Source organism: Pleurodeles waltl, chromosome 4_2 (assembly GCF_031143425.1).
Source record: "Pleurodeles waltl isolate 20211129_DDA chromosome 4_2, aPleWal1.hap1.20221129, whole genome shotgun sequence".
NCBI lineage: Eukaryota > Metazoa > Chordata > Amphibia > Caudata > Salamandridae > Pleurodeles > Pleurodeles waltl.
The window spans coordinates 287,270,978-287,343,066 of NC_090443.1; the positions used below are offsets into that span (position 1 = coordinate 287,270,978).

The 72,089-nt window shown below is 45.4% G+C and overlaps 1 protein-coding gene across 2 annotated transcripts; it reads left to right on the forward strand.

Moving 5' to 3' along the window:
* Positions 1-29,969: 29,969 nt before the first annotated feature.
* On the forward strand, positions 29,970-53,125 carry PHETA2 (PH domain containing endocytic trafficking adaptor 2). 2 transcript variants are annotated; one of them, XM_069231168.1, is made up of 3 exons: positions 29,970-30,214; positions 34,406-35,257; positions 46,018-53,125. In XM_069231168.1, exon 2 carries the CDS (start codon positions 34,427-34,429, stop codon positions 35,213-35,215), a length of 789 nt encoding a protein of 262 aa, XP_069087269.1. In that variant the 5' UTR covers positions 29,970-30,214; positions 34,406-34,426; the 3' UTR covers positions 35,216-35,257; positions 46,018-53,125. The 2 variants fall into 2 exon arrangements, 1 of the variants encoding a protein (XP_069087269.1); XR_011202711.1 differs by lacking the exon at positions 34,406-35,257.
* Positions 53,126-72,089: the final 18,964 nt, after the last annotated feature.

Below are 72,089 nucleotides of genomic sequence, written 5' to 3' on the forward strand. Positions count from 1 at the left end.
GAAGCTATGAAACTAAAAGCTATGGAGCTCAGGGTGTGTAGAATGACAACAGCAACATCCTCTCTGGTACTGGCACAGCTAACGTGAAAGACAGGTTGGGTGTTATGGAGAAACGTGAAAAACACTACGGATGGTTAAGCAGCAATGCAACAAATACACTGTGCCTTTTGGAAAACAACATGGTGGTACTGTAGAACGAGAGGAGAGAAGAAAATTCCTACTTACAAGATTGCATTTGTTATTTTCTTCTTTGTTGTTTGTCTCAACCCTACATTATGATAACTCCTTTTACAGAAGCTATAAAGACTTTCAAATATATTTAACTGGACATGTTTTCAGGTATGCCTTCCACAATCTTAGTGCAAAACTTTATCATGGGACAATACCTAATCAACAATGTCATCTTTCAGGCAAATGACATTTAAATCCCAAGGGCAGAACATGAGCCAAAGATGTATTCAACCACTATTGTCACACTAACAATACTTGCAGGCCTTTCACTCACAAATGAGAAACCCACGGATAATGTTCTCATTGTATAATTCAAATGTGTCTACAAAGAGAAAAGTCTAAAAAATCTTTGACAAAACATCAAACAGTAAAAAAAAATGACTGGAGGTAGCTCTCTCTGGATCTGCACTGACTGGCTTGGAAAGAAAAGAACTGACATCAGCACGCTGCTGTGGCCCCTATAGAGGCACTGTGCACGTCCCTTCCAGCACTTCCTCACCTGAAAGACAAGCGGGGGTTATGGAGTAAAGTGAAAAACACTGCGGATGGTTAAGCAGCAAGGCAACAGATACAATGTGCCTTTTGGAGAACAACATGGTGGTGCTGGAGAACGAGATGGGAGCAGAAAATGCAGACTTACAGGCTTCATTTGTTATTTTCTCCTTTGTTGTTTGTCTCAGGTGTACATTGTGATAACTCCTTTTACGAACGCTATAAAGGCTTTCAAATATACCTAACTGGACATGTTTTCAGGTATGCCTTCCACAATCTTAGTAATAAACTTCATCATGAGACAATACCTAATCAACAGGGTCATCTTTCATGCAAATGAAATTTGAATCCCAAATGCAGACCATGGGCCAAAGATGTATTCAACCATTATTGTTGCACTCACAATACTTGCAGGCCTTTCACTCACAAATGAGAAACCCATGGATAATGTTCTCATTCTATCATTCAAATATGTCTACAAGGAGACAAGTCTCAGAAACCTTTGACAAAATGTCAAAAAACAGAAAATAAAAACAAACGACTGGGGGTAGCTGTCTCTGGATCTGCACTGACTGGCGTGGAAAGAAACAAACTGACATCAGCATGCTGCTGTGGCCCGTATAGAGGCACTATGCACGTCACTTCCAGCACTTGTCTCCTGGTGTGGCAGCAGTGTCTACAAGGAGACAAGTCTAAAAAAACTTTAACAAAACGTCAAAAAACAGTAAACAAAAAAAAAAGACTTGCAGTAGCTCTCTCTGGATCTGCGCTGACTGGCGTGGAAAGCAAACGAACATCAGCTGCTGCAGTGGCCCCTATAGAGGCACTGTGCATGTCACTTCCAGCACAGACAACGCCACATGGAGTCAAATTACGCCACCTACCGGTGCACAGGGATGCTGAATACAGAATATTTCCAGATCCAGTCTCATGTCTGCAGCTTGAGGTCTCTATCAGGTTGGAGTATCATACAGTGGAGTGGCATACAGTGGAACAGAGTACAGTGGAGTGGTGTACAATGTAGAGGCACAGAGTGCAGTGGTGTAGAGTGTTTCGGTTTACAGTTGACTGTCGTAGAGTGGAGTGAGGAACAGTGGACTGGCTTACAGTCAAACAGCATAATGTGGAGTGGCGTAGAGTGTAGTAGCATGGAGTGGCATAGATTGGAGTGACAGGGAGTAGTGGTGTAGAGTGGACTTGCATAGAGTGGAGTGAGGTACATTGTAATGGTATACAGTCGAATAGCGTAGAGAGCAGGGCATAGAGTGGGCTGGCATACAGTGAAGTGGCGTACAGTGGAACAGTGCACACCAGAGTGGCCAACAGTGGAGCAGCATAGACTGGAGTGTTGTAGAGTGGAGCAGCGCAGAGTGGAGTGGGGTAGAATGTACCAGCGTACAGTGTAATGGTATACTTTGGAGTGGCATAAAGTGTAGCATTGTAGAGTGGAGTGGCGTACAGTGGAATAGCGTAGAGTGTAGTGGCATAGAGCGGCCAGGGGTGTACAGAAGGGTAGTGTAGAACGGAGTGGCATACAGTTGAAAGCATACAATGGAGTGGTATAAAGTGGGATAATGTTGAGTTTACTGGTGTACAGTGTAGTGACGTAGAGTGGAGTGACATATAGTGGAGTAGCGTAGATTAGAGCTGCGTAGAGTTGAGTGTTGTATAGTGGAATAGCATAGAGTACTGTAAAGTGGAATAGCATAAAGGGTAGTTGCGTAGAGTGTAGTGACTTAGACCAATATGTACGAAAGTTCACATTTGCGATTCCTAAGTAGCAAATGAGAAGAAATTGCTATTTGGGAATCGCAAATTGAAATGTACAAAAATGGCGATTTCCTAACATCGATTCCTATGGAGTTACAATCACAATTAGGAAATTGCAAATTAGGAAATCGCTAAATTGCGATTTCCTAACAGAAAATCGCACAGTATACAGATAGGAGCCTTCTTGCAAAGACTACGTCCTTATGTGCAGACAAGCAGTTGATAGCATTCAGAATGTGTAATATCTACAAAGCAGTATACCTATTGATTTCTTATTTCTGGCTGAACCACCTGCCACCAGCACCTGACGGCTGAAAGATTGAGAACATCCCTGTCACTGGTGGCTGTTTCATTACATGTCACAAAAGGTATTTCTAGCAACATCTTACAATGTCTAAAACAATGGAGGGGCCATGCAGGGTCACTTAGTTGGTTTTATTACTAGTTGCTTCAGAGAGCAGTGGCTCTATAATGTACATGTTATTTTTCTTTGTGCTTCTTTAATGGAAACCACACTATCAGCCACCCAATTGGTTAATAGCTTTGAGTTGTTCAGTGAATTGTCTAACTTGTGTTAATGGAATTGGACGATAACCATACAAATTACTCGTGTTAGAAATGGGATCGAAGAGTGTCTGAGACAGTCAGAGAGCACAAGTTGGGGCAAACACAAGTTGAATAATGTTGCATTTATATGAACAACTGAGGAGGCGGAGTCCTTATAATAAATAGTTCAAATGCAAATGCAATTCTAGGGTGGTTAAAAGTGCATTTTGGTTGCTTACAAGAACTGCTTAATGTCACAAATATTGTATGGCAATGTAATGAATTACTAATAAATACTGTGGAAACAAGTATGTATTGTTGTGGAAGCAAAGAACTGTAGAACAATATTGGTGTAGGTGAAAACGTCAGGTGACGTGTGCCGAAGATGCGCCAAAGGGAAGCCACCTCCCTGATTCTGCATTTAATAAATGTATGGGAGTGGGTTGCACGCAGACTTCCTCGGGGCCTGGCGGACCACCACCTCTCCGGGGCTACCTAAAAACAACTGCTGTGGGGGTGGTGCATATCCCAGGGCCCCAGGGACCACGAGGTCCCCAGGGCCATATACTTACTTATTTATACATATATGGCTCCAAGCTCCATGTTTTAAATAATGTAGATGGCCCTGGGGGGTCCGCGCAGACCCCCTCTTTAAATCTGATTATAACCTTGGGGAGGTGGAGGTCCCTAAGACCCTGAGGGTTCGTGCAGTCCATCATATATTTAAAAAAATGTACACCCAGGTAGGAGGTGGTCCTGGGGGAGGGAGGAGGGTTTTGGCACTCCGCACAGACCCCCGGTATAATTGTGAAGTACATACCCAGGTGATTGTCCCTGGGGGGTTTAAAAGCTGTAGAAGGGGAACCCCAGGTGCCCCTCTCCTTTTTTATTTACACTACAATGCCCCCAGACTTGGCCCACCCGGGGTCAAAACTAAAAACAAGGGCATGAGACCACACTTTTGTTATTTCATGACAACATTTTTGTCATGCACTCATTAAAAAAATGCTTTTTGTGCTATGGTGGGGTCCCCTGGGGACCCTTGGGCAAGGCTGAGGGCTGAAGGTACTCCTGCTCTGCCCCTTCACTTTTTTTGTGTTTTTTGAGGGTTCGGCTGAAGCTGGGACTCAAAATGGATGCAAACACTTCCTGGTTGAAGTGTTGGCAGCCAATCAAATCTCAGGACGAAATCAGGACTATTTGCGAACTGTTTGTGCTTCTAGATATACACATTTGGATTTCCTTTAATATCTTGAAAACTACTGAACAGATTTACACCAAATTTTTAAAAAAAAGCATGATCTCTGGACCAAAAGCTACCTTTCTGTCAAATTAGGTGTAATTCCGTCCAGCGGTTTTGCCTGCAGGCGTGTCTAAAGTGTCTATGGCAGTGGTTCCCAACCTGTGGTCCGGGGACCCCTGGGGGTTTGCGAAGCCTCCTCAGGGGGTCCATACTTCTTAGAAAATGTGATGATATTAACATATTAGGTCCCCAGCTTTCAGTGATGACTCAGTGGGGGTCCCTGGATTCCAATAATGATTCAGCAGGGGTCCCCGGGTTCCAGTAATGATAAAGTTGGGGTCCACAGAAGCCAAAAGGTTGGGAACCCCTGGTCTATGGGAATTGACATGGGAAAAACACTTTTTTGACCACCCCTTTTTTTTCAGCGCCTGCTTGAGGGATCACCCCGAAACTTTCCAAGCACAACAAGACCCAACTTGACACTTTATCTGGAAAAGTTCATGAAGATTCCTTAAATGGCACTAAAGATATAGCTGAGTCAAAAAATGCTTTTTCTATGGAAACTAGGTCTTAACTATAACTGCCTGGTAATGACCGACAGTGTATATACTCACTTAAAAAAGTGAAGGTTATAGGGACATTATAGTTAGGTTCTGAATTTCCTCACACAAAACCAGAGAAATTCAGCAGTTACTTAGAATTAGGTTAAGTAACTATAACTTGCGGCCTAAGGAAACTATAACTCACCCCTTTCTTCAATAATTTGACTTCCAATGTTTCATTGATATTTTATTGACATTAAAAGTTGTAATGAGTGCTGTAATATGTGGGGTAATTAGCAGTGCATGGCGAGGGGGTGAGTTATAGTTACCTTAGGCTGCGAGTTGTAGTTCCTTGAAATAACTCTAACTGTTGAATGTCTCTGATTTTGTGAAAGCAAATTCAGAACCGAACTTTAACGTCCCTGTGACTTTGGTTTTTTTCAGTGAATTTCTATGTTTTTTTTTTAACATAAAGCAATTTTCATTACTATGGTTAATCCAACCACTGCCACACAGGGACTTCTGCTGTGCGTGACAGGGGTTGGCCACAGGTCCTGGGCAGTGGCCAGGCCCTGCAGCCAGCCCCCCCCTAAAACCATCCAACCCTGCTCTGAGCATGGCCTTCGACCCTGTGCAGTGGGAGTTGGCCGCAGGGCCTGTCTATCTGGGTGTGAAAGGGTGTTTGTGGATGTGAGAGTGTCTGAATGTGGGCCAATAGTTGAAAGATGCATTCACCTCCAAAAAGGATTTTAGGTCATTTTTAAATATGAAATAGTGGGGTAGACACACTTGTTTTGCCTTCGCCAAGCCCATGAAAGGATAATTTCTCCTTTCCAGAAGTGGAGCTCAATTGGGGTGCCTGCTACATTTTGTATTTGTAAACGCTTCCTGTTGAGGTATAATTTCTGTGAAATGAGCATCATGACCAGAACAGAAGTTCACCTACTCGTTTATTCAACAAGAGTCCACAGTTTTGCAAAAAATGTCTATCCAATTGGAGCACTGTCTACTGGTTACTTAGTAAGTGCTACATCGTTGCGTTAATGGCCAGTGTGGGGGAGAGGGGTCATTCAACCCCCTGCCTGAGATGATTTTAACTCCGTGGACCCCATCTCCCAGGGCCTGGCCTTATTTTATATTTTTTGTTTTGGGGAGGGGGCCGCGGAGCCTTTTCACACAGGTCGGGGCACCCCATCCCCCAGGGCACGGCCATCTGTCCTGGGTGCACCGCAGGGCCCCAATGTGCAATGGGACCACAGGGAGCCTGAAGGCCCCGGCAGTCGTAGCTGGCTCCCCGCCTCCTGAGGAAACCGGCATTGCTATCACAGACAGGGAGCTGCTAAACATGCAGCTCCCTTTCTTTGACAGCAATAGTTTGATCTGGTTCCCTGGCCGCATGTTTGTGAGCAGTGAAACAGAGGAAACCTTCTTCCTAGCAAGCAAGAGCTGTTTGACAGCTCTCACTTGCTGGAATATGAGTGTTTGCTCGGACTTGGTGGGAGCTGTCAAAGAAATCGCCAAGTCAGAGCAAACAGCTATGACATTGCAGCAGCCTGCCTGGGGTGAGGGTGTAGTGGCCCCCAGAGCCATTATTAACCTTAAACTTTGCCCTGGGAGGTGGTGTTCACTGGATTTGGGGGACCCCCTTAATTATCTTTTTTCAGCCCTGGGGAAGTATCAGTCCCCAGGGCTCTGAGGGGGTGCACAAGACCCACCTTACCATCATTAAAAGAAACAGCCCAGGGAAGGTGTTGGTCCTGGGGGCTTGGGGGGACACATGGACCCCGTATAATTTCATTTAAGCTTCAGGAAGGTGGTGGTCCCCCGGGCTGCGGGGGGCATGCGGGCCTACCCCCCACATTAGTTTCATGATTTGCCCCTGGGAGGTGGCAGTCCCCGAGGTATAAAAATGCCCTAGGAGGTCGGGCCCCATGCGCCCCTCCGATATTTTTCATATGCTCTCCAGACCCAGCCCATCTAGTAGCCTAATTTAACACAAGCGCTTCAGTTTTTAAACATTTTTGCTGTGAATTTGCGAACTTGTGGCAAATTTGCGGCAAAAAGGTTTTTTAACTTCCTCTGGGACCCTAGCACCAGAGCTAAGGGGTTAGGGTGTCCCCACCCAGACCCCTTTTCTTATTTTTTATCTTTGACTCTGCTGAAGCCAAGTCCCAAGATGGCTGCCAACACTTCGTTGTTGAAGTGTAGGCAACCATTCAGATCTCAGTACGAGAGCATAAGGGTTTGAGAAGCCTATATGTCCCTATATATACAAATTTGTTTTTTCTTTAATATTTCAAAAGCTATTGAATAGATTTCCACCAAATAATAAAAAGGACCAAGAGTTAGCTTTCTGTCAACTTTGGTGTAATTCCAGCCAGCAGTTTGGCTGTAGTCATGTAAAAAAAAAACTATGGAAAAAAGTATGGGGAAAATGTATTTAGGGACCCCTCTTTTTTATTGGCCCCTGCTTGACGGACCCTGAAACTTTGGAAAATTTCGTAAAGATTCATCAACCGGCGCCACAGATACAGGTAAGTCAAAAACACTTTTTCTATAGAAACTAGGTCCCAACTATAACTACCTAGTGGTGACTGCCACTAGGTATATATATATATATATATATATATATATATATATATATATATATATATATATATATATAAATATATGCATACATATATACCCAGTAGAAATCGCAATTTGTGATTCACCAAATAGGAAATCGCAAATAGGGATTTCCTATTTCCAATTTCCTAACCTCATGTACATAGTGTTTGGTCCGTTGAGAAATGTAAATCCCTTTTGTACATATGAGCCATAGAGTGGAATGACGGCGAGTAGAGTAGCATAGAATGGAGTGGTGTACAGTATAACAGTGTACAGTGAATTCTCGTAGAGAGGAGTGGCAAACTGTCAAGTGCACGGACAGTGGAGTGGGGTACAGTGGAATAGTGTACAGTGCAGTGGTGTACACTGAAGTGGCTTACAGTGGAGCGGCATAGAGTGTAATAGCATATGGTGGAGTGGTGTAGAGAGAAGTGTTGTAGAGTGCAGACATACAGTGGAGTGATGTACAGTGGATTAGTGTAGAGTGTAATGGCATATAGTGGAGTGACAGTAAAGTGGAGTGGCGTAGAGTGTAACAGGGTAGAGTAGAGTGACAAAGAGATGAATGTGGTAATTGAAAGAGATGTAGCATGAAAGTGTGTGAACAGATGTAGATGTAATGTGTCAGGAATATACATTATGAGGTGTAAAATGGTCATTTTTGGTAGTACGTGTGAACAGTGTAAGTAATGTTGCAGTTTTAAGTTTGAAGAAACATAGGGAAATATTGTGCTGTGATATACTGTGTTAAGTTTGCTGTATACTGTGGTACAGAAGGATGAGAAGTCAGTATGTGATTGGCTAATGGCTGTACTTACCAAAGGTAAAAGGCAGCCATGTAGGTTTCAGTATAGTCTGGCTCAGTTCTGCGTTTCACTGCGTTATGGATTAGGATCTTAGATATAGGTAAGTAGTATGTTTTGCTGTTGTTCACTACTTATTACCACTTAATTAAAATGGTATTAGGTAGAGAAATTGAATTATAATTTTGTATGTACTTTTACAGTGCTTTAGGGCGGACTGCGCAATAATTTAGAATTTTTGGCTCTGTAATTTTTACGTATTACCACAGTACTCTGTACACTTTTTTTGTGCATCTTTGAGTATTATAAATCTAGAAAATACAGTGTTGTACACTTAATTTGCAAAATATAGTGTACTACAGTGTATTTTTTAATTTGTTAACATATTTATTTTTTTCTACGTTTATTTCAAGTGCTGCGGTATTCCGTACTTTTCTGAAGCATATAGAAACTTAAAAATATTGCTCCCTACTTATTACCACTTTAAGAAAATGGTACTAGGTAGGGAAAAAATATCAAACCTAATTCTTACCTATATCTGAAGGCATAACATAGGGCACAGCCAAAGTGTACCTAAAAAACAACATGGCTGCCTTTAACTTTGTAAGGGTAGGCATTAGCCAATTACATAATAACTTGTCATTGCTACTTACTGCGATACTTCAACATAATGTTGTGAAAGTACCACAACAACAAATATCACAAAGTGGCTAATAGCTTAAAAAATACTAACCCTACTTAAATGTTTTACCCAAAAGGAGCATAATGTGCAATCCTGCCAAATTTCATGGAAATTCAGCCAGCTGTTTTTGAGGTATGTGAGATACAAAAGTGTATGGAAAATGCATTTGTGGGAAAAAAGCATTTTGGAACTCCACCCCCTCTTTTATCTTTGCACCCCTTGACCAATAACCTCAAAACTTCTCATCCTCCGCCAATGTAGCAAAATCTATAGGGCTAGGTCTAGAAACTTTTGTGGAAACGGGCGCAAAGTTATTAATGGTGATAAATCTGAAGAATTCACATCTCCAATAACCTAACTATACCTGCAGCCACTCTGTTATATATACGTAGCAGTTGGCACTGGGTAGTTATAATTAGGACCATGTTTCCATTGAAAAAAAGTTTTCTGACTTGTCTATATCCTTGGCACGATTTGACGAACCTTCACAAAATTTTCCTAAAAAAGTGTTTTCTGTTGCACACGGAATGTTTTAAGGTGATCTGTCAAGCGGGGGCAGAGAAAAAGGGGGGTGAAAAAAGTTGTGTTTCCCATATTAATTCCCATAGGGCCTTTAGACATGTCAACAACCTGAACCGCTGGACTGAATTACACCAAATTTGGCAGAATGTAGCTTTCGGTGCACAGATCACGCGTTTGCTTATTTGGTGTATATCCATTCAGAGTTTTTTGAGATAGTAAATGGAAAATACATTTGTATATCTCTGGCCGCAATGACTCCGCGAATATTTTGCAAATAATTCATAAAAATTCTTGAACTTTCGCAAATACGGTTCACCCGCCAGGGAAAGGCTGGCGGAAGAGGTGCTCTGGGGCAGTGCAGGGGCCCCCGTGCACAGCCCCGTCACGCAGGTCACTGATCTGCTGCTGCACCTGCCGCACATCAGCATTGACGACGGCTCCATGTCCCGGCCCAGCAGAATGTTATTCGGGTGGCGGGGTCTCAAGTGGGCTGGCGGTCTGTGATAATACCGCCAGCATGAACACGGCGGGGATTCCCACCGTGTTCATAATGACCCCCTCATTCATACACTAATTCATTCATTCATACATGCACCCAGAGGCTTAGGAGCCCACTCACAAACTCACTCCAACACTCATGCACCCACTTAAACCCACTAATAGACTCACACACTCACTTTCAGACCCACTCACGCACACACTCACAGATCCACTGACAAAGACAGACCCTGTGCTCAGCCTGCGCTGCGCATGGCGCGGGTTTGGGTGGTTATAAGGGCTTGGCTGGCCATGCATGGCAGGGGTTGGAATAACCTATTAGAACATTTTTAATTACTTTACATTAAAAAAACATAGAGTTATAGTTATCTTAGGGTGCGAGTTATCGTTACTTGAAAGAACTCTAACAGTAACTGCTGAGTTTCTATGATTTTGTACGAGTACATTCAGAACCTAACTATAACGTCCCTGTCACCTTTGGTCTTGTCAGTCACATATATCTATATATATACATATATATATATATATATATGTATAGTGTGACCAGGGACTATGGGATCTGCAGACCCTCCGGCACAGACAAACTTTTATATGATGGAGTCTTTCCACGTGACGGTGTGCTCACCTGCCCCCTTATCCCCTTATGAGGACTTTCAAATCCTTTTTCTGCACGTGGAGACAGGTAACCTGCACTCTGTAATCAGGGACGTCAATTTACCAAAATGTCTGGGGTAGTACAAGTGATATCACACACCCTTTGACGTCAAGGACAGCACAGGAAGTGTTGTCATATGACCTCTGACCTTTAATCCTCCCAGAAAGTGACTTTAATCATGATGACATCACCATAATTTACATTTTTAAAGTGTCATAATAACTGCTTGATTAATATAACAACACAGATAAATGCTTAGATATCACACACTTTTAATTAGGGAGATGATATGATATGCTTAGTGTGCATTATTGATTTCTTTTTGTCTCTCATGAAACATTATGTATTTCTTTGAAGCTGGGGAAATAGTGCCACGATACAAAGAACCTAGTGGGGAACCAAATATTAAATCTACCACAAAGGTGGTCATTACAACCCTGGCGGACGGTGTTAAAGGTGCGGTAATACCGCAAACAGGCCGGCGGACAAAAAAAGGGAATTATGACCGTGGCGGAAACCGCCAACAAAGACAGCCACTTTAACACACCGCCCGCCACAGTGGTACAGACAAGCAGTGCGTCGGTCACCGCCAACAGACAGGCGGAAGACAATGTACCGCCCATAGTATCACAACCCGCCAATCCGCCACCTTTTCCGGGGCGGATTCACCGTGGATAAAAACACGGCGGAAACAGTTTCTGCAATGGGAAAACGCTCACCTGAACACATCCCACGAGGAAGGAGGACTCCATGGATCCGGAATTACAAATCCTACTGGCCCTTGTATTCCTACTCATCTACGAAGAGCAACGCCGGTGCCGGCGAAGACAACAGTGGGTACTGCACCTACGACATAGGGGAGGGGGAGGCAAAAGTCAGGGGGACACACACGCAACACCCCCACCCCCACCCTCGCATATTACAACACACACACCAATGCATTCACAAACATCACAGTAACAACCCACAACCCCCCCGGAAGAATGCAAAGACAAAACGAAATCAGTTCAAACATTGTAATGTTTCAATATACATGTCTCAAATATGTACAGATATATTATAAAATCATTCAAAAGTATATACATTACGAGAAGTAGTGCAGATAAGCACATATCAATGTCCGTGCACCACTAGTCCAAAAATGCATGGGCGAGGCCCACAATAGATACCTGTCCACAGACGGAGAGAACACTGCCGGGGCATCAGAGAGAAATACAACAGGCACCTCAGGGGGAAGGGAAGGGGGGGCACCTCAGCCGGATGAGTGCAAAGCCAGATCCACGACGGGGCTCCATGCCCATTGATGTATCCTGGGGAGTGCAAAGCCACAGTCTCTCAAGTCTCTACAGTGGGTGGGTTGCCCACTGTTCAATCCTGGGGAGTGCAAAGCCACAGTCTCTCAAGTCTCTACAGTGGGTGGGTTGCCCACTGTTCAATCCTGGGGAGTGCAAAGCCACAGTCTCTACAGTGGGTGGGTTGCCCACTGTTCAATCCTGGGGAGTGCAAAGCCACAGTCTCTCAAGTAGATAACAGCCACAACTGGTTCTGGAGGTGGACTGGTGCCCCGACTGGATTAGTCTCCCCGTGACAGTTCCTGTCCCGTCACTGTCCCAGCTGCACATGGGATAACGATGCTTGATGTGGCGGTCTTTTCCTTCTTCAGCGGTGCATGCCCTGTTCAGCGGTGCTTTGCCATGGCGGTCTCTGGACTGTTCAGCGGTGCTTTGCCATGGCGGTCTCTGGACTGTTCAGCTGTGCTTTGCCATGGCGGTCTCTGGACTGTTCAGCAGTGCTTTGCCATGGCGGGCTCTGGACTGTTCAGCAGTGCTTTGCCATGGCGGTCTCTGGACTGTTCAGCTGTGCTTTGCCATGGCGGTCTCTGGACTGTTCAGCAGTGCTTTGCCATGGCGTGCTCTGGACTGTTCAGCGGTGCTTTGCCATGGCGGTCTCTGGACTGGGCATTGGTGTGTGGCATGACGGTCCCTAATTGCCCAGCGGGCTGTGGCTGCCGGGGCCCTCCTGGGCAATGACTCTGGCGGTGGTCTCCTGACCAGTGACAATACTTGGGCCCTCCTGGGCAATGACTCTGGCGGTGGTCTCCTTACCAGTGACGATACATGGGCCCTCCTGGGCACTGACTCCGGCGGTGGTCTCCTGACCAGTGACGATACTTGGGCCCTCCTGGGCAATGACTCCGGCGGTGGTCTCCTGACCAGTGACGATACTTGGGCCCTCCTGGGCACTGACTCCGGCGGTGGCGGTGGTCTCCTGACCAGTGACGATACTTGGGCCCTCCTGGGAAATGACTCTGGCGGTGGTCCCCTGACCAGTGACGATACTTGGGCCCTCCTGGGCACTGACTCTGGCGGTGGTCTCCTGACCAGTGACGACGGTGCTGGCGGTGGCGTCCCGGCCGCCGGGAAGGATGCTGCCCTTCTCCGCCATGATGCTCACATCAGGCTGTGCAGACTTCTTCTGGGCTTTCCCCACCTTTGGAGGAGTCACAGGTGACTCTGCAATCCCCCTGGGACCCCTGTGAGTTGTTTTGCCTCCAGGAGTCTTCACACGGTCCCGTCGGCCACTTTCCAACTTCAGAGCCTTTACAGGGGGTGGACTGGCAGTGCCTTGGCTTCGTGTCACACTGCCTGCCCTGGTGGCCGGTGCACTCCACACACCTTGAACACGCACCACTGGTACTGGAGGCTTTTTGTCTGAGGCGCTACAACGGGACTGATGAATTGGAGGGGGGGTGGGGGCAAAAAGGTCAACTTTGCAGAGGGACAGTTTCTGACGAACACTGAGATGGGTAGCTGGAGGAGGTCTGGGAGTGGATGAAGAGGAGGTGGTTGTAGGAGGTGTCACTTTAGGTGTTTTGGGTGCAGGTGCAGGTACTGGAGGCTATCGTGAGGTGGATGGATGTTGGGTGTGTGGGTGCCCACATTTGTGTACTTTGGGAGGGGGCGTCACAGACACACTGGGCGAGGACACAGGGGAATTGTAAATGGGAGTAGAGGTGGTGAGTGCAGGTGAGCGGGGTGTGGTGCTGGGTGTTGTGGTGCGAGTCCTGGTGCCTGTAGATGTAGTGCATGCAGGTGAGAGTGTAGATGAGACTGGGAGGGAGGAGGGAGACGACGAGGAGGGGGACACAGTGGAGGCAGTGGATGTTGCTATGTCTGCACGTGGGTGATGCTTGTGTGTGTGCCTGTGGGTTGTGTGGTGCCTATGTTTGCCTGAGCTACTTTTGTGTGTTGAGGTGTGTGCATGCTGGTCTGATGGTGTGCTTGGGATAGGCTGGGGTACAGGGGATTGGGTCTGGGTGGAGGAGGTTGGAGGTTGGAGGGGGGAGGCTAGACACAGGGACAATGGCTGCCATCAGTGCTGAGGCCAGAGATTGCAGGGTTCGCTGAAGGACAGCCTGACCAGAATGAATGCCCTCCAGGAATGCATTACCGTGTTGCAACTCCCTTTCTACACCCTGGATGGCATTCACAATGGTAGACTGCCCAACAGTGAGTGACCTGAGGAGGTGAATGGCCTCCTCACCGAGGGCAGCAGGCGTGACTGGGCAGGGCCTGAGGTGCCTGGGGCGAAGGTGATGCCCACCCTCCTGGTTGAGCGGGCACGGGGCGAACGCTGAGGGGCTGCTGGGAGGGCGGTGCTGGTAGGGGAGGTGGCGGCTGTACCTGTAGAAGTGGGGCGCACAGATGGTGCCGCCACCACAAGGGAGCTCCCATCGGCGGATGAGTCTGTGTCGCTGGTTGGTGATCTGGTGGCCGACGTGAAGCTCCCCTCGCCCTCCGTCCCACTGGTGCATTCTGAGTCCGTGGTGTGGCCCTCCATGGCCATGTGGGATGCAGCTCCCTCGTGCTCCGGTGCCACTGTACCTCCGCCTGATGATGCTGATGCACAAAAGAACAGGGAGAGCACAAAAGGGGGGGTGGGAGACAGAAGAAAGACAGGTTGAGTGCATGGTATACCGCTACCGTTGGCGGACACTACAGACTCAGCTGCCCCCTGCACTACGCCGTGCTCCTGGCCTCTACAGATGCAATTCCTGGGATCTGGCCTACATGGCTATGATGGGCTTCTGCACACATGGATGCCACAGGGGCATGTATACCTGTACTTGGCACTCTACTGCGGTGGGGTAGAATGCCACATGGCCTGCATTACGGAGGGGCCTAGCCTACGTATTTCTGCCTGGCCTAGGTACACCCACAGGCCTCCTCACCCACCCAGAGCCCTCCACAGCGCGCAAAGTCCTCAGAATGATGTTGTACTCACCCCTTTGTGTCTGCTGTGATGCCCTCAAGCGCCCATCCAACTCAGGGCAGGCCACCGCCAGGATCCGGAACATAAGGGGGGTCATGGTGCGACGGGCACCCCTCCCACGTTGGGATGCCATCCCCAGCTGAGCCTCCGCCGTCTTCTTGCTCCAGCGGCGAATGTCCTCCCATCTTTTCCGGCAGTGCGTGCCCTGTCTCTGGTGGACGCCCAGGGTCCGGACGTCCTTGGCGATGGCACGTCAAATGTCCTTCTTCTGGTGGGCGCTGACCTACATGACATGCACAAGGGAAGAAGAGGAGTCATTACCAACTGCACCGTCGATGTGAGTGTCCCCCCTCCCTACCCTAGCCATGTGGCACATTCATTCATATGCATTAATGTTCCCTGAACTCTGCCCCCTTCCCTCTTACAACCAGCCCTCTCCACCCAGGCCTAGCCCATACAACTTGCTCCCTGTGTACTAACCTGTTGGTCTAGAGGACCGTAGAGTAGCGTGTACTGGGGGAGGACCCCGTCTACTAGTTTCTCCAACTCAGTGAAGGCAGGGGCCCCTTCCCCAGACGCAGCAGCCATCGTCGCTTCCAGACCGAGGTCACAGCACCACTTGCAGTGTAGGTCCTCTCCTGTCGAAGATCAGGTATCTAGTGATTGAACAGATAGAAAATGTCGGTGACGTCCGCGGCGGTGACGTCCACGGCGGTGCGTATAATCACCGCCGGCGCACTTCCTCATTGGCTCCTGGGACCCAAAGGGTCCAATGTTAGCCAATGCAGCATTGAGCCGCGGTCTACGACCGCCTACCACGACGGTGTGCAACGCCAGCGCAGTTACCCCACAATCCCATTGTCCCAGTTTAGAGGTCAGGCAGCCGCCATTTCAGGGGCCCACATGGCTTCATTTACTTCTGCGTCACACATAGCTAGGCCTACGCTCAACACACATACAGGAAGGTTTTTGTGTTTGGTGTTGTGTTCTGTGTAACTGTGGGTACATACCTGGAAAAAAGTTGACCCTGTGGTCGCTGTTGTCCTTCCTAGGCACCGTCATTTGGGACAATTGAGAAGATGGCGGAATCCTCCGGTGTACCGACCGCTGGTGGACCTGTTGACAATGGAGGAACGACATGTAATCTTCACCTACAGGTTTGACCGTGCCACTATCCAGGAACTATGTACCCAGTTGGAGCCAGACCTGATGTCACCAATCCGCCATCCCACTGGAATCCCCCCTGACGTGCAGGTGCTATCAGTGCTCCATTTCCTTGCAAGTGGATCTTTTCAGACAACAGTAGCCATGGCATCAGGGATGTCCCAGCCCATGTTTTCCAACGTGCTGTCCAGAAGGTTGTCTGCCCTGCTGAAACACGTAAGGAGATACATCATTTTCCCTGAGGTGGAAGATTTGGCTACAGTGAAAGGTGACTTCTATGCCCTTGGACATATCCCCAACATCATAGGTGCTATTGATGGCACCCATGTAGCTCTGGTCCCCCCCCACAGGAGTAAACAGGTGTACAGGAACCGGAAGAGTTATCATTCCATGAATGTACAGATGGTCTGTTTGGCAGACCAGTACATCTCCCAGGTTAATGCTATGATCACTGGCTCAGTGCATGACGCCTACATCCTGCGGAATAGCAGCATCCCTGATATGATGGGTCAACTCCAGAGGCACCGTGTGTGGTTATTAGGAGACTCTGGTTACCCCAACCTGTCCTGGCTATTGACCCCAGTGAGGAATCCGAGGACCAGGGCAGAGGAACGCTACAATGAGGCCCATGGGCGGACTAGGAGGGTGATCGAACGCACCTTCGGCCTCCTGAAGGCCAGGTTCAGGTGCCTCCATATGACAGGTGGTTCCCTATTCTACTCACCGAAGAAGGTGTGTCAGATCATCATCGCCTGCTCAATGCTTCACAATCTTGCTTTGCGACGCCAGGTGCCTTTTCTGCAGGAGGATGGTCCAGATGACGGTGTTGTGGTAGCTGTGGAGTCTGTGGAGCCTGTGGACAGTGATGAGGAGGAAGCTGAGGAAGAAGACAACGACAACAGGGAGTCAGTCATACAGCAATATTTCCAGTGACACACAGGTGAGAACATTTTCATTTTTACCATTACATTCACTGTCACATGTCTTCCTCTATCCTGTGTGTAATTTCATAGCATTATTTGGTAATTGAGTTGTTCCTTTACATTACGGTTTCACAGGTGTGCTTACCAACGTGTCATCTGCATGCATCCTTCAAGAACTTGTGATGTGTGACATAGGTATGTTGCCTTTACAACTAGAAACGCATTTTGACACTGTCATTGATAATACATTTTACCAAATCATTGACTGACTCAACATAGTTTTGTGGTTCAAGGGTGTTTATTTAAGTGCTCAAAAATGGAGGGGGGTGGCAAAATGGTGATGGGTGATGGTGGAGGAATGTTCATGGCAGAGTCCAGTCTATTAGTCTCACAGGTGCACTGCCCATATGGGCATAGGAAGTGGAGCTGGGGCAGTTTAAGTATGGACAGGGTAACAAAGTGGGACAGTGGGGTGACAATCAGGGTGGTCTCATTTCCTGGCCCGGATCTTGCCATCTTGCTCTGCCCTGTTCCTGGATCTCAGGGACCGCTTGGGTGGTGGTTTGTCCCTCTGCAGGGGGTGGGGTGCTGGTGTGATGGTCCTGTGGCGGGGCGTCCTGTCCACTAGCGCCGGCGGAGGTGGTGGGCAGTTCATCGTCCTGGCTAGTGTCAGGGGCCCCTTGGAGTGCCACGGTGTCCCTCATGGTCTGCTGTATGTCCTTCAGCACCCCTACGATGGTGCCCAGGGTGGAGCTGATGGTCCTGAGCTCATCCCTGAACCCCAAATACTGGTCCTCCTGCAGGCGCTGGGTCTCCTGAAACTTGACCAGGACCGTCGCCATCGTCTCCTGGGAGTGGTGGTATGCTCCCATGATGGAGGAGAGGGCCTCGTGGAGAGTGGGTTCCCTTGGCCTGTCCGTCCCCTGTCGCACAGCAGTTCCCCTGTGTTCCTGTGCCTCCTTCCCCTGGACCGTGTGCCCACTATCACTGCCCCCAGGTCCCTGTTGTTGTTGGGGTGGTGGGTTAGCCTGGGTTCCCTGTAGTGGTGGACACACCGCTGATTGACCTGTCCTAGGTACGGAGGTTTGGGCCCGCTGGTTGGGTGCTGAGCTGGTGTTACCAGAGGGTGGAAGGTCAGTGTTGGGCTGTGCCTGTGCAAGGGGAACCGACTGTCCCGAGGCCCACGATGGTCCGGGCTGGTCATCTGGATCCAGTAGGGCAGAGCTGCTATCGTCACTGTGGGCCTCTTCTGTGGGTGGAGTGGAGTTGTCTGGACCCTCCGGTGTGGTGACGGTCCTTCGTGATCCTGCAGGGGCATAAGAGCATGATTATTGCATGTGTGTGTGTCATGGTGTGCAATGGGTGGGTGTGCGTGTACCCCAGTGCAAGCATTCCTGTGTGGGGGCTTGTGTGATGATGGTTAGGGGTTGTTCTGGGTATGTGCAGTGAGCATGCTTTAGTGCTGGGTGTCCATGCTTAGTTGTGTCATGCAGGGATTGTTGTTGGGATGTGTGGTTTGTGTTCTTAGTACATTAGTGAGGAGTTTGGGTGATAAGGGAGGGGGTGAGGGTGGGGGTGTGTGATAGCATTCAGGTAGGGTGGGGGATATGATAGTTAAGATTAGACTTACCAGTGTCCATTCCTCCACCGACTCTTCCGAGGCCCTCAGGATGCATGATGGTCAAGACTTGCTCCTCCCATGTTGTTAGTTGTGGGGGAGGAGGTGGGGATCTGCCGCCAGTCCGCTGAACCACGATGTTGTGCCTAGAGATCGCTGAACGCACCTTCCCCCGTAGGTCGTTTCACCTCTTCCTGATGTCCTCCCGATTTCTTGGATGCTGTCCCACAGCGTTGACCCTGTCGACTATTCTGCGCCATAGCTCCATCTTCCTGGCTATGGATGTGTGCTGCACCTGTGAACCAAATAGCTGTGGCTCTACCCGTAGGATTTCCTCCACCATGACCCGGAGCTCCTCCTCGGAAAAGCGGGGGTGTCTTTGGTGTGACATGGGGTGGTGTGTGTGATGTGTGGGGCGGTGTGAGTGTTGATGTGTGTGGTGATGTGTAGTGGTGGGTGGTGTTTTGTTCGTGGATGTTGTGTGGGTGATGGTGTTGTGTGCCTCTGTGTGGTGGGATTGTCTATTCTGTGCTCTCTCTCTGGCCTTCGTCTCTATTTTTTGGTCGTAGGGGTTTGTGGGTGATGTGGGTGTGTGTTTTATATTGTGTTGGGTGTGTGGGAGTGTTGTTTGTATGTGTATCAGGTGTGTGTATTTGGAATTGTCCAATCTGGCCGTGTTTTGGAGATGTGTGCGTATTTTGAGCGCGGCGGTGTGTACCGCCAATGGAATACCGCGGTTGAAAGACCGCCGCGTGGATTCGTGGGTCATAATAGCATGGGCGTGTTTCTGTTGGCGTGGAGGTGGAGGTTTTGTTTTCGCCAGTTTAACACTGACCTTTGGTGTGGCGGTCTTGTGTGGGTGACTGAATTTCGGCGGATTCCGAGATGTGGGTCATAATAGCTGTGGAGGAATTCCGCTGCGGCGTTGTATTGGCGGTCTTCTGCACGGCGGTATGCGGCTTTTACCGCCAATGTTGTAATGACCCCCAAAGTCTCTTGATTTTACGGCATCCCTAGTGTATTCCGCAATGAGAAATGTATTGATAATATATATGGAAATTATTTTGAATTAATATTGACCATGGTATATTCACAGAGGTAAATTAATTTGCACACTTATGTTTGTTAGTGAATTTGCCTCACTTATTCACAAGGGATTCCTGACCGATGTAAGCTCTTTTAAGGGAGTGGATATTTCTGCGACGAGCAGAAGCAGTCTTTCTTTCTGACTTCTCATGAGTGAACCTGTGTTCCAGGTAATCATAAATCAAAATGTACTAACAAGAAGGAATAATGTGAACAGCTAGTTGCACAGTTACATTTAAATTATGGGACTGATTCACAAAAATAGTAGTAAAACTGGACTCTTATTTTTAAACCTACATCTGAGTGTAGTTTTACTACTTTGTAGGATTCCCATCAGCTGACTAGGATCAGCAGGGAAAGCTATGCTTGTCAAAAGTTTCCATGCGGATTCCATGTAACATCACAGGCTTTCCAAGTTTGGAATCCATCCCCCCTGTGCAGAGATCTCTGTGGCTGAAAATTCTACACAGGGGAAACGGATTCCCCTTGTAAATGCACTTGTTTTATTTCTTTACTCTCTTGCAATTGTAGGAGCTGGGCAAATGAGGCTGCTGAGTAGAGCATAAGGAGGGCCCCAAAGGCGTAGCTCAGTGGACTCAAGGTGCCCACGAGAGCTCTATGGGGGGATCATAGTTTATCTAAAGATGTCAAATATGGAATTCAAAAAGAGAGATGTATCTGTTTCTGGAGTCAGGAACCTCAGGAAGGGCTGACTGGACTGGGATCTTGGAGTTGGCTCTGCAGGCGTCAGAGGATCGGGAATCAGTGCCAGGTCGAAGTACCTGCAGGTGCCATATCCTCCCTATGAGTTTGCTCCTCAAGTGCTAGTTCTGAAGAGGATGCTTCCAGGGAGGCTGGGTTCTCGTGGGCATACTTTTTGAAAAAAAGTGTCACTCTGAGTTGTGACATCTTTTTCTTGTGCTTGGTCTTCAATGTCTTCAACAAAGGAAATGACTTTGGGGACTTTGACCTCAACATCCACTTTCTCTTCTCCCAATATTCATCCTTAGTCCGTGCTTTGCACATCTGGTTTCTTGTTTCTTTATGGCTTTGGAGTTCATACTTCGACAGGAACTGCAGGCCTTGGACTCGTAATCCAAATCCAAACACCATAGGCAGAGGTTGTGCATGTCCGTGATGGGCATTTGTCTATCATAGTCCTTGCAAAGCCTAAACCCTGATCGTTTAGGGGTGACATAAGGTAAAGGTAAATTTGTCCAAAGGTCGACAAAAGTTATTTCCTGAAGAGAGCTCAGCTCAGGATTTGCATCAATGGTGCAGTAAAAAAGGATCTAACGTCAAGGCACCAACAGGGGTGCTTTATGGCTCCATAGGCATCACCATGATGTCGCCTCCAGCACCAGAACGGAATTAGCGCCCATTACCAGTGTAGAGAGCTAACTAAAGTTTCTGGATTTAGTCTGACGCCTGGGATATTCAAAAGGTGGGGAATCTGTACATGGAAGCATCCATCAGAAACTTTCGTATTTTGGAGTTGCTGATGATTTTTTCTGAAAAAGCTGTGGTTTCATATTATGTCCGCCATCGCCGCCCTTTCCCCTTCTCTCTCATTCCCCCCTATCCTTGCTACCACAACCTGCTGATTTTCAGGAGGCATTATTAAAACTTTCTCACTATTCGGGTAATCTTTGAGGGCATGGCTGTAAATTAGCAACAGGATGAAGTAACAAATCCTTCGAGGCAAAATTAACAGCACAAGGCAAATGTATCCATTCCTGCTACTTAATTCCATTAAAATACCTATAAAAGAAAGGAGCATGCGGATATCTGTAGAATTTATGACCTGCACTTTTGATGGTCCACTGAAAGGAGCCAAATACCCAGCAGAACATCAGCACATTCCCTTCTATTCTGCATGCTGCACACTTTATACTTCATGTTTGATTTTGCTTCTCACGAAGCTTGATCAGCTTCAGTGAGAAAACTGCAGATGGGCAGTTGTTCGATAATGAAGCAGAAGGTCTAGATTTCCAGAAATTAATATTATTTTGTAAATATTTTAAAATATGACAGACTGCACAAGAAGACAGGTCAGGAAATCCTGTCAAGCTTCTTTTGGAAACATATTTACGCTATTGTGATTCTTTTTCAAACAAACTATGTCTGAGTCCTGGGAAGAGTGAGCAGTATATGCTGGCGTGCATGTTTGGGAGGAAGGTGAGGCTTGTATTATATGTCTTTTCTGCTATTGAGGACAGTACATCACTAAGAGGTAAGTAAGACATGGTTTTCTCAGAAAACTAAAGTGCAATAGTAGTACTACTGCCCTACAATCCGAAACACTGGGCCCATTCTCGATTACAGGGGAGTGGGCCCGGGGAACAAGAGGAGGGGAAGGGCTGTCAACATTTGTGTCCTCCATACATATACAATACTACACCAAAAGCTAAAATGACAAGCAGTGGCAGCTCACAGGGATTCCTGGGGGCAGGGTGGCGTGGGGAGAATTAATGACATTAAAATAAAATAATATATTTTTTTTTAAACGTACCTCCGCTCCCGTGCTGCTCCTCTGCTCCTCTGCTGCACGCAGGCACAGGCTCCCAGCCTGCCCTGTGGCCAATCCTGATGCTGCACAAAGCAACGTCAGGAATGGCTGAGAGAGCCAGGGCGCTTCCAGGCAGACTGGGAGCCTGTGCAGGCTCTGGGCTGCAGCGAGCCTGTGTGCACGTGTGTTTGGCTGGCCCGAGATAGCCAGCCAAACACACATGCGCTCTGAGGGGAGTGCACAGCGCACTCCCCTCTGCACGTCACTCCCAATGCTCCACCCCTTTCACAAAGAAGGGATAGTAAACACAGTTTATTGTCCCTTCCTTGTAAAAAGATTTGCAGCAGTTGCTGCTGGCACGGGGCAACGCTCCTCTGCCCTTAAGGCAGAGCCGCCCTTGGTAACCAGCCCAAAAAAAGCTAGATGGAGCATCTCTTGCCAGGAATTACTCACTTATCTGGCAGCTTCTTGCCCATTTTTAGCCTCGGAGATAGACGGGGTTAGTGGGATTACTAAATGTGTAAGGCAAGACCTCAAACATCACCATGGGTGTAACGCTTCATCGCTGGCCAGCTGCATTCACTAGAAAAAATTTGAGTGGTGAATGGGCTCCCAATGGTTACAAAGAGTGCTTTCTCTAGGGGATTTGGTGTAACTTGATCTAGAATGTACTCATAAAAATCCCTAAATCTTGAACCTACATTATTCCTATTTATTCAGGGTGGGTCAGATAGTTATATAATGATAAAACATGCCTTACACATTTTTACAATTCGCCCGGGTCATGTTTAGCAATGAGATTAAACATGGACATGAGAGTTTCCGATAAATGAGTGATTCCTTGTGGGAGATCCTCCATCTAGTCATTTTGAGACTTGTCACATTTGCTTTTGGTATTGTACTACCAAAGCACTAACATTTTGGTTCCAAGTTTTTTGCTCTCTGACATATTACCCTGTGATCTATTATCTACTATAGATAAGCTACCAGTCTTTAAACATTAATTTACACGGAGACACGGATATGCTGGATGTCGACCCAAAGGAAAATGAAACGTGCTCCTTTTTTTGATTTCTTTAGCCTTAAAAAATGACCATGGTATCCAAGTGATATTCAGTTCTAAACATACTTCCTTCTTATTCCTCAACATATGTCACTGCATTGCAGGAATTTCAGGAGAGCTGAGAAGCATCTGATTGAAAGCGGTCATTATGGGTCATATCTAAGACTTTTCATTTTTACAAAAAATGTGTGAGTGACATTACCATCTACACCACTGATTATTATTATTAGATTCATAAAAATTACCATATGAAAAAGAGGGAACTTATAGATTGCAGAGCACTGTACCTTTTTCACTTTCTATAACCCAATGTGTTATTTCATATCTTTTATTACTTTATTTGTGACAATGTCTCTTTTTTAGTCAGCATCTTAATATCACTTTGTCTCTATGGCACTTTACTCTGCACCACTGTGCCTTGCACCATTTCACTCTATGACACTCCACTCTACGACACTATACTCTATGACACTCCAATTGGTGATGCTCCACTCCACTAAACTCTATTCCATTCTATGCCACTCCACAAAACTACTCCACTTTACAGCGTTCTATGCAACTCCCACTACAACGCTCCATGTCACTTAACTCCACTCTATTCTACAACACACTACTCCACTCCACTCTACACCACTCCACACCACTCCAGGCCACTCCACTGTGACACTCTATACCAATCCACTCTACTCTACAACACACTACTCAACAACACTCTACTCCACTCAATGCCATTCCACTCTACTACACTACTCCTCTCTGACACTCAGCTCTACAGCACTCTACTCCACTCTATGCCCTTCCACTCTATGACACTCCACTCCCTCCATTACACTCCAACACCCTGGGGCTGCAGGAGTAAAGCAGCTGAGTAAGAGAGAGCAACATAGTACACAGGGAATCACATGAGAGTAGACAGCAACACGTAATGCTGGGGGTACGGCAGTGAGAAAGCACACAAAGGAGAGAGCTAGACAACACATGCATTGTATGGAGTACTAAACCAAAAAGAAAAAAGTAGCTCCCCAAACGTGAGCAGTAGGAAGATACAAGATAGCCAGGTAAAAGCATGGTAAACAGGCTAGGCTCCAGGGGACAGACAAATAGAAGATGGACAAGATATGACAAGGAAAGCAACTGAATAAGAAGCAAGAAACAAGGATGAAAATAAAGTCAACGAATGGTAAGCAGTGGGCGGCTGTAAGCCCACTGTAAGCGCTTGACAAACCCACAATAGGTCTTGAACAACAAGATGTGCTGTGTGTTAGATGAGACCTAACAAACACTAGCAAAGCCAGTATGTCTCTCCCATGCAAGAGCTATTGGCTTTACCTATGTGTTTCAGCCATGCTGGACATCAATGTGGCTGCTGTTCAGCATGGCTACAAGCTAGCTGAGTGGCGTGGAGTGTCGTAGAATGTCTTGGAGTGGCGTAGAGTTGAGTGGAGGGTTTTAGAGTGTTGCAGAGTGGAGTAGAATGGAGTGTTGTGGAGTAGAATGGTGTAGAGTGGCGTAGAGTGGAGGGGCGGAGAGTGGAGTGGCAAAGAGTGGAGGGGCATAGAGTGGAATAGAGTGTCATAGAGTGGAGTGACAAGGAGTGTCCTAGAATGACGTGACACAGAGAGGCATAGAGTGGAGTGGTGTAGAGTAGAGTGAAGTAGTGTGTCATAGAGTAGAGTGGAGCACAATGGACCATCATGGAGTGGAGTAAAGTGGCACAGAGGCAGTTGCGTGGAGTGCAGTAGTGTGTTGTAGCCATGGGTGTAATAGACAGTAGTACAGTGAAGGGCCATGAAGTGGAGGGACGTATAGCGGAGTAGAATGTCATATATTGGAGTGGCACAGGGTGCAGTAGAGTATTATAGAGTGAAGGGGTGTATAGGGGAGAGCTGTAGAGTGTCATCGAGTGGAGAAGAGTGGCCTGGAGTGGAGTACAGTAGGTTGGCGTAGAGTGGAGCAGAGTCATAGAGTGGAGTGTATTAGAGTGGTGTGTCACAGCGTGTAGTGGTGTGAAGTGGGACAGTGTGGGCTGTCATGAAGTGCGGTGGAGTGTTGTAGAGTGGCATGGAGCGGAGTTTTGTAGCACGGAGTGGATAAACTGTCTCAGAGTGGAGTAAAGTGTCATAGAGTGCAGTGGCATAGAGTGTTTTGGAGTATCAGAGTGGAGTAGCATATACTGAAGTGGTGTACAGTAGAGTGACATAAAGTGGAGTAGAGCAGGGTGGCATAGAGTAGAGTGGTGTGGAGTAGAGTAGGGTAGCCTGGAGTGGAGTGTTGTAGAGTGGAATGTCGTAGAGTGGAGTGACATAGAATGGAATTTTGTAGAGTAGAGAGGAATAGAGTTGAGGGGCATGGAGTGTTGTAGAATGTCATGGAGTGTTGTGACAGAGTGGAGGAGAATAGAGTGGAGTGAGAGATTATTGAGTGCCATGTCATAGCATGGCATGACGTAGAGTGGAGTGTCATGGAGTGACAAAGCACAGAGTGGAATAAAGTGTCATAGAGGGGAGTGGCATTTAGTAGAGTGGTGTAGAGTGGAGTAAAGTAGGGTGGAGTGACATTGAGTTGAGTGGCATAAAGTAGCCTAGAGTGAAGTGGCATAGAGTGTCGCGGAGCAGAGTGCTGTGGAGTGGAGTAGGGAGTCATAGAGTGTCATGGAGTGGAGTGGCATAGAATAGAGTAGAGTGTTGTAGGACAAAGTGATGTAGGGGGTCATTCTGACCCTGGCGGTAATTACCGCCATGGCGGAGGTCGGCGGTAGCACCGCCAACAGGCTGGCGGTGCACCGCTGGGCATTCTGACCGCGGCGGTTCAGCCGCGGCCAGAAACGGAAAGTCGGCGGTGTCCCGCCGACTTTCCGCTGCCCTTGAGAATCCTCCATGGCGGCGGAGCGCGCTCCGCCGCCATGGGGATTCTGACACCCCCTACCGCCATCCAGTTCCTGGCGGTTCTCCCGCCGGGAACAGGATGGCGGTAGGGGGTGCCGCGGGGCCCCCGTAAGAGGGCCCCAAAAAGAATTTCAGTGTCTGCCTAGCAGACACTGAAATTCACGACGGGTGCAACTGCACCCGTCGCACCTTCCCACACCGCCGGCTCAATTCTGAGCCGGCGTCCTCGTGGGAAGGGTGTTTCCCGCTGGGCTGGCGGGCGGACTTTCGGCGGTCGCCCGCCAGCCCAGTGGGAAAGCCAGAATGACCGCTGCGGTCTTTTGACCGCGGAGCGGTCTTTCGGCGGGAACCGCGTGGCGGGCGGCGACCGCCGTCCGCCGCGGTCAGAATGACCCCCGTAGTGTTGTAGAATAGAGTGGAGTAATTTAGAGTGGCGTACAGTGTGATGGAGTAGCACAGAGTGGAGTATGGATGCTGTGGTAGTTCACTGCTATTACAAACAAAACATTTTCAATTGAAATGACCATTACATTTGCACAGACATATAGTTTTACTGATAAAACTATACAGCACACAGACAATAATGTGTGGTAACGCCATCACCTAGCGTATTGATTTGTTTTGATTGCATTAAAATATATGTTACCACCACACTTCAGAATTACCAAAAAATGTGCTTCATATGTGCTTTCATAATTCTGATATATTCTTAAATATCTGCAAAATTCATTTAGACATTTATATTTTGCTGTGTGCCATCGTAGAGCCTTCCTCCAGCACACCCCAGTAGCCAGTATCACGTGGCTCTCCTTATAACAATGAGACTGCTGGATTTGGGTGGCAGCACCACCAGATTGTGGGGAACTGAGTCCAATTCCTCACTGTGTAACAACTGACAACCTAACACTTTCGGTCAGCTAGCAGTACCTCACCAGTATAGGTGATTTGTGGCAGCCGTGCGCATGCCATTCTGATTTCTCACGGAAATCGTAGTGAAATAGATCTTACCCTTTTCTATCAGTTACAGTCACCTCACACATGCAACGACCCACAGAAGCAGGAATTGGTTCAATTAATTTTATTGAATCAACTGCATTCTAGATAAAAAGGCATCTACTGCAATAATAATGATAATGAGACGTAATAATATCAGAGCAGTGACGAAAGTCGTGAAACACAAGAAAAGTCCTACCACAGTGTCACCATGCTAAGTTTTAGAATTCCTACCTACACCACTAAAGGTTTACACTAGAGCACAGCAGTGTTAGCCCTAATCTGCCCTTCAAGACCCCTGGGAAGACATCATCCCAATACCTGAGTTTGGTAGTAGTGAAGAGGCCTTTTGGTCTGCCGAGAGTCTACTCCCATGTAGGCGGAAAAGACAGCTGCAACGATGTCAGAGGCAACTTCTGGCTGGAATTTCCCTCTAACATATCGGGGGCAGAGAGATGTTTTATAAAAAAATGCCTGATGTTCTAAGAAAACTGCCCTAATGTAAAAACACATAGGTTTCCATGAAATGACAGGGACTATGATGTTCTACTTTGTACCAACAACATTATAGTGTACAGCCTTGAGCAAAGCACAGAGCAAAAATGTTGTACTAAGGAATAAAAACTATTTCTAAGCAGAGCGAACAACAGATAAAAGAATAAAAACATCACCGCAAAATGAAGCTTCTGCCAAAATAATAAAATTAATTATTTTCTAAGCTAAAGGTCTCAAGCTGCCGGCCTATGACTAAAATAACGTGCCCAAAAAATGCTGCTAAAATAGCCTCCCAACACCAGCATGCTTGCCACATAAATCTCCTCATGTTGAAGTCAGAGAAAGAAAAAGAAACACCAAGCTCCCTACAGAGCCCTACATTTGTCCTCTATCTTTGAATGCACAGCAAATGTGACAAGATAAGAACAAGATTTAAAAGCCTGTGTACAGAAATCCAGTACTGGAGGAAGAATACAGTAAATAGGGTATGGCTAACAGAAGAAACAAACTCAAGCTAGATAGCCTAAAACAAATAAAGCCAGCAAATGAAACAAACATTTGCAATGCAATGGGTCTCGCATTTGCTCGAGTTAGAGCTATTAGTGTAGTAAATTCCTAACTGGACTTTTCTTGCCATATAAATTGAAAGTGAAAAGTAAAACAGTTGACATACGCGAGACATTTCAAAGTGCTGCAGCAGCCATGAGTATGAGCACGAAGGAGAGACACAAAAGGAGCAAGCATTTGCAATGCAAAGGGTCTTGCGTTTGCTCGAGTTAGAGCTATTAGCATTGTAAACTCCTAACCGGACTTTTCTTGCAACATAAATTGGAAATGAAAAGTAAAACAGGTTCACATAACTAACCGGACTTTTCTTGCCATACAAACTGAAAAGTAAAAGCTTCACATGAGCGAGCCGACGGCTGCCATCAGCGTAAAGCAGACACACAAAGGGAAATAAAAGTTAGCTCGCAGTGAAACCTATCGGCAAAAGTGCAATTATCCATGTAACCAGCAAAAGTGCAATTACCTATGTAACCAGCAAAAGTGCAATTACCTATGTAACAGGATCGATGTCATGCAAAACACTTGACTACTGCCCGCGGGTTCGCACTGTGAAATAAAGAGAAAAAGTAGTCCAGAAACCAGACGGAAAACTTTGAGCCTCGTATGTTTTCAGTAGTTGGTTGGTGCACTCGAGAAGAGCTAAACATCAGAAAAGGCAAGACGTATGCATGCCTTTCACTAATGAAAGCAAGCGGATTTTAAAAGGCAAGCCCACAAACCAATGAAAGTGACCCACGTGACATGGGTGTGGTTAGAAGCCCAAAGAAAGCTTACAACAGGGGACAGAGCACTTTGCGATCGCCCCTAAAAAGAAGTTCACTTGCAGTCAAACGTGTCAGCAAATGTGCAATTATCCATGAAGCAGGGTTGATGTTCAAGCGGCAACAAAACTGCCCCAAAGAGGGACAAATGTAAAGCATTTACCAATGATAAAGGATTTTTGATAAGCAAGCCCATGAACGAGTGATAGTGATGGGTGTGCGGTGGGTGTGGTTAAAAGCCCACAGATAGATTACAACAGGCCAGAGCGGCACTTGAGCGCTCGACCTACAAAGCAATCAAATGTGAGTTACAAAGCACAAATCCATTGGTAAACAAGCGGAATACATTTCCAGGGAACTTTCTGAATGTCCACAAGGCGTGGCGGAATACATTTCCAGGGAACTTTCTGAATGTCCACAAGGTGTGGCAAACCAGACAGCTGCGTTGTGTGGTAGGCTTCGACCTAAAAATAGCAATTTAAACTGAGTCATCCAGTCTCAGGGCAACAAACTGTATATCCCAGTCCCAATCCTGTGAGCCATACTGCCCTAGAGAAGACAGACTCCCTGTTTCTGTGTCAAACCTTTCGGGCACCCGTCCCCAGAGATGTCAGGCTCTCTTTTCCTGTGCCAGTCTCCTTGGGCATCCTTTGGTACACAACTCATCAAATGATAGGCTCGGTACTAGTTTCAATACCGTGAGTCATCCAGCTCTTGAGGTGACGGCTCTGTGTCCTTGTGCCAAACCCCTTCCGCAATCATCCCCTTAGGTGATACGCTGCGCACCCTTTTGCCAAAACTCAAAACCCATCTAGACTAAGATGCGAAACGCCCCGTACAAATCAAGAGCCCGTCTAATCCCAAACAAACATCTCAAGTTATGAAGCGACAAGTTTTGCACTCCTTTGATAATCCCATCAGTCTGACAGACGTGAGATCATTGCCAATCACGTGAGCCCTTCCAGTTCTGGGGGTGACACGCTGAGTATTCCTGACCCCGCCTTCTTACTGTATAAAGTTTGCCAGAAGTGAACATCTGGAAGCGGTCAGTGGTTTCAAAATCGGGCGGATGCACAGTCGCCCTCCCTCCCTCCCTCCGGGAGGAGTTAAAGGCCATGGAAAGAGGGGCTGGCACAAACAAACAATAGAGAGCGCAGAGCAGCCGGGACGAGGAAGGGTGCGCATTTTAACCGTACTGGAAGAATGAAAGACTGAGTCGGCTCAATTGGAACACCGAAGGAACGTCAACAATCTGCTTGACTATTTTACAAGCAGAGGTGAGAGGTAAGATGCCGTCAAGAGACAGATCTGCTGTCTGGGGCCTGAGCCTTCAAGAAAAGTGTAATTCAAAGCATAAATCTTCTGCGTCTAACGCGAAGAGTAACCGCTGTCTGAGGCACGTGAAATCTGTGTAATCTGCGGAATAGCTGTTTACTTAGGTTTCAAAATCAGTCTGAGAGCAGGATAGCTCTGCTGTCAGGGGCTTTTAAGAGTTAGGTAATCTGAGCAGTAGCCGTGCTCAGTGAAACCTAGAAGACGTCCACATTGGGTGGTAGGTCTGCTCTCTGGGCTCTACAAATTCTTTGTGTTCCCCGAGGAGTAGCTCTGCTTTCTGACCTCTGTAAATTCTGTGTGCACCCTGGGGGGTAACTCTGAGTGCTGTAAATTCCGTTGTACCCTGAGGTGTTCCTCTACTCTTTCTCAGCTCTGCATGTTCTGTGTGTGCCCTGAGGGTAGCTCTGCTGTCTCTCAACTCTGTAACTTCTGTGTGTACCCTGAGAGGTAACCCTGCTCTCTGAACTCTGTCATTTCCGTGTGTACCCTGAGAGGTAGCTCTACTCTCTCAACTCTGTAAGATCTGTTTCATTTGAGGGATGTCTAAATTATGTAGGATTTCGGTAATGTATGGAATAACTTTTTTATGAGGTGTGAGAGCAGTATAATCCCAGGGGAGATTGTTGTCCGAGGCTGTATGGTCTCTGTAACTTTGGGGATAGCACTCCTGCCTGTAATAACGGCGCAAGGCGTGGAAAACGATGTTGTCTGAGTCAGACAGTCTGACACAAAAATATTTGAGTAACCCATTGTATGCCTTTGCAATCCGAGACTGTGAGGCTGATGTAAATTAATGGATAACTCTGCGGTCTGTCTTTTTAAGGTCTATGACTTGAGAGATGTCTCTGCTGTGTGAGGCCTGTGTAGCTGAGGGTGTATAACCTAAGGAATAGCTTTCATTTCTGAGGTCTGCACCTTATGGCAAATTTAACGAAGGGGACAGCACTACTCTGCAATACCTGTATCGTCTGTGCAACTGGAGGAACAATCTCTGATGTCGAAAGCCATAGGATAAGAGTACCGTATGGGATAGCTCAGCTGTGTGAACCTGTAAGATCTCTCTAGTATGGGTGATACCTCGGCTATCTGAGGCCTCTAAAATAGTGTCACTTGTTTGATGGCTCTGCTGCCTGAGCTTGTAACATCTGTAATTTGCGGTATAGCTACATGTCAAAGTTTGGTATATCTGTGTAACCTGATGGGCAGCTCTGCTGTCTGAGGGTGTAAGATCCGTGGAACCGGATGACTAGCTCCACTGACACCCGAGTGGCAGGTCTGCCGCCTGTGGCCTGAGCTGTGGAGCTAGTCACCCGGTTCCACGGAGCCCACCTGCTGCAGTAATTTCCGTGACTCTCTGGTTTCAATATCCTTTGTATTCTGTAAACGAGCACACCGCTTCATAGGGGACAGTACCACAAATAGCACCATTGCTATGAGTTGGTACCGGTGAAGGCATATGTGTACTCTTATTAGGCATTGTGGATCCCTAAGAAGAATGAACACGAGGATGCTAAAAAGTGGTTCTTTTCGAAGTCATGCGAGGTGACTGCGTGGCTGCCTTACAAATGACCAAGGTGGTTGCTAGTATCCGAAAAACACGTATCTCTGCCTTTACTATGGCAGGAAGTCCACACAGAAGTGATGATCGAAGGCCTTCTCCACTCCACAGGATGGCAGAGCGTTCAGCACAGATCCTGTGCCAGCCTGTGCTACTGCAGTATTTGTACCCAACCTCCGAGGCCCTGAGTCAAGCTAGCAGACTGAGGACCGGATGCAGTATTAGAAAATGTACATGCGTGTGAGACATCACCAGAGGAAGCACAGATGGCTGTCATCTCAAACATGATACAGGTGGAAACTGCCAGGGAAATCCCAGGGTGTATGTGCGTCTGCTCACTGCAGATCCAAGAGGTGATCATCCTTCATGTCACTGGTGCCTGTTGCGGTGTCAAAGATGGGGCGGAGACAACACTTAACAAGTTCTACTGTTTTCCTTTTGAAGAAGACGATTTCGTTATTGGCGTTGACCTTGTGTCCCAGTATAGAGGATGGGATGGCGAAGCTTTAGTCATCAGAGGGACTACTTCTGAAAAACGCAGGTTCAAAGTTCCAAGAAAAGCTTCATGCACAGCATCTGGGCTGTGTCTGAAAAAGTATTTAATCTCAGAAAATGTAACTTTGCCACCCCGTCTATTATCGGAACCACATCCTGAAACAAATAAATCTAACAACTATATCAAAGCTCCCCTCGTGTAGCAGCATATATTGAGAGGACAAATCTGCTTGGCAGGAAAGGCACATTTCGGATCAGTACAGATATACGGCGCAGACTAGTCACACTAATTTTACCCAGCTTCACTGGAACCTGGGATTGCAGATGTAAATGCCACACTACCTTTCACATGAGTTTGCTACTTAAGTGAACGGCCAGTGATCAGAAAACCTTTATGAAACAGGAGTTTCTAACAGAAAACGGAACAAACCCCCAAATCACACTACATTTAGTCCTTGATTACAAATATCTTGTTGTTTTATCAACCATGTGCACATTTCTATTTGTGTAGGGGGTTACAAGAGGTGCAGATTTTACCACACCCGTTAATTTCCAGTCTGCATGCTCATAATTTCCCCAAGGTAAACGCTGGGCGCAAAAAGCACCAACATCTGCAGGTTATTTCCCAACGTTAAGGGAAGCCTTTCAGCAGGTGCTATTGATCACCCTCAATAAATGTAGACTCCCCAAGTGTATTGGATTTTAGGGTGTGTAATAAATAGCACGCTATCCTCTGGGGCACTAGGATGAAGACTTTAGAGGTGAGCTGTGAGTCCTGAGCCACAAGCCCACAGAAAACAACAAGCATTTGCAAAGCAATGGGATTCGCGTTTGCTTGAGTTTGAGCTATTAGTGTTGTGAATTACTAACTGGACTTTTCTTGCCACACAAACTGAAAATAAAAAGTAAAACTGTTGACATAAGTGAGCCGATTCAAACTGCCAGTGTGAGTGCAAAGACAGAGCCAAAAGGAGAAAGAAGTTTGCTCGCAGTCAAAGTTATCGACAAAAGTGCAATTATCCATGGAACAGGGTCCATGGTAACAAAACCACCCTTAGAAGGGACAAACTTAAAGTAAAGCACTTATCAACGAGAGAAAAGGATTTTTGAAAGGCAAGCCCATGAACGAGTGATAGTGATGGGAGTGCGGTGGGCGTGGTTAAAAGCCCAGATACATACCAACACGTTGGAAAAGCAGCGCTGGGGCTGCTATGCTCGACCTAAAAACTGATTAAGGGCCTGATTTATATTTCTGCGGACAAGTTACTCCATCACAACAGTGACGGATATTCTGTCTGCCAAGATATAAATCCCTTAGGACAGTTGTTCCCAACCTGTGGTCCGGGGACCCCTGGGGGTCCGCAAAGCCTTCTCAGGGGGTCCGCGACTGCTTAGAAAATAAAAAAATATTAACAAATATTGACAAATTAGGTCTCCTGCTTCCATTAATGACTCAGTGGGGGTCCCCGGATTTCACTGATTCAGTGGGGGTCCCTGGGTTCCATTAATGAGAAAGTGGGGGTCCACAGAAGTCAAAAGGTTGGGAACCACTGCCTTAGGATATAATGGGATTTATATTTCTGCGTACTGGATGTCTGTCACAGTTGTGATGGAGTAACTCGCCTGCAAAAATATAAATCAGCCCCTAAGTGTGGAAAAAAGTGCCTTTTTCTTCCCAGTTAAATATCTACGACTTTTCCAAACAAAATCCAGTGGGAAAAAATTAAGGTATAGATAATGTGAGCAGGATTGTGATGCAAGGGAACTTGCTGTTCACATATCACTATCAATTTAGTAACATTCAAGCACCAGACAAATGTTGGAGTAATTACTACAGGGTATGATTCGAGTTAACTGAAGATAAAAGACATTTCAACATTTCTAAGGGGGGGGGGCAAAGATTCATACACCACTAAAATATCTACACGACCAGAACCTGAGCTCTTGGTATGAGATTTGAGTTGAACAGATGAAAAAGAAGTACAAACAAAGTTTAAAAATATAAGGCAGCACAGATTCCCAGGAGATCTGATGGGAAAGGAAATCTCACCTCATATCTACACCTGTTTTCTCTTCTCTCTTTGCAGGAAGCAAAGGGTCAACCAATCATGAAGCTAAATGAACGGAGCTTGGCCCACTATGCCACCAGTGGTTCACCAGCAGACCGCACTGGCTTGCTGTACAAGAAGGGGGAGCGGCAAGGTACCTATACCCGCCTTTGGTTTGTGCTTAAGGGTAACCTCCTCTTCTACTTTGATGAGGTGGCATCACGGGCACCGATGGGTGTCATTGTGCTGGAAGGCTGCACCATAGAGCTGTGTGATTCAACTGATGATTTTGCATTTGCCATTCGCTTCCAAGGCACGGGAGCACGTGCATATGTGCTGGCTGCTGAAAACCAGGAGGACATGGAGGCCTGGGTGAAAACCCTGTCACGAGCCAACTTTGACTACATGCGGCTGGTCGTGAGGGAGCTGGAGCAGGAGCTGGGCAGGGTGCAGCGAGAGCCAGCCATGCAGCGAAGGAGCCAGCGCAGAGTTGCCATCAGCCGCCGCCGTCCTGTTTCCACTCCACCAGGAACTCACCGCGCAGCTGGGCACAGAACTAGACTAGTGGATGAAGGCGAAAACATACCTTCAAATGAATATGGGTCTACCAAGACTTTGCCTAATGACTGCCGAGAGGACAGTGGCTGGGAGCCAAGTGCATCACCACCACCACTACCTCCACGACGCCGCATGACAGTGGCCTGTGGGGCAACAGCAACTCCACTGGCGCTAGAGAGTCCTGTGTGCCCTGGAACCATCTGCTTCTCAAAACTACATGAGTGGTATGGAAAAGAGATACAGGAAGTCCGAAGGCAGTGGAAGCAGAACCAGGCAACTGAGGAGGTGTAGTAAGCTGCGCAGCAGGCCAGGATGACCATGAAATCTCACAAGGTAAGAAACCGCTCACTAGGGTCCAAAACTCTGTACCTCTTAACAGGTCCAACTCAGGTGGGTCAGTGTATATAGATCTAATCCGTAGTACAGGGATAGCAAAGCCATGCCCAGATACAGACTGGAGTCTGTGTCAGTGTTAAACTCTAGTGATAAAAGAAGTTGCTGTACCTTTAAGAAGGGTAGAGAATGTCAATAACCTATACACAGGCCCTATTCATAGTTGTAGGAATAGCAGAAGTCATTTTACTTCCATACCGGTCCTAGTCTGAGTGCTGGATAGAGGCATACACTACACATATCTAAAGGTCACAGGAAGAGGTCCAAGGATATCGGATGTCAAAATATCTCTCCATTGGTCCTAATTAAGTGAGTAGTGAAGGTCGAGAGTGTCACAAGCTGTGGCTTACCCCCTTGTACTTTGAGGGTGCATCGGCATCATATTTCAAATACATTTACGTTAGCTCATTCAGAGACAGAAAAGGCTGCACCTTGACAAGGAACATCAATGCTACGTGGCTATAAGCTTTGAACCTCTGGACAGCACATTATGTGAAATCATAAAGCACAAACTACATTGCCCATGATTTCTGAACTCCCAAGTTGTGTGGGAATTGCGGAAGCCATCTAGGCAAACAAGATGTTTTACTGCTTCAGCCGGGATCTTGTTTCTGAAATCCACAGCAACCTAAGAAGGGTTGTGTCCACAGATGCGTCACATTCTGGAATGCATCTCTGTGTCCTGTGAATTGTTTAAAGGATGCTACTGTATTAAGGAAGTGGCTTTGAACATTTACCTTCAAACACTATTCCATTTGTTAAATTCCTAAATTCAGAATTAAATACTGAATGCAACTGAATGAGATGATTTGTTGTACATGAATTTAAAGAAAAAGATCCTTAAGCCTCAAGATGTATATAATGTTTATGATGTGTAATTTCACAGAAGTCCTAAACAGAAATTCATATTACACACATCAAGAATTGAAGATGTAACTATGTTTAAGGTTTTTTAAAATATCAGATACTCCACTTCACAAGAGAGACAGTCAGAAATATACAGTGGAGAAGGAAAAGTTCGATACCTGTGGTCCTAGTTCTCCATTGTAGGAATCTCCATTGAAGGAATATGCCTGCTGCCTGTGAGGACCATGGAACACCTATCAAAATATAGGGCCTGATTTAGAACTTGGTGGACAAGTTACTCCGTAACAATGGTGAAGGACTTCTCACTCACCACAATATAAAATCCCATATGATATAATGGGATTTATATTTCGGCGGACGGGAAATCCATCACCGTTGTGACGGAGTAACTCATCCACCAAGTTCTAAATTAAGCTCACAGTCTTTAATGGAATTAACTGTGCACAATGTTCTAAATCCAAGCTAACTTCCTATGAAAATCCAATGTTTTGCTGTCAGAGATGTCATTTTCTTTCTAGACGCTGGTAAATCTTGATGAAGATAAATAGCTTGCTGAGCTTACATCCTCTGCCATAGAAAAAGGCTACCTTTTAATATGTCGAGCATGAAGAGAAAATGCTGCCTGACAGACTTACATTGAAAGAGGAGAAAATAAGAGACTGTGCCTTTAAGAACCAAGGAGGGGCCCCTACCCAAAATGCCTTGTACTGACAGTTGTGCGTGAGAGTCAGTTCTTTTTTGTGGATAGAGTATGTTGTGCAAACAGACAGCAGGGGAGGAGGATGGGTTGCTTATGACTTCAATGAGGTGTCCAACAATGAAAAGGTAGGACTACAGGTATGTAACCTTTCTTTCTGCATCGTAGGACGTTAATTGATTGCCATAAACTCTGAATAGAGTAGAAAGCAAAAAACACATTCAATTTGAGGCTGTTGCTCATATGATATGAGGAACAAGCATATTCAATAAGGAACAACCAATTCAGAGAAAATACATAGTTCCCCAAGAGTTGTAAAAGATTCACTTAAACAGATTTTTAAGTGTTTCTTGACCAACTCTTACTTCAGCTTGCATATCTGTATCCAAGTAGTAGTATCTTGTAAAAATTTGTATAGACATCCAGGTGGCTGCTTTGCAAATTTCCAGAATTGGAACATGTCTAAGCCATGCTGTTGTTGCTGCCTTGCTCCTTTTGTAGGGTTCACCTGGGAGAGGTTTGTTGGCTAAATAGTAGCATAAGAAAATAAATGCAAAAATCCATCTCGCAATTGTCTGATTTGAAGTTGCTTAACTCGATGTATATTACCATAGTTTCCAAAGAGTTGATTCGTTTTTGTAACATCTCTTGTGCTGGATTTCCGCAAAACTTTGGGCAGAAATCCAGCAGTAGTCATCCTGGTGGGCGAAGGCGCTCTGGCGGTTCCACCACCGGCCCCACCAGGAGGACACCACGCACCGTTTTATGGGCCAAAATACGGCCTGGTGATGTCCTGCTGGCGAGGCGCTGCCGGCAGTGGAAGTGCCCGTTCCCGTTCCCTGCCAGACGACCCTCTCCCCGGAGCAGGTAAGGTGATCGTTCGACAGGGGAGAGGGGTGAGAGGGGTGAGAGGGTGGGGGGTGTTGTGTGTGCATGTGTGGTGTCTGCGTGTGTGCATGAATGTGTGTCTGAATGTTGAAGTGAATGAGTGTCTGCATGTAAGTGTGTATGCGTGTGAGTATGCATGTTTGGATGGGTGTGAGTATGCATGCTTGAATGGGTGTGAGTATGCATGCTTGTATGCATGTATGAATGTTGTGAATGCGTGTATGGATGCGTGTCTAAATGTTGTTGTGAATGCATGTATGGATGCGTGTGAGTGGATGCGTGTATGTAAGTGTAGGTAAACGGGGGTATGCGTGGTGCGTGTGGGTGTCTGTGTGCATGTAAGCGGGGGAGGGGCGCCTTGACTGAAGGGGGACTGGGGAGAGGGGAGGTGTGGCTGAAAGGCGGTGAGGGGCACTGTGGCTGAAGGGGGGTGGCGTTTGGGGGGTGGGGGGTCTGACAATAGAGACACCGATATTCTTTAGGTCAGTTTTGACCGCAAGTGTTGATATGTAGATGTCAAACCTTCTTTCAAAGGGAAGCAATTCAGTGCTGAACCTCTCAATGGAGATGCCACTGGTTCTGACATCAATGACTGGCCATGGCGACAGAGAAGAAATTCCCTTTCACCGGTAGCCTTTCTGCCATGTTTTTCATGGCAGTGCTACCCCCGCAGAAACCATGGTGGAAAGCTGACTTCTAATACCGCCGGAGGTCTTCTGTGGACCGTCGGGTTGGAAATGATCATTTCCGGCCCGGCGGTTCCAACCACCATGACGGTATGAGTGGAGATGTGACGGGTTGGCAGAGGCCAACCCGCCACACTCATAATGTGGCGGTCTGCACCGCCAGCCTGTTGGTGGTGGGACCGCCACATTTACCCTGGTGGTCAAAGGACCGCCAGGGTCAAAATGACCACCTATATTTTCAAAGGTGTTCCAGGGTCCACATAGGCAGCGTGGAAATATTCAGCATTTGTGACTATTAACGAAAATCCTACGATGAAGAATCGCAGTTACAAGTGATTAACACTTTTCTACCATTGGATGTTTTATATATTTGCATTCTTAGACCCAAAAAAACAGTAGTAACTACATAAGTGTGCAAAGCAGGTGTACCTTTAGTCGAACAGACTGTGCATAACTACTTGCTCACAGAAGTATCAGCCACTGTATTCAGATTCAGGACGTCAGACACTAATCTCACACAGGCACCTATGAATGTGCGCACCCGACTCCTGACGCAAATTCAGAGTAAAAATAACTCAGAAGCTGGCCTCAGTGCTGGAGTATGCTGTAGAGTAACGATGGCCTGTGATGAGCTATCAGGATAGAAAATAACAACAAAGAGAGAACATGAGTTGGGAAAAGGAAGGGACAAGGGTCTTACTAACACTACCCTGGACTGTCCTTTGAGTAACCCCTGAAGTCCTTCCCTAATCAATCACTGAGACCCCAACAAAGCACCTGTGAAGAAGCGACTCCAGGTCCTGCACAGCAAAGGAAACAGAAGTCAGCTCTATGTCTGATGTACTTTAATGAATCCTGCAACAATAAAATGTACAGCACTTGTATTCCAAAGATAGTGTTGAAGAAAATTACCATACACTCCACCCGGAAACCTGAAAGGGTGTAGTGCCAAAAAGAAAATTAGTGTTCTGTAAGTCACATAATAAATCAGTCAAAGGTTTCCCCAGCACTGGTGAATGGATAGAGGCATATTGCAAATGTGTACACTAATGCTCATACGTTTGAGCGGAGCACATGATTAATTAAAAGACAAAACTCACAAATCAGCTGGTGTCTAGTCTGACCTCATGAGAATGGTTGAAATAATCTTTGACTAGTAAAAATAATATGCAAATATTTATGGCTGAGCACACCATCCTTTGTTTTTATACCTCAGGTGCCAAGGGGTGCAAACTGCTCAAAGTCAGACACAGACCTTGTTGTGAGCAGTGCTAGAACGAGCAGGGGCGTCATCCCAGTGGCTGAGCCAGAAGCAAAAAAACAAAAAGATTGTTTACTATCATTTTGTTTTTCTGCTTCTGGCACAGCCAGCAGTGCAGGGAAGGGCGGAGCAGGGCCATGGGAGGGGAGAGGAGGGGAGGAGGGGAGAGTGCACCTAAGTGCGCATGTGTGTTTGGCCGGCCGTCTGAGGCAGGCCAAACACACATGCGCACTTAGGTTTCTCCTTCCCGGCTGTGTTTAACAGCTCGCTGAAGAAACTGCACAGACCCTAGGCCTGTGTCTGAGTGGCAATCACTGCCACTCAGCCCAATCCTGGTGCTGCTTTCATGCTAGCTTTTGCATGATAGGAGCACCAGGAGACTGTGCTGGTGTCCCAGCAGAGAATGCTGGGACACCAGAAGAAGAGGAGTGTGAAGCGGCAGGAAGCAGCAAAGACGGAGGCTTCTTATTTTTTTTTCTTCTATTTTTACCTCGTCTCCATCCTCCCCCCTCCCCTTGAGTTATGCAGTGGCCGCCGCTAAAATTGAGCAAGAAAATAACTGAAGCTAGTTACAGTTACACTAACGCAAGTAAGTAAAGATTTACACTTTCACAGAGACAGGTAATAAATGCCCCATGAAAAACAAGGCCCTTTTGAAGAGAAACACCATAAATACCATTCTACAATTAAATTCGAAGGAAAGCACCACTGGCTCACTCTGGTGAAAATTAGAGGTTACGTTTGACAAGAGTTTAGGACTTGCTGGTACCATGACTTTTTCCTTGGTAAAGGGCAGGAAAGACTTTTTGATTACTAAAGCCTGATTCTCACCTACTTACCTCACAATTTTGATAAAGTACCAGTTTTCCAGGATTGGAACTTCATATCTGATTTGGGAATAAATACCAAAGGAACAGGTATGGACTTGGAACAGTATTCATCTCCCAGGCATTCGTAGACGACATACTGAAGGGAAAGTTTTACAGAGATCCTTCGTGAACTCTATTATTATCCATTGAAAAAAGAGACTGTATTTGAGAATTCCATCTGTATACTGTTATGAAAGCAATATGAACCCTGGTGCATAATTGATATCTTCCTCAACCAGGTGTAACAAGTAAGAGATCATTTGGTGCAATTGTGTAAATATTTAATGCAAGCTATGCTGTGTGCCGCAAATGCAGAAGAATATCTTTCCACATTAGTTTTGTAGAGGAGAATCATGACACCATACTAAAATTAGCCTGAATTCCAGTGAAATATCCAGATTGTAGACATTCATGTGGTCTGTAGGGTTAGAGATTTAAGGTCATACAGGATAAGACAGCCTTGCTGTTTTGAAAGAAGCGGCAGCTTGATTTTGAGGGTGCTCACAAGCAGCAAGACAAAAGTAGCAGATTGGTGAAACAATATTATCTTGGCCACTTGGCCAGAGTGTAGATTTCTTCTTGCCATTTGTTTATGGCCAGTGGGGACTTAAAGGAAATAGAGAAGAGGCACAGCAAATATCCAAGACACTTCCCTTCAGGGCCGCAGTCCAACTGCACATGCCTACTGGCCACCCTTTTTTGTTCAACTGAGTAACAAGAAGGTCCAGTGGAAGATGACACCACCACCTGAAGATCGCTTGAGGTTGATCTACATGCAGGTCCCATTTGCAGCTCTCTTCCACTGACCATCCTGGTACATCTGCCCTGTAGTTGCTAAGGCCTACAATGTGTTTTATGTAGAGGAATAACTTTTTCTTGACTGCCATATTCCATTGTTCGTGTTCCTCTTTGGGCAGGATGCACAAACTTGGTTCACGTTTTTGGTTGACATAAAACATTGAGGTTATGTTCCCTGACCTTATCAACACTGTCTGCCCATGCAGCCTAGGAAAGAAAGGCTGAAGTTTTCACTGTATTGCTCTGAACTCTATGGCACTGATGTGAAACATAATGTCCTTCTCTAAGCACAGGCATCCATTGTCATGATAGTCAAGGGTTCCAGAGGCGGAAGGGCAAACCCACACACACATTTTGAGGCATCAGTCACCAGAGGAGATTCTGCTTAAGAAAGAAAGTTATCCCTACCTCACTGTCCAACAATCCCAAGGCCTCTTGCCACTGATGCTCCAATTCTTGTTGATCAGGGCACAGTCAAAGCTGGCAGGAAGAAATTAATGATGAGCAGGATGACAGATCTAATGTCTATGAGCACCCTGAGAATGAGAATATATTTAGCTGGCTGTGAGTTAGATTTGTTCTAGGTAAGGATAAGCCCTAGGTAACAAAAGTATGGTAGGCAGATCTTTGTGCATATAAGTGCGTTTTGTGCTTTTGGTGCTTTTAACAGACAGTCACCTAGGTAAGGGGAATAGTGATGATCTTTCTTCCTCAGATGAGCTGGAACTTGATGAATACTCTTAAGGCGGATTGCATCTAAAGGGAAGGTCCTTGCATTGGTTGAGCTGGCCAGCCGGTGAGAGTCTGGGATTTTGTCAGGGAGATTGTCAATGCTTCGAATGAATCACTATTAAAAAATACACATCCTAATACTCATTTGTCCAGCAGGATGATGACCTCCAGTAGGATGACTATCATAAAGGCCTGCTTTTCGACTAACTTGTCGAACATCTTAATGGCCAAAAAAGGCCTCCAGTGGCTTGTTGTCTCCTTTATGAGAAAAAACAATCTGGAACAGAACCTTTAGCTACGCTAGCAGTAATTCTGTTGTCGCTTTCAGAAGTCTACTAAGAATGTCTTTCTTAATTCTGCCAACAAAGGTGTTTCTTCTGCATTTGCTGTTTCTGCATAAATTCCACTATTTGAAGCAGCCATCAAATGGCGGTGATTTTTACACATTTTGAAACAATGTCTGAGATTCTGCAACTAATGTTTGGGATCTGAGGGGTGGTTGTCAGCAGCACTGAGAAGCCAGGCTTGTTTTGTAGTGTCTTAAGTGTCTCTTTATCTTCATGATGAACGCCCAAAGACCTCTGTCTCTTGATCATATGATGTCTGTTTGGCCTTCATAGTAAGATCATCCCCCACTGAAGGAATACTGTGATCTGCCCTTAAATCCACAAAAAATAGTCTGTACTGTAGAGCACAAAGGAAATAAATCCTTCCCTTCTATCCTCAAATGGTCTAAAATGGGAACAAATCTGATCGATTCCAGAGGTTACTCTCTGAAACAATACAGAAATACAAAAAACATTTTTCTCTTCAGGAATCATAGGCAAGGAAAACTCATAATATTGCCAAGAATCAACTTGAAGTGGCACCTTCTGCCACTCCAGGAGAACCATGTAGTCTCACCACACCCCTTATCACGGTTGCCTTCGTCCTCATTCATGTCTACTATCCATGGAGCATCCCCCTTCTATTGTTCATCATATTCTGCATTCTCCTACTCCTCACCTTGTCACAGAATGTATTCGTCGTATCAGCTGCCCCTGCAGAAAATCATTTAGAACGTGGACCAGTGAAGGTTTGGTGTTACAGTCTTGGGTTGTGGAAAGGCAGATAGTTATCACAGTACTGCTGCTGATGGGTAGCATAAAAACATCTATGACTGCAAAAATGAGGTAGGTATATTCCTACTCCTGCCTATTCTTCCCACCCTGATTGCATATATTGAACATTCAGTCTGTCTTACGTGTCAACAGTTTCAGTGTTGTACTCATGCTTACCATCCTCCACTTCTTCTTCTGCATCCAGAATCTGGTCTGGTAGCTGATTTCTAACCTTCTGTGTGGAACTCAGAGGTAGCTTCATGGCACTCGGAGCACTGGGAGATGGCTAGATCTAGTCTGTGAAGGAACTCGTAAGGACTACGCTTTTCCTATTATCATCAACACCAACAACTTCACCACTGCCGCATGTAGTGCCATCAACAAAATGACCGCAGTGATGAAGGACTATGGGACTCCCACTGATGAATGACAGACCGCTGCTTTGCAAGACTTTGCTGTTGATGATGCACCTTTACTTGATGAGGGCAGAATTAAGGACACTGCCTTTGTTTTTTTAGGCACTGAAGGAGTTCTCCCTGCATCAGCAATTTCTGCAACAATGTTGGGAAAACCTCCCTGAACTACATCTATTTATCATTTTTGTGGACCCCAAGGTTTTTGTTTTTTTTTAGAATTTTCAGGCGTAAAATCTGAAGAGGTGAAGGCTTTTTATCATATGAAGCCAAAGAAAGTGAGCCCATCTTTTCAGAATTCCAGTCTAGGCAACACTTAAAGCTTAGGTATCTGCCATATTTTAGTGGAAGTGGTAGGGGTTGCACTTTACAGTAAACCATCCCTTGAAGAGGGCCCGTTTACTAAGATCTTGAAAGTACAAGGTCAGACATCTATCTCCACTTAGAAGAGCCCTAGCTGTGAATGTCTTGCAGATGTTGTATTTTGATGCCATGTTTTGGGGTTCAGACAAGTCAATGAACTACGTTTGTGCCACTGTCACAGTGCAAACAAAGTCTCCCCTATCCCCAAAACTAAAGGGTGAAAGCTGAACCTGGAAGTGACAGCCCTAGGGGAAAGAGTCTGTAATTGAAGGGATATATCTTATCTGTAGAGCATGTCTTTAGCTAGGGACTCCGAAACACTTGATGTGCCACAGCTATCTGTGCTATGATGACCTCTCGATGGAGAGGAGTGCACAGTACTTTCACCTCAGTGGCTGGAGTTTGGACAGTTTCCAATTAGTTGGATGTGCTACTGAGTATTTGTCACTCATTTGCCAATGGGCATAGTTACTATTTACTGCTATGGGAAAATACTGGGGATGCCCAGCCTGCCCAAAGGAAGTGATTCAAGCATGTTAATTTATCAATGGTCCAATTCCGGAGAGAGAGGAATATGCAATCCACATCTTTATAAGCAGAAAACACACTGATCACTATAGCAAAAAACTGTCATTAGTATTATGTGAGTGAATCAGAAGTGGGAACACTTTCACTAGCATGTTTCCAACGCGGGCATAATATGAAAATGGGGGACTGCAAGATGCACCATTGAGTGCTCTACCAGAATCTGGAGTTGTAAATATTGTTCTACAAAAAACATCATAGCCAAAATGTCGGCTGACACAATATAAAGTATATTTAAGTAAGTATATATTTACTATCCTTAATTCCACATCTACGTACTTTAAGTCTATGGGCCTAATTCACAAACCGTTTCACTCCGACTGATACGTTTCTGCACACTTAAGTATAGGTTTTACCAGTAGATATGGATGGGACTGGAAGGCGTGGTTGGGAAAAGGAAGCAGACATACTACAAAAAGGCATGAGATTAGGGAGACCTAAAAGAAGTTTAGAGAGGGTCATTAAAGGGTTTAGTAAGGGATGTCATCAGTGCTTAATTTGTAAAAGAATGAGTGCCGGTGCCCGAAGATTTGCTCAGAAGTATGTAGTTGGTGCAAGTAAACATCCACGTGCCAAATGCCAAGACTGGTAGTCTTAAATCCATCTCACTACAAAACACTCCCTGCCCCTGTATCTGGATCCTTGCAGATTTCTTCTTTCTCCATCTGTGACGGTTTTGCTGTCTTTCTCTTCCTCCATCTTCCGGATCTGTGAGTTTTTCCCTCTCTTCCTCAGTTTTATGTCAGATGGAAAACAATTAGTGCCCGTCCCTAATAATATGAATAATGTGTGCCAGTGGCCTCCACCGGCAACCACTGGCTCAAATTGAGCACTGAGTGTCACCTACCCGCACAAGAGTAAGCCAATTACATGAATATGGGGGTACAAACATGTATCTTACACTTTTGTAGTAAGTTTATAGTCAGAGATTGTGAATAACGAAAGTAGGGCACTTGGTCAAAAGTGTAAACCTACTAAAAAGTGTAAGTTACCTTTGTGAATCAGGCTCTGTATATCTTCAAAGTACATACATGTGGTGTTAAAAAAGGGGAATCTATAACACAGTGTTGTATTCAGTATTCAATATTCTGGATACAAAATGTTTGCAGTACAGTATTTTTGTTGTAGGTATTCTGACATACAACTACTATGTGTATTTATAAATAACAAACATTGGAGCAGAAGATGAATGCAGTAGCTAAGTTTCGAAATGAGCACATTACAAGATCCAGAGAAATGACAGCAACTGGTTACCTCAAAAGTCAAGATATTCATAATTTTTATTAAATAAAGCAGTCAGTCAGAGTTAATTCAGCAATAGAAGAAGATGGTTTGAGGGAAGGGGGCAGAGAATCGTTATGGATTAAATAGTACATTATGTCACAACCATCTTGATGCTGTGATGCAAACCCTAGTAACCTACTCTCCTTTTTTACAACAGGCACAGAGGCCTTTATATAAGGATGAAACCTGCATTCTGACCTATGAGTCCTTGGACCCTGATGTGATTTCCCTGTTCCTCAAATGGATGATGGAATGGATAAAGTTGTATTCAGTAAACCTGGAAAGTGCACAGATATACAGTAGAACAAAAATTACATGGACATTATCTGTAGCTTACTCTGCACTGACGAATACCTACTGCCGGAGAGATCTGGATAATATTGCCTTGTGAGGGTAGATCCCCATCTGGAACAAGCCCAATGATGGAACAAAGGACGGGTGTATAGACAAAATGTGAGGACAAAACCTACATGATGGCAACACAGGGCACCAGCTAAACTGAAAAAAATCTTTATCCAACTAAATGTCTATCTCAAGGACAGAGAAGTTGGGCACCTGCCCAGCTAGGCTGAGGTTTCTGTATTGAATGGACCTAAGTACTTTAACAAAGTGGCGGCTATATATGTATGCCACTCAAAAGCAGTTAAAGAGATGTACTTGACTGTCTCCATCAACCCCACAAACATTCAGCAGTACTGTGGGTATGGAGCTAGGAGTTCCAGGGTGCCCTCCCCACACAAAAACCTTGAATCTGCTAGGATGGCAAAGAGAGATGTTCTGGGGAGCAGAATATAACCAAAAGCCTATATCCACTCCTTATGGGCCAGGTAGCTTATGCCACGATAAGCACCTTATATGTGCATTCTTAACACACAGCAACTAGCCCCATGAATATACACCTCCTTAAAGTTACCGAGTTCTTTCTCACTTGTAGACCCTAATGTACAGTGAAATCTATACATCTTCCGCACTGCATAACAGTTCACATATTTTACTGTTTTGAATGATTAAAATTGGTTTTGTAGAATTCACCAGACTGCTTTATGGGCTGCATTGTTTGCGAAGGAAACCAGCTCTCTTATTACCCTGCCTTGGGCACCACCATTTTTTATTTTGCATTGATCTTCCGAGTCAAATAATATTTTAAATGTTTTTTTCTGCTGGAAGTCTACGGCGGCACAAACTTTGATTTTTATATTTTATTAGCCTCTCGTCTACTGCTTTATTTCCTCCTAATTTCCACTAAATCCCACTTGAAAAAGAGCCAAAAATCGTCACAGTTGGAAGGACCTGATAATGGTCTTTATTGAAGTCATACATCCATATTAAGGCCACTTACTGCTCCTTGAGCACCAAGAAGAGGTCTTCGAGGTATGTGGAAAACCATCTGTTAGGCCGCCTCTGTGCCCTAGTATTTCTTCCACACCACATCAAGGCATGCAGGGAGGACCAAGAGAGCACTATTAACAGTGAAAATCATAACAAATAATATGTTTGCATACACTGGTATCTTAATAATGCTGAGAAAGGCATCAATCGAGGAGAGAGGGCAGTGAGGAATTTGTGAAAAGATGTAGCATCCACAAGAAATATTGATAGCAAAGGTAATAACTTTTTCTTCTCTGTGGCCATACAATGAAATGTAACTGCACCAGAGTCAAAAATCTTGTATCTTATCAGGATCTCCAAAACAACACGTTCCGGTTGAGCTAAGGGCACTGGAGAGGAAACTGTAACTGCTACTACCGAAGGTATAATAGTATTTGCATCCCTAGATGTATAATCAGAAGTAGTGGGTGTGCTAATGTTAGTCCCTACACTACTTTTCATCTGATTCACTTGTGCTGTCAGTCTAGCTGTTTCTGCCCTCGCTGCTGAAACTTCTTCCTTAAGTTCTGCCAACATGGAGCAAAGATCGTCAAGTATGGCCATACTGTGTGACAATGTCCAAGAGGATCATTAAATCTTGGGTCTATTATTCTGTCAGGGCCCCAGGATCCTCAGGAACAGTACCCCCAGTGGCACACCTTTCAGCAGCTCCAGCTCTGCACACTATAGACCAGAGTGACAGAGTGGCCAAACGGGGGGAAGGGTTTATAGGGTAGGTGCACCAGGGAGGAAGACCTGTAGAGGAATTAGTAATCGTAAAAATAAACAACATAACAGTTCTCAATTGATAAAGCAAACAATCTCTTGTAAAATAATCTCTGAGATGGCAATAGAGGAGAAACCAAAACACAATGTATAGAGTACCAACTTTCTACCACCAAAGCTGGTAAACAATTACCCTTGTTGCCCTTAAGTACACCATTCAAACACTGTATATGTAATGGTGACAAAATTAAAATGAATGAGGTCTATCAACTTAGGAATCTGAAACAGCACATATTCAGTTTTAAACATGTCATATTTCAACAAAAATTCAAGAACCTTCTCCTTAAGTAACTAGTAAGTCTGGTGAGTAAAAAATTAAAAAGTCACTATCCCCTTCACAGGACTTGTATGTCAGGAAGCTCCTTAATAACAGGCCGTTATATTCCCACAAACCTGGAAGGGAGGGTGGCGAGAGAGTCTCAATGCAAAATACCAAACGCTGGAACGAGTCCGAGAGTGAACTTCTACACCCACCCATCTCTGCAATACCCAACCGCAAACTACACCCCTAATGCAGCACGAGCTCTCAAATCGACCAGACTTAACTTGGAAACTTGAATTGGGTTTTGCGGAGAAATTCTAGAAACAGTCACCAATTAGCAACAATGCAGAGCTGCTAAACGCTACGTGAGTCCTGAATAATAGATGCTCATTCCGTGTTTCCAGGTCATTTAAATGTGAATTTCCATGCACCCACAGCACTTCCTGTTTCCTATGGAGAGCTGCAGTGGCCCTCTTTGAACAGGGTCCCACTCTACAATACCACCATGACCTTCCTTGGGGAGCATGATATTTACCACACAAACGTGTCCTCTTTTTTCTTGCTTTAGGTGGGGGATGGGCATAAGCGCTACCAATCATGACACCTCTTGATATAGTCAGTGGTGGTGGAATTGTCTGATAGGACATTGATGGTACTCCCTTCGATGGCGGGGTGTAAAACTTTCAAGGCAAGGCAGACTGCCCGGAGCTCTAACACATTTAAGTGCAGTCTCTCAGACAAAGTGGACAAAGGCCCCTGCGCTGCAGTGTCAACCAACTGAGAACATCAGCCCAATTAAAAGGGTTTCATAACCACAGTAGCCTGCAACTATGGAAGTTTGAATGGATGGCTCACCATAAGGCTGAGGTTAGAGGGGCACAGCCACCAGTGGAGGTCAAGGAAAGCAGACTGGAAGATCATCCACAACTGGGCTAAATAATCCCTTGACCTTGGAGCCAGCCAGACACCAACACCAATAGGATGCATAAAGCCATCAGGCCCAAGAGGGAGAGGACTTGCAGAACAAGACGTGGTTAAGATTCAGAAACATCAAAATCATATCCTGAATATCTGAAAATATTTAAGGAGAAGGAAATACCTTCATTCAGGTTATGTGGCACACTGTACCCTTAACAAGCAGCCTCTGCATAGGGGAGCTAGGACTTGATAATAAACCCAAATCGTGCAGCTGAATCGTGGTGTGCGGAAGATCTTCTGAGACTAGCACAATGGCCTCAGCCTTCACCAGCCAGTGTAACAGGTATGGAATTGTATAGACTCCCAGTATCCTGACTGGAGGTGCTGTCACGTAGGCTCTCATTATCCTGAACGAAACCCGAACCAACAGCCTTAAAGAAATTTGCGATTCCAGTAGTACTGGACGCATTAAATAGTTGTCCCCTGAGCTCACCAAAGTGTCTCGGAAAGTTAGTACTTAAAAGGGACTGTATCTCTGCTGATGACCTTGCCACCTGAAGCGCATAGGTCTCGCGTGCAGATGTGAGCACCACATGTTTTTGAAACAATAAAGCCTTGAGTCTGCTCAAATTGTCAAAATTTACATTTGAAGTAGAGATATGGGGCCAAATCTCAGCTACTTGCCTATGTCTTGTAGGAGGAAAAAGTACGTTCCCGCAGCATGTAACAATCTTGGAGACCGAAACAACAGAGACTATTCTGGCTCGCATCCCACAACAGTCTTCACTATTGAGGAGGACATGGCTGCCATTTGGGAGCACCTGGAACGCAGGTCTAATCAAAAGGACTGGAATTCCCTTCAGATAACAAGCCAAGTTCGCTGCCGAAGCATTACACGCCCTGTGCAAGGACAGCTGTTTACAAACCATCGAATGGCTGACAGAAGTCTTGCATTCACTACCCCTAAGAAAGACCTCTTTTATTCCACTGAGACATTTGTATGAGAAAGGCGTCTTCCACACCTCATCGATGTAACTATCTCCTAGCCCTTCATATCTGCCTACTGGAATGTGTTTTAAGCAGGATGTGAATTGAAGTGTTGAAATAGGCAGATTATTAGCCCTGTGTATTAACCACTCAGCAAATGGTATTTCAGCCACAGTAAGAGGCAACTTTTCCAACTTTTCAATATTTAACATGACGTAAGTCACTTGTTTCATAGCCATTAATGGTTGTTGCCACATTAAATTAAATGTGGAAAATATATCCCTTGCGCTAACGTGTTGCCAGGGAACACGACCTGCCTTCAGTTTTTGTAGTGTCCAACCCAACTGCATAATGGACCTTAGTTGACTCTGTCCATGGTGTAAAGAAGACATATCACTTTGTATTATGTCTATTGCAGAAGAAACAATGTTGTTTAAGGTGTATATCCGGTCGTTCAGGGTTTTAATCCCGTTATCTACAACAGCTAATGCCTTCTGTAAGTTTTCCTGATCTATTTGCCTTAACCGGACAGCAGCTTCTTGTTGGGAAAGCTTCAAAATTGTATTATAGAATGCACATAAGAAGCGCTTTCTGCATTGTTTTCTGAGGCCTAACAGGAAATCCTGTAAGTCAGTGTTATTAGACAGGAGACTGAGATGTTCTCTAACAGCATTTAGTGAGGAACTTTTCAACCATTGCTGGCATAGTTTCCCTACACTGTATGATGTTACTATACCCGCATGTTCGGATGACACATAACGAGGGTCTGGCCTACTTGTTCTAAAACTCCCCATGGAGCTTATAAAACGTTTATGACACCCGTTGGTATATATTGTCCACAATAACCACCCACCAGGACGTGACAGTGAAGCATTAAACGTGCCATTCTGGACCCATTCATCGAGCTGATCTTCAGTTGCATTTATATACTTTTGCCATTTGTAAAATTTTGCAGGGGCAGGAATACTGGGCGCATTCAATACCTTAATCTTTGCTAAGCCTAAACAACGTGTCTGTTGTACAGCTTCATTTAAAAATATAATTTGAACAGGTATCAGGCATGCTCTAAATAAAGCTTCCTTCCCTCTAATATGCCAATTTCTTGTTTCCCACACACTTTTTAAGTCAATTGACTTCAACCAATATTCATAGCCTTCTATAGCCAACCAGGAAACAAAGGAATCCGATAAAATGAATTTAGTGTCGGTCAATAATATATATACATTTTCCATCAATGGTAATTTAAAATAATAGGATTCAACATTTTTAGCATTGTGCCCAGAAAAATATGCAAGTTTTTCTGAATATGTTTTAGAACTCCCTTGTGGTAGAGTTGGACAATGTTCCCATTGTGTGTAATTAAAAATAGTCTTGGGGGTACTTGCTCTGTGAATTAAATGGTGCCCATAACAATTATAACAAAACATGTCACCATAGTTCTCTTTAGATTGATAAACATCCTCACTTGCAAATACAGTAAAATACTGAAATTCAGTTATCATAGAATCAACAGTTTTTACATCCCAGTCATCAGAAACAACTCCGGGTATTATTACATCGTTCATTGAAAGTTTAAACACATATGGAATTTGAATGACCTCCGTGGGGCCGTACATATCAAATGTGACTTTATCCCAAACAATCCCGTCAGGAATTGGTACAGGTGAAATGTTCAAGAAAGACCAGTGTCTGCGAACCCTGTGAGAAGAAAAATGGGGTTTTAGGACCTCATCCACCAGTTCAACTGTTGATCTTAGAGGAGGAAAATGACCATGTATTAATAGAAAGAATGTTATGACAAAGCTAATCCAAAGGAGGAAAGCTAATACAGTCAAGGAAAGCCACAGACTAGTTCCATGGGACAATTAAGTCATTTGTTTTAAGCCAGTTTATCAGTTTACGTGTTTTTGGCAGTTCAGATGTAGAAGAGGCAAATGAGTCTGAAAAAGTGTTGTTTATGTCGGCAAAATATCCAGAATCAGTTCGTACAAAAACTGGAGCCGTTTGAGTAGGAGGAGAACTGGTAGGGGTCTCCTGTGGTGGTTCACAGTAAATGATGCCATCCGTCTGTGTAGAGGTTGTGTCAAATTGATCAGTAATTTCTGTATTGTTTATTGTAACAGATGTTAGTGGAACTAATGCAAGACCATTTTCCACCCTCCCCAAGCTCAGAGAGGTTCAGCGTTGCTGTTAAAAACTTGTAGAGGGACGTCTTAACTAGTAGTGTGAGGGATTCGGGAACTACTGGCTGCTCCTCTTGGTCTGCTGTGCAGGATTGGCCTCATGGTGTAACTTGACATTGTCGATAGATACAAAGCGTTTTTCTTTAGCACCAGCCACAGTGGTAGAATGACAGTTCTGGTACCGTGTATTCCAAAGGCTAGGTCCAGGGCACGATTGGAAGGACCAAACTCCTTTTTCACAGCAACTTTTTCATGTACTCGAACCCCAACTTTTGGAATCCAGCTGGTGGATATTATTGGTACATCCTTAATTCCTGTGGTGGCAGCACTGGCAGGAGAGTTGTCATCACTGAACTGTTGTAATTCCTGCAAGACAGTGACACGTTCATTTATGTCAAAAGGTGTTTCTGCCGCCTCCACGCCAGGAACATCAAGATCTGGAACAGACGAACTCCAAACAGGCACTCGTATGAAGGGACCTTCTATGCAGATTATTAAGTGCTCTCTGGACTCCTTACAGGTGATTAAGCGAACTAGGACCTGTACCTAACAATCTGGCTGTTAAGGACTGCTTTAAATCACGGGTTCATCGCTCCACGACACTATTTCCCTCGGGACGAAATGGAGACGAGTAATGGAGCTGGACCCTTAACGAAGCCATGGCGTCCCTGAATGCCCATGAGGCAAAAGCAGGGCCCTGGTCCGAGTGGAAAGTAGCAACTGCATGTATGCCAATAAAGACTTGCAAATGTTTAATAACAGTCCGAGCGTCAGCCGAGCGTTGTGGCCACACCCATAGAAATCTTCAGCAAGAGTCAACAGCGACTAAAATGTATTTGTATGCACTGTTCCGTGTTAGGGGACCACAATGGTCCAAGTAAACACTTAGTAAAGGTTTGTTGGAAATTAGGAGGGGTGTCTGTGGAGAGCGTTTGGCGGTAGAACCCTTAATTTGTTGGCAGGTGTCACAACAAAGGACATACTGTTTGGTCTGTTTGTATAGACATGGCCACCAATAACGTGCTTGCAATAATGATATTGTAGCCGCCACACCAGCATGGGCAGATGCAACCCCCTCATGCGCTGCTTTAACCAACTATGGTCTTATGTCTTTGTTGGGAATTACTTGAACCCCCACACCTGGTATTTTTACTTCTGCATCAAGGAAGCCTCCCATTCAGTAGGAATATTTAGCAGGAAATGCTTTTGGATAGGGCGTGCCTTCAGCCGTACATTTCACGTCAGCCCATATATCATCGTCCCGTTTTGTTCCAGAACGAGTTACTGCAGCAACAGCAGCCGTAGCTACTGATGATTTGGCTGCTTCATCAGCCAGTGTATTTCCACCAATGTGTATTCCAACGCAATGGTGTCCAAGTGTATGTACAACATGGACGTTTGGTAGCGTTTCCTTCAGATCCGCTAGTTTCCCCCACAGAAGTCTGTGTTTGATGGTGTTGCCTTTTGAATCTCTGAATCCATTCTGGTCCCAGTAATGCAGGTATTCATTGAAGGACTGGACACAATAGTACGAATCACTGAAATCATTGTTATGTGTGTAGATCCGTATGTTCCAGTGCCATCATCAGAGCCTTTAGCTCTGCTAGTTGCGCTGTGCAATCTCCTAGGGTTTGCGTAAATGTATGCTGGGTACAAAATGTATTATTCTCCATGTAGCCCCCTACGACTGCGCAAGCAGCAGAGTATTGACGTTTTGTGCCTACTGCAGGTTGTGCTGAGCCATCAGTGTACATGACTCTTTGATATTGATCAATAGGCAATTTATTTGCTGGACCTGGGTATTCTAGTCCATATTGCAAAAATTCTTGAGTTTGTAACTTTGGGTCGAAAATGTAGTCATCATCAGTGGCTGTCAAAGACGTTGCCCATTGAATCCAATGTGGATGTAATGCTTTAGCATTTGGAACGCTAACTTTGGTAACAGCCTCAAGGGCTGGAACTGGAGATACGAAAATAATGCGTTTCCCCTGGCCTAGTGGTCTTTAATGACAGCCATATGAACAGCAGAGAAAAGTTTCTAAGTGGAAGCAAAGCGTTGTTCTGCTGCTGAATACAAATGTGATTTGTATGCAATCTGGACTGTTTCAACCTCACTGAAAGTTACATAGGTGAAACCAATGGCACCAGCAATTATTCTGGTGACTAGACGTTTTTTATTGTTCCTTGTGTGTAAGTGTTGTGCTGCAAGCATGTCTGTATGTCTGTTTGCAAAGCTCTGAGAATGCTTGTGTGTTCGACTGTCCAAAATTTACTGGAAAAATCAGGACATATTAAGTCATATAAGGGTTTTATGCGTGATGCATAATCTGGAATGTAAATTCTGCCAAAATTTAGGAAGCCCAATAGGGATTGGAGTTATTTAATTGTGTTCAGAGGTTGTAACTGTGTGCATTTTTCCACGAATTGTGGTGCTAGGCTCTTTCCTTCACTTGATAGCTCATATCCCAAAAACAGGGCGCTTCGAAGGCTATTTTTGTTTTTTTTTAATTGAATTTATAGCCGAATTCGGCAAATCCCACAACAATGCGGGCTACCCGTCTTAGGTGTTGAAGTAATTCATCATCCATGAGATAGATATCATCTACATAGGACAATGCTTCAGGGTCAATGTCGTGCACTATCGAAGTCACACGAGCCGCGAACAGTCCTGGACTGTTCTTGTATTCCTGGCGTAAACAACAGAATTGTTTCTGAGAGCCTAGTGCGCTGAAACTTGTTAGGTCTCTACTCTCAGGTGCTATATTTGGCAGAAGAAACCATTGGAAATGTCCAGTGTTGTTTTGTATTTTTTACACACTATGTTGTTCATGAGTGCTGTGCTATGTGAGTTTTGTAAAGCGTATGTGCGTGTATGACTGTTTAAATGTCTGTAGTCCAAAACTATTCTGTGCGAATGGTCCGGTTTAGCTACTGGGAATAAGGGATTATTTTTTGGTGAGACACAGGGATCGATGACGCCCTGGTACTCCAGTTGTGTGAGGATTTCCCTCACGAGTGCTTTAGCATCATGTTTTATTGGATATTGTGGTTGAGGATGGAGTTGATTTTTAATAGGAATTACAAGACAGGGGGAATCTTTATCCCACCCTACGTGGTTACGATATAACGTGGGTGCCTGCGCCAATGCCAAATTGATGGCGTAGGATTCTACGAGGTCATTGGCAACCAGGGGTGAGAAAGAAGGTTTGATAACATCTTCCCCATATGGGCAAGTACGGACAAATTCAGGTGGCGAATCCCTTTCGGCCAGAAGTATATCATATATGTTTACGACGCGGTCCCCAAAAATTGCGGCGATTGTGCATTCATTGTTTCCTTCTAACTGTAACGTTACTTTGTACACCCTATCAGGCATGGAGACACGCATGACCGCAGTTTCAACTTGTAAGAAGTCATCACTTGCTTTCATCTCCAGATGCTCTTGAAGATTCCAGAAAACTATTGTGACCCCTGCCGCACTGTCTAATAGCGCTAATGCCCACTTCTTGTTCTTCAATAGAGCCCTCTTCTTGAGTGGTATGACGAACTGCAACTGCTGCCACTTTTTTCTTTTTGAATTGGGGTTTTTGTTGGGGAAGTTTCTCTTCTTTTTTTAACAGAAACTTCTGTTGAGCGTTGTGATTCCTGTCTTGGTTTCATGTACTTAGTTCTTTGCTCTGACCGCCCACCTCTCTAGCTGTGTTTTTCCGGTGACTCCTGAAAGAAACGAGATTGGCGTGTATCAGTATATTGATATCTGTCAGGTGTTTTTATATTATCTTTATTTCTGAGGTTATATCTATTTCGTGGGGTCTCCGTATGCGGAGAATCTCCCCTTTCTTTTTTAGATGGTTGTTGTTTTTTTTTTATACCTGCTTTTTTTAGTACTCTCAGGAGCTTGCTTCATAGAATCTTTGTTAGATTTACCCTGTAACTGGTTTTGTGGGTCTGGCCCCCAGACTATCTCGACCCATGCTAGAGTAGGTTTCCGCAATTATTTTTGGCAGCTCACGTTCTTGATCCTGTGGAGGAACATCCTGGAGCCACATGCGCACTGCTAATGCAATTGCTTCCCCTTTAAGGTTACCTAATATAATTGAGGATACGGGGGAAAATTGCCCATTAATTGCATCCCCATGTCCAGGCCCTGGGCAGCCCCGTATTCGTCTTGAATTTGTTTCAACACTTCTGGTAAATTGGCAAGTGTCGGTGTACTGTGTGCGGTAGTATAGAGCGTGGCAAATACTGTGCCCCAAGTATTGCAGTTGTCTACTGTGGGAACCATCCCAAATGGCAAGCACATAGTTAATATTCTATGTTTATCCTGATGTCCCATATGGGGAAATACTGCTTCCAGTGCATTTATTTTTTGAGCTAACCAAAACGGAATCTCTTCTCGTTTGGCGGGCACTTTATCCATGATCAAATGTACAGTCGCCGGATTAATGCCTTGCGTTATTGCATGTGGTTGCGCCAGAGCAGCACATACTGGGTTTGTGTTTAATGTTTGCATTACAAACTGTACTAATCGTCTATATATTGTCGTAAGCTCAGCATGTAAGAGACGGACTTCATCTGCCGTTAGGTTCGCTGCAGCAGGGTGAGGTTTATAAGTGGCCAATAAAGGCCAGGTAGGACCATCATCACTTAGAGGACCTAACCTTGTGTTCCCTTAAGCTGCTGGAAATGTGACCCAAAAATACCAAAATTCTGTTCTGTAGGCTAGATGAGCCTCAACAACAAATGTAACTGGACCCCCCTAGGCCGTTAGGCCATGTGCCAATAAATGTGCAGTAAGGGGTGGTCACATATTGACTGCATTTGCTACCTGTTGCGGTTTCGCCATGATGAATGGTTAATTTTGTTCAGAGATCAGCACACCAAATGGGGATTATCCTTTTAGAGTTCAAGCTTGGTACTCCCTACTTAGCTGAGGAGGAGAATTCTTAATACCACGGACATCTCCATATATAGTACTGAGGTGTCTTTGTATTTAGTGAGGCAGAGATACTCATGAGGACCCGAAAATTAGAATCTGACCAAACACTGGCTGCGCCATGTCGCATAGGCGCTCATTATCTTAATGAGACTTCTGGATTTGGGTGGCAGAATCACTTGCGCTGTGGGGGACTGAGTCTGAACCCACTACAGGTGACTAATCCGGGTTTTGACCTGGCTAACTAGCACTGCCTCATCTCCACCCAAGAGCAGGGATGATTGGGCAGCCGAGTGCATGACACAGTTGATTCCTTTGGGAAATCAAGGTAACTCAGATTGCATCATTTCTCTCAGTTACATTAGTGTCACATATACAAAGACAATCAGAGGCAGTATATATTTCAATAAGGTTTTAATGAAGCAACTGCATCTTAGATAATAAAGCATGTACTGCAATACCTAGGACGATGAAGCATGACAGGATTTAAATTGTAACGAGGACAGTAAAACATAAAAGAAACGCTACCAGATTGTCGCCAGTATCATTAAAATAATTCCTACCTTGGCTATGTTAGAGAACAGCATGTTAAGCTCTAGTTCTACCCTTCTGGATCCCCTGGGAAGACATCATCCCTCATACCTGAGCAAGAGGCTTGTAATCTACATAAGCAGCTGTAGCGAAGGACTCAGCAATCAGCATACAGTTGTGGTCATCTGGCTGGAACCTTCCTCTAACATACATGGGTCAAAGTAGTGTTTTTATAATAAAACAGCTGATGTTCCAAGAAAGGATCCCTACGTAAGAGTGTGTATGTTTCTATGAACACTACAGACAAAGCGTTACCACGCTTGCCGGCAACCTATCTTACTGTAGCCTTGAGGACAGCACAGAGTGAAAGAAGTGTCTTGTTTAAGAACGCAGTGCTGGCCTAGGCAAAGAAGAAGCTAGATAGAGAAAATAAAACAAGACCGCAAATGTGGCTATTGATAACATAATAAACTAAGCTGAATAAAATATATCTAGGTTAAAGAGCACAGCAGCAGGCCTAGTTCTCTAAAATAACGTGTATGAAGCTATAACTAAAATGGCTCCACAACAGGTGAATACTTGCATAAGGTTTGTTAAGCCAACTGGTAAAACCGCGAAGAATAAGTCATACTGGATCTGGAAACATTTAAATAGCTCTCCTTCACATGTACGTTGTGCCACGGTTACAACTGCACTCTGACACCTTCCAGGATTTGAACATGTGGAGCTGAGTATGTGCCCCCAAAGTTGCTCTAAGGTAGGTTCCAGACCTTTTTTCCATACCGTAAGAGCCAAAGACGGGATTGATGAAAGAAACAAAAATCCAGTGCAGAAAGACTAACCTGGAAACATAATAACTGTACATCAATACTCCTCAGAATGGGAAGGCAGGCGTGTCTGTAAAGAATCTGGAGCTAAAGTATCAAGAAGAAATTTCATTGTCAAAGGTAAATAATTATTCTCTTGATGGATACTTCCACCTGCAGATTCTTCACCTCACAAGTCAATATCAAAGCAATAAACCCCCAAGAGAAGGTTCTGAGGTGAAACTTGATCAAGAGCCTTGCCATATGGATCCATATAGGCAATCTTCCCTGCAAGTCCAGGGTGTAGATAATTATTGACAAAGAAGAGAAGCAGAACCTCACAAATAGGCCAACACACACACCAGCTTCGATACTTCTGGTGAGAACTGGTATCACTCCAGAGAAGAGTTCCCAAAACACCTAACACAAAGACACCAATTGCTGCCAGCCTGTTCATTATTTCATGTTCTTGTAGAATACAATTTGTATGTGTTTTTAAATCATGCACCACCAAACCATCTGGTTCATACCAACCCTCTCTGATAGGGGACAACCAACCAAAATCTCGTCAAAATGCCCAACATCACATTTAAAACTGGAAAGAACCAGGTAGAACAACCTAGGGCCAGATGTACATAGATTCTTTTCAGGTCGCAAACGTCCCGATTTGCAGAATCAGGCCGTTTTTGACCGAAAAAAATTATTTTTCTATGTACCAAATCTATTTTGCGATTCTGTAACCTATTACCAAACCGCAAAGTGGGTTAGCAATTCGGTATTAGGAAGGGGCGTGTTGAGGTCATCCCCTAATAGAGACTCCCACTGCCATGTAAGAATGTTTTGCACACAAAATGCAGTTGCAAAACATTCAAGTAGGTATTAACCAATTCGCAATGGATTCCTCATGGAGCTCTTTCCCTTTGTGAATGGTTGCGAAAATGTTTTTAGAGCAGGTAGAGGTCCTACGGACCACAGCCTTCTCATAAAAAATTAAATTAAAAACTATTCTTTTTTTTTTGTTTATACATCCCATTTTCTTTTAAAGAAAACGGGCTTCATTTAAAAAGAAACAAAAATGTTGCTTTATTTAAAGAGCAAACACAAACATGGTGGTCTGCTGTCTCCAGCAGGCCACCATCCTTGTGTTTTTGGCAATTCCCAAAGGGTCGCAAATTGCGACTTACCTAATGAATATTAATAAGGTAGGTCAAATGCAAAGCACTGAGACTCACAAACAGTGGAAAACATACTGTTGTACATAGTTCTTTGAAATTTCCTAATAGCAAATCTAAAAAATGAGCTATTAGGAAATCACAAAAGGAAATCTATGTACATCTGGCCCTTAGTGCCAGACTCTTCCCACATGATATGGAAATTGAAAAAACAGATGCCTACATAGCAGCACTAATCCACCAGCCAGAATATGTTAAAGTGGAACACCAACTAAGCTCGTCGCCCAGAAATTATTGACACAAAAGAGACTGCCTTAAGGCAACTGAATATGACACTAATCACGAATTCATTTGAAACTAAGTCGAAGTAGTCACCACTGAGGCCCTTAATAGCAAGATAAAACACAACTGAACAGGAGAAAAGATGCCCCAGAAAGGGCACAGATAAGACAGACATAAAGGATATCACCACTCGTGGCTATGTCACTGTGGAAACAATGATCCATCTCAGCCATTCAAATGTGCAACTCATTAGTCTAAAAAAAAAACTCAACATATAGATAGAATCATAGCAGCGATCCATACTTTGAGGGCATAGCACAGAATCCCATGTCATCTCTACTTTGTCACAAGAAGGAAACAAGGCAATAACATTTGTGTGAAGGAAACAGCTCTGCCAATAAGAATCAATTCTATATCACGAAAGTTTATCACAAAGAACAGATATGAGTACTAGAATTGCATGTCAACCTTCTAGGTGTGATAAAAGCCGGTGTCCTGTTCCAAGGACTGACTTGAAAATAAAAGCAAAAAAGGGCCAAAACAATGTATACAGAATCAAAGTCCAACCTAAGGGAAAGTCTCCGAAAGGTCGCAAGCGAGATCAAAGGTAGCACTTCAAACAATGCTGTTGAAAAGACAAATATCAGAGGGAGCTCACTGAAGGGTAAAGCCCATTTCCTCCAGAGACAGGTGTACAACACAGCAGTAAATGCAAGGAATTGTCTGTGCTCACATACAGATCACAGATCGAGTACAAGTGGCCACAGCACCTGCTAACCAGCCCCATTTCTATACGTCAAAGATACTTAGGCGATGGTCTTCTCTTACTTGCTCAAAATCGCTTTTGCCTCTGTAAGTCAGAAGGTTCCCTAAATGCACTGTCCTCCAGAGGTAAAGTAAAAAATAACAATAACTGCAATATACTGAGTGACACCCTCTCACAACTATCAGCATGCAACATAAGTTGACAAGGCTCCTAACACCCTAAACTTACAGAAAAACAACCATGTCCAAGGAAACAATGTGGCCCGCCCAGAGTACTATCAGAATGCAAGCAATAAACACAAGGCATTGAAGAGTCAGAAAAGACCTGCTTACAACAACTGCTACATAACATGAAGTGTTGACACTACTCCATACAGCGGGACAGTAAATCAAACATAGAATGGAACACAAATGGTGTCCCTAAGCCAGAAGGACTCAACAAGCAAGTGTAAATTCAACAGCATGAACGATCCACCCAAACCACTGGGTAAAACCTGTGCCAAGTATTTTGTGAGGCCTTCCCTAAAAGGAAAGTGCTCCACTCAAAAGTAGCCATTCGTTGTCAAAGACCCAATGCATGCCAACGTTTAATCATATGCAGAAACACAGATCAGAAAACAGTTCAACAAAGGGGCCCGTAACCAGGTTGAATCCCAAGTATAGCAGCAGTGGCAAAAGGAAAACCCTTAACTCAGGCATGAACTCACGCCATACATAACGTCCCTGACCAAGCTACCGGACTATAACCAAGGTCTATCATAGCCTGGGGATTAACTCTACGGACACATTCACTACATTAACAGCGGCCTGGGAGGAAGACCCGTGTCTACGGACAGACAACGACTGGAGTGAGGCACTCGCATTCCCCAGAGACGGAGACAGCCTTATAATGTGAACTGATCGAACTGATATACCTGCATTGAGCCTATTTCACTCGGAAAAGGCTGTACAAAATGGCTATGAAAGTGTCATTGAAATGCCTGAGATGTGGTATGCAAACAGAGGACTTCCTTCATACAGTGTAGGCCTGCGAGGGGCTGTTGCCCTATTGGAAGAGAGTGCTCACATGTCTGGGACAGGTACTGGGGTGGAGACTACCTAGAGATTCTGAATTCACTCTGCTGCACGTCACCACAGGTGTCAGGCGGCCCTGATGTGGCTGGGATTGGTCTTGGCCAAGAGGAGTATAGCCAAGCCTGAATTAACGATGAAGCCCCCAAGAGCAGAGGGATGTAAGGCAGGTCTGGACAGATGTATGAGCTTAGAAATCCCAATGTAAGCAGACAAAGTTTGTCCACAGAACATTATCAAATTTGGGCTGACTGCGCCCAGTATAGGGAGATTTCTATGGAGAGATGTGATGTTTCCGTTCCCTCGCTGAATGAGGACATTATGAACTTTGGGGGACCGTAAACAATGCAGAGACGGGGGGTAGGGAAAACCCCATATTAACACTTGGATCCACTACTGGACGGTTTCGGTTCACAGGGAAAACTGAATCTTATTGTGAGGAAGTGTTTTTGCAAAAGTATGATCCATTGTCATTGTACATGTCTGTGTTGAGTCCAATAAAATGTGATATTAAAAATATAAAGGAACCAGCTTTCACCCAAGGTACCGACCCTCTACAATGAGGTATTAAAATAGTCCGATAGGAGAAGCCAAAAAGGGTGCAGAGGAAAATCACTGCTTCTGATCTCAGTGCCCTTTTCCGCCAACGGAAGAGTTCGAAGAGGTGATCATCGGGATGACAAGAGACGGATGTCACTTTGGAATCTGGGGGGGTGAAGGAGGAAAACAACTTATCGACGATGATCCAGCACCCCAGGAGAGCCAGAGCACACACACAGTAAACCTGGCAGCAAGTTATTACATTGGATGGCTACTCATCACTCTGAATCCAGGGTGATACCCTATGTCTTTAATGAGGACGGGGAGAAACTTGACGAATCAGGCGAAATGGCATCTGTATTTGCCTGTTATTACGAATATTTATATGGGCCCAGATTTTGCCCAGACTTGGAAACAACCTCCCCTTTGGTCGAGGAACTCCCCCTGCTTCGTTTAACCCCAGTGGAGAGTCAGAGTCTACATTATGAAACCACAGTGGTGGAAATAGGGGTAGCTCTAGTGGATTTGAACCCCGGCAAGACTATCAGATCTGACGGCTACCCAATTTAATTTTACTGCGAACTTCGCCAAGCCATTATCCTTTCCCTGCTTACATTGTTCACAGACACTGCCTCCAGGGGCCAATTCCCTACCGAACTTGATAATGCTACCACATTGGTCCTACTCAAGCCCGACCACACACAACCCACTTGTGCCTCTGTGAGGTCTATTTCTCTAATTAACAGCGAAATCAAACTCTACCAAACCCTAAGCCAACCGGCTCCTACCAATCATTCAATCTTTGGGCCATCCTGACCAGTGCTGTTTCATCCCCTGTCTGCATTCATCAGGTTCAGCTTGCACTTTTCCAAATGAAGGCTCTGGGAGGGCCGGCGGACCGCCTTCTTATAGACTTTGAAAAGGCCTTCGATATGGTAGACTGGTCCAACCTCACAGCGGTGCCCACCCGGCAGGGCTTTGGACCCCAATTTCGTGCCTTGGTTAAAGTGCTCTATGTAAAACCACGGGCTAGATTACGAGTGAACAGGATGTTTCCCGGTGGGAAGAGGCACCAGACAAGGATGTCCTCTGCCCCCCCTTTATTTGCCCTGGCCATTGAGCCCATGGCAGTATGGATCCGATGTGACGCTCAGGTGTGGGGCTTTGACTGGGTTTTGGCAATGGAGGACCCTATAGCTTTATACACGGATGACATCCTGCATTTTATGTCCTGACCGGCTGAGACAGGCCGTAGAGTAATGCACATCCTGGTGATCTTTGGGGAAGCCTCGGACATGCAAGTCAACTGGAGCAAGTCCTTTCTGGTCCCCCTAGCTGAAGATCGGTAGGATGAGGCGCAGCAATCCTGATTCAGAGAATCAGTTTCTCATATCTAGTGATACATATATCCTGGCATCCTAAACTGGTGTGGAGTCTCAATACTGACCCTCTGACCCGTCGAACATGCAATGATCTTACCCGTTGGAACTCCCTTCCACTAAATACCATGGACAGAATCGCCTTATTTAAGGTGATGATTTTACCACTGATGCTCTATGGTCTCCTAAACTACCCTGCATACATCCCAAAACCATGGTTTTATTTGATCAAGGCCTTGGGTCGCAACTTCATATGGGCAGGGTAGACTCCTAGAGTGGCTCTAGAGAAATGTGCCTGAACAATGTACAATGGCGATCTCGCCATGGCTGATATATAAGTATACTACTGGGCGGCACAACTCCTTCCTTTTAATGAGTGGATACACGGGGGAAGGGATGACCCAACATACAGCGGCAAGCTGGCTCTTTTAGGCCCAGTGAATATCCTGCACATCCTTTATGGAGGCCCCATCCCATCTCAGCTCCCTGAAGTAACCCAAACGGCATTTAGACCATGGAAGGCAACCCTCTGATGGATAAAGTGGAACCAAACACTAACAAATGAAACTCCATTATGGAAGGGGATCTGGCTTCCACAGTATCCTCATTAGATGGGTACCAGGGCTGGGACCTCATAGGCATATCGTGCATAAGCGACATCTGAGCTGGGAACTGCATTAAATCCTTTCAAGAACTTCAATTAGAATTCCAAATGCCAACCTCACAGTTTTATTGTTAAATGCAACTATGATACACATTTCAACCCTATCATACTCAGCTAGCAGACACTCCCGGATATACCCCCCTTGAAAACAAAATCCTTAAAGGCCCCTAGAGTGAAGGAGGGGTCTCACTAATCTATAAATCCCTGGTTATCCACTCACCTGTATCCTGGGATGCCCTGAGGGCCTAATGGGGGACCCGGGAGGGAGAGTTGGACGAGGCAGACTGGAGAGGTTGCTGCATGACCCATCGTACGTTTGCAATCTCTGCTAGGCTTCACCTCGTGCAGTTCAAATACCTATACAAGGCTATTTATCGCTCCACAGGATGAGGTGGCGGGTATCACTGACTTATCTGCGTGTCTTAGGTGCAAAGACCCAATGGGTGATTTCTTCCATATGGTTCAGCAACACCTGGTATACAAGCCTACTGGGTCACCATCACCTCTACCCTGTCCAACATTACCGGCATATAGCTCAAGGCTAACCTGAGGGTGGTACTGCTGGGCATTTTTGACGATGTGGGTGGACCTGTGGCAATAGGACATTGATTGGCCTTGGAACGCTGATTACTAAACATGACATTGCTCGCCACTGGAGAGCCTCCATAGCCCCTGCAGTGGATTCATGGATCAGGGGTAAGAACTGGTGTGGCAAACTTGAAGAAATGATATACAAGGCACAGACATGTCCCCAGAAATATCAACGAGTTTGGGAGGAATGGTGGACTTACTATTGGGTCTAAACGTAATGGGTTCTCTCCACCCAGAGTTGTTTGTTTTATATATAACCCCTGTGATCTGTCAGATTGGTTCCAAACGTAACTGTAGATTGCTTTGTTGTTGGGATGGCAATGCACAAAGTGGATACTTTGCTTTATACTTGCAAAACCAAATAAAAATGTTTCTATTAAATGAGTGCCAGTGCCTAACACTCTGCTCAGAAGCCTGTGCAATTACAGACCTGCCAACTTAATAAAACATTTCACCATGTGAAGAGGAGCGTGGCCTTGAAAGGTGCGGGGGCCTCTTGCTGAGGGTTGCTTCTGTCACAGGCACCTTTGCCCTCTCAATCCTGGATAGCCCCATACTCCAAAACGCAAACAAACAAAATAAAGAACAAAGGGCCTGATAACAACTTTGGAGGAGGTATTAATCTGTCCCAAAAGTGACGGTAAAGTGACGGATATACCACCAGCCGTATTACGAGTCCATTATATCCTATGGAACTCGTAATACGGCTGGTGGTATATCCGTCATATTTGGGACGGATTAACACCTCCAAAGTTGTAATCAGGCCCAAAAGCTTGCTGCTGCCGCTGAAGTCCTGGGGTGTTTTCACACTCCCTACTGACATTGGCTACCCAGAGCCTCTAAAAACAGCTGTAAAACCACTACTCTGCAGTGATTTCCAGCTGTTTTCCCTCCCACCATGTGATATCAACTCCTCTCCAGGTGACTGTGTGAGGGAAGCCGATATTGGGTGACACACTGTGGCATCTTGTGAGTTGGCACGCCTGCAATTAAATGTCAGCACATCAAATACCAAAGCTGTGTAGGCTTATATTTACCTCAGACTTATTGAATCCACTGTCAGACACTCAATACCCCTTAACCTCTCTCTGGCAGGTTCCTGCTTTCTCCCTTTGTGATGGTCTTCCCATGTTTCTCTCCCTCCGTCTTTCCGCTTCATGTGTTTTCCCTCTCTTGCTTATGGTAAATGTCTGATGCGTTAAACCAAGAGCTAGTTCCAAAAAAAAGTGCTGATGGCCCCACCGGCATTAATTAAGCACTGAGGTAGATGCATCCAACAACCAAGTAAGGAGTGGTAATGATGGTTCTAAGGCAACAGTTGTAAAGCTTCTGAACCACTCATGCCGCTTGATGTACTCAAAGCTCATTCCAAGGCCCAAGGTTAAGCACTGGTGCATCTCTGTGTAACGCCATTTAGGATCATGGAAGCATGTTCACCAAAGATTAGAGAACTATCAAAGGCCCTATCCAGAATACTTGCCTGAGCATCTCCACAAGGCTCCAAGTAAGGCAACCAAGCATGCCTACATAGTACAACTAAGACCTCACAGACATGGTCGCTGAGTCCACTGTGTCAAGATCAGAGCTCACAATTGGTCCAGCGGCTCCAAAGTCATAACGAATTACCTCAATAAAGTATTCTCCCGTGTACTGTGGCCAAAGGGGAACCACCATCTGTGCTATCTCCCAAAAAGCATGGCAATAATGCACCAGCAGACACGTGTCATTGCAGAAATGAAACGCCATGCTCCCCGAAGAAAACAACATCTTACCCACCGAATCTATCCACGAAAACTCACTGCAGCCTAGGAGGAAAGAAGGGGCCTTATTAACTCCTGTAAAAACAGCTGCCCGTAGCCCCGACCTCTCAGTGACGGGTCAGAGGGCAGACATGAGGTATCGTCTTAAGCTAGGAGATGAGGACAAACAACCTGATAATGAACTGTCTTTACAGAAGCTGGCCTAATTCAGGCGGACAACAGCGCCCTATTATAAGGCAAGGTTTGCTCTAATACGGAGGAGCAAGGTTGAAAATTGTCAATCAAAATGTTTGCTTAAATATCTGCAACTGGCCAAGGCAATTCTAGGATTTTCACTGACTTGCTAAGGACCGCATCATTAGACATGCAGGGACAGCCGAGGGAAATTCAAACTGAGAAGTAGTACTGAAGTCACTGATGTTCAGAATACTCAAACAGGAGTCCTCTTCAGTATCCATAAAGAGTGAAGCCAGCCAGCCTCAGTACTGACCTGGATACAAACAAGAATACCTGAAGCCTGAGCAAACTTCGCACTTGTCTAGCGCACTACTCACCCGTTGGGGTCTCAAGGTGCTGTACGCATACCACTGTGGAACCCCTCCTGGCTTTTCCCTGTGAGGCGCCCACTCCTGGGCAACCCCCAGGGTGAAGCCAGGCATCCAAGCGCTGTCAGGGCCGTTGTGGAGATTAAGCAAGCTATTGCCCAGAGTTACAGAGTGGGACCCATTAATTAGATGAGGCACAGAGGCGAGAATTATCTGGTCCAAGGGAATTGAGCTCAAGACCCGCCGAGGCAGGAATTGAACCCTGGTCCCGGGCCTGATCTCTGCATCAGGGTCTGCTGCTCTAACCACTGTGCCACACTTCTCCACTAGGCCCTTCCTTTTGTGGCCCAGCACAGAACTTCTCCATGTGTTTCAGAATCTACAACATCCCAGACAATTCCGAAAAAAGAGCCCATGCCATAGATGACATTGGTATCTGCACTAATAGACAGCAAGACATTTGGTGACAAAGTAAAGTCTGCCAGCATCGAAGCACCGTCAAAACTAGGAGCATACTTGACTGGAAGTGTGACAGAGGTGCTGGACGAGGCATGGTTGAAGGTGCCACAGGCGACCTTGGGTGTGAAAGCACACAAAAGGGAGCCCGAGGTGACAGAATATAGTCACCAAATCCTGGATAAAAGCTGCTACTTGAGGGATGCCAGTGCCAGGGTTCAAAAAAGCCTGAAGCGGATCTGGCAGCACCAGAGGTGGAAATGAAATGGAGCTAGGCACTGACATCAAGCCATGTGTACCAAAGCAGGCAGTACTGAAGATGACATCAAGGTCAGAGTCAGGGAAGTGGTCTATACACCCTCAGATCTGTCCCATTATGGAAGAGACAATGAGATGAAGATGGGTCCTCCTCTGAATGTATCCTGACCTTACAGCGAGAAGACTTCCTTGGGAATTAAGCTTTCTATTTGTGCATAATCCACAAACTGGACCAGGCAAGACACCAACTCTGTCACTCATTGCAGTTTCAGGATGTGAAAGATATTTCCTTCCAGTCCTAGACAGACTTCAAAGCCAACAAGCTAGGATCAGAAGGGGTCCTTGTGTGACATGCGCATATTCTGAATTAGAAGGGCAGGGATAGTGGAGGTCCATAAATGAAACTTCTGAGTGGCAAAGGTAGACGTTTATGACAGCCTGACTTCTTTTATTACATTGCCCTGAAAGCACTGAACAATAACTGTTATAAGAGTACCAGGCTGGTGCCATTTTCAGCCATGTGATGTCATATCAGAGGAGCTGCATGAGTTTAATTGGAGCTGTGCCACACCTACCAGTGGAGAAGAGCTATTTAAGCTTGGGATGAGTAACCTGCAAGTAAAATAATCCATCAGAATTGGTATGGTGGTGAACCCAGATTCAACTGGCAATAATGCCAGTGAGTGGAGAAAATCAGCTGATAAAGAGCGGCCTCGCGGAGATCCAGGGACACGTGTCAATCTCCCCCATTTAGTGACTGCAGAACAGGGCTCCAAAACAACATTCTTAACTTGTCTTAGAGAATTAAGAGGTTTACGATACATAGGATACGAATGAGACCGAAGTTTCCGTCCCTTTGGGGACCAAGAAAAAACAGAGAGTACAATCCTACGTCCCTCTTCTCCAAGAGGAACAGTTCGAGGTGTATGTCTTACAGCACTTCCTGGCAGAAGGAGGGCAGTCAGGTCGGGAGCCAGGGAGGGGAAGGTGTAACCATTGCAGATAAGTTGGGGTACCTAGCAATCTGCCATTGTTGCCTCCCAACTGGTGGTGAAGTGGGAGAGTATCCCCCACCATCGGAGACTGGTGGTGAACGGGGAAGGAATCTGAGATATTTTGAGGTAGCAGATCCAGGGGAAGATGGCAGAGACTACAGAAGGTGCATCTTGGTGATCTGGGGTCCCTTAGGTTCACCTCTGCCTGAAAAGCAGCAATAAATGTACTATGGGTCTGGGCCAGCCGGTAAGCTTGCCTTTATCATTAGGTGAGAGCCCTAAAGAAAACTGGAAGCGATAGCAATGCTGGTGGAACTGCATTACTAGAAAGGTGAGTCCCAGCAAACCCACAATAGGACACCTGTTCTAAAAACATTTCAGGCAGGAGTTCGCCTTATCAGCTTAAGGCCGCTCACCATCGAAGTGTATGTCCACAAAGGCTACCTGGACATCTTCCAGGAAGCTTGTAGAGAATCAAGGTGCCAGAGCATGGTAAGACCTGTGACCATGGATCAAGCCCCATATTAGTTGAACCTAGACTGTATTTCAAGATTTGTTTGGAAGAGTACAAGCCATTACTGACCAGGTCATGTGTTCAGGAAAGGAGATTTGGGTAATTTTTTCCCATTTTCACAGAGCATGGATGTAGCTGTCAAGAAGGCATGTGGCCCTGGTATTGTGCAGAAAACATGAACTGATGCAAAGCGCTTTCGGTCCACAAAGCGTGGCCCAAAGGAGCCGTAGGGATAGCACTAGGGGTCAATTTGACAGCTAAGCCTCTCCAATGAAAGATGAGAGGAAAAAAAATGTGTCAGAAGGAACATGCCTATGGCATTGGGTGATTTGTCTTTGGACTGCAGGGCTGACTAGGGCTTCTACCAGGCAGTGAGATCTGGTTGCAACAGCACCTCACTTAAGGACAACAGGAGTTCTAAAACTGCTGAGGACGGTTGGAGTTTTTCAAGTCCTCAGGGAGGTTTTGTCCTTCACCTTTGTTATGTACCCTTGCCTTTGACTTAGACGGCAAAGCATACCATAGTGATCGGGTAACTATCTCATGCTAAAGCCTTTCAAAACATTAATTAGTAGGAAAATAAAAAGAAGAGATCACTGTCAAATGTACGCTTTCCGAAACAGGTTCCTACTGTGTTCTACTAATTTCCTCTATTAATTAAAACGATCAAGGTGGTTCACCCACACACATTATGTTACAAAGCAGCCAACTCGACAAAATTATGGCGTGATATCAAGCTCGTTTAAAAGCAGGTGTGATTATTTTTAAAATGGAAATTATCATTCCATTGATTTCTTATGGAAAAAGTAATCTGCATAAATTGAATGATATTTTTGTTTGTGTGGCTTCTTACAACTGACACTGAAAGCTTAATAAACAGGTCCTCACATTTACGTGGGACCCTGAAAGTAATCTAAGATTAGCCTTCGCCTAACTCATGACGCAGCAGCAGTACATTGCAATCTGGATGTCAGCCCTAGCCAAACGGAGCAGCAGCACAAACCTTTACACCTCTGACACGCATATTTGCTAAAAGAAGTGGGCTTAGGTTTAATGGAATCAAGCAAATTGATAGGTGTGAATAACAGAATTTCCGGGTGTTGGACCTGGCTTTTTGACAGGGACATCCCCAAACTTTTTGCCTCCTTCCTCCTATTTTTTCTGACCTGCTGTTGTTGGCTTTTGACCTCTGAGCACTTTACCACTGCTAACCAGTGCTAAAGTGCATATGCTCTCTGTGTAAATTGTACTATTGATTGGTTTATCCATGATTGACTATTTAATCTACCTGTAAGTCCCTATTAGAGTGCACTACATGTGCCTAGGGCCTGTAGATTAAATGCTACTAGTGGGCCTGCAGCACTGGTTGTGCCACCCACCTCAGTAGCCCCTTAACCTTGTCTCAGGCCTGCCATTGCAAGGCCTGTGTGTGCAGTTTCACTGCCACTTCGACTTGGCATTTAAAAGTACTTGCCAAGCCTAGAAATCCCCTTTTTCTACATATAAGTCATCCCTAATGTGTGCCCTAGGTAACCCCTAGAGCAGGGTGCTGTGTAGGTAAAAGGCAGGACATGTACCTGTGTAGTTATATGTCCTGGTAGTGTAAAACTCCTAAATTCGTTTTTACACTACTGTGAGGCCTGCTCCCTTCATAGGCTAACATTGGGGCTGCCCTCATACACTGTTGAAGTGGCAGCTGCTGATCTGAAAGGAGCAGGAAGGTCATATTTGGTATGGCCAGAATGGTAATATAAAATCCTGCTGACTGGTGAAGTCGGATTTAATATTACTATTCTAGAAATGCCACTTTTAGAAAGTGAGCATTTCTTTGCACTAAAAACTTGTTGTGCCCTTCAATCCACGTCTGGCTAGGTTTAGTTGACAGCTCCTTGTGCATTCACTCAGACACACCCCAAACACAGGGTACTCAGCCTCACTTGCATACATCTGCATTTTGAATGGGTCTTCCTGGGCTGGGAGGGTGGAGGGCCTGCCCTCACACAAAGGACTGCCACACCCCCTACTGGGACTCTGGCAGACAGGATTGAACTGAAAGGGAACTTGGTGCATTTCTTAGAGACTCTTTGAAGTCACCCCCACTTCAAAGGCACAACTTAGTATAAAACAGGGCCTCTGCCCTACCTCATCAGACACTTGCTGGAGAAGAAACCTGAACCAGAAACTACATCCTGCCAAGAAGAACTGCCTGGCTGCTCAAAGGACTCACCTGTCTGCTTTCTCCAAAGGACTGCTGTCTTGCTGTTGCCCTGCTGCCTTGCTGAACTCTTGTCTGGCTGTGAAAGTGCTCTCCAAGGGCTTGGATAGAGCTTGCCTCCTGTTCCTTGAAGTCTCAGGACCAAAAAGACTTCTTCCTTTCACGTGGACGCTCCGTGCGCCGAAAATTTCGACGCACAGCTTGTTTCGCGGCGAGAAAAACGCCGCACACCGACGCTGATCAAC

Excerpts from the sequence above, each read along its gene's own strand:
- PHETA2 (XM_069231168.1), top strand. The coding sequence starts at position 34,427 with ATGAAGCTAAATGAACGGAGCTTGGCCCACTATGCCACCAGTGGTTCA.